The 72089-nt window shown below is 34.0% G+C and overlaps 2 protein-coding genes across 5 annotated transcripts; one reads left to right on the top strand and one right to left on the bottom strand.

Moving 5' to 3' along the window:
* Positions 1 to 28421: 28421 nt before the first annotated feature.
* Positions 28422 to 31945, bottom strand: LOC139898948 (uncharacterized). 4 transcript variants are annotated; one of them, XM_071881752.1, is made up of 5 exons: positions 31863 to 31945; positions 31400 to 31612; positions 30404 to 30489; positions 29549 to 30302; positions 28422 to 29144 (listed from the first exon to the last, which is right to left on the bottom strand). In XM_071881752.1, the coding sequence occupies exons 2-5, from the start codon at positions 31563 to 31565 to the stop codon at positions 28552 to 28554; spliced, it is 1599 nt and encodes a 532-aa protein (XP_071737853.1). In that variant the 5' UTR covers positions 31566 to 31612; positions 31863 to 31945; the 3' UTR covers positions 28422 to 28551. The 4 variants fall into 4 exon arrangements, with proteins under 4 accessions (XP_071737853.1, XP_071737855.1, XP_071737854.1 ...); XM_071881754.1 differs by having other exon boundaries at positions 31400 to 31592; positions 31863 to 31928; XM_071881753.1 differs by lacking the exon at positions 31863 to 31945 and adding an exon at positions 31688 to 31728.
* A 2872-nt stretch (positions 31946 to 34817) lies between these two features.
* Positions 34818 to 35369, top strand: LOC139902289 (uncharacterized). The gene has a single exon (XM_071884928.1). The coding sequence runs from the start codon at positions 34818 to 34820 to the stop codon at positions 35367 to 35369; it is 552 nt and encodes a 183-aa protein (XP_071741029.1).
* The last annotated feature ends 36720 nt before the right edge of the window (positions 35370 to 72089 follow it).

Genomic DNA, 72089 nt, shown 5'->3' on the forward strand with positions numbered 1-72089 from the left:
ATAGGTTGATACACTCGGTTCATAAGATCCATGAATACCGCCGGTGCATTCGTAAGACCAAAAGGCATAACTACAAACTCAAAATGCCCATAACGCGTTCGAAAGGCCGTTTTCACAATATCTTCCTCACGGACCCGCATTTGGTGATAGCCGGACCGTAAGTCGATTTTAGAAAAGTAAGTCGCGCCTTGGAGTTGATCAAAAATATCGTCAATCCGAGGCAATGGATAACGATTCTTGATTATCACCTTGTTCAACTCACGATAATCAATGCACAACCGCATACTACCATCCTTCTTCTTCACGAATAAAATAGGAGCACCCCATGGGGAAGCACTCGGTCCAATAAAACCCTTTTCGAGCAATTCTTGGGTTTGATTTAACAACTCTTGCATTTCCGTTGGTGCTAAATGATAAGGAGTTTTAGCAATGGGAGTAGCCCCCGGAACCAACTCAATGCGAAATTCAACTTGTCTTTCCACCGGAACACCCGGCAATTCATCCGAAAAAGCGTCTTCAAATTCAATAACCACCGGAATTTCACGAATGGATGGTGGCTCTTCGCGAGTATCAACTACATGAGCAAGGAAAGTCATGCCACCACTAACAAGAAAATGACGTGCCCGTGCATAAGTGCATAATGGCACAAGTCTTCTCCGTCTCTCGCCATGAATAATTAACTCTCCCCTACTTGGGGTTTTCACACGAATAGATTTTTCATGGCATGTAATATCGGCTCTATAACAATCGAGCCAATCCATACCAACGACAATATCAAATTCACCCAAGGTCATCGGGATAAGATCAATTTTAAACGTTTCGGAACCAAACACAATATCACAATCATTACACACATCAACCCCTAGCACCGTCTTACCATCCGCTATTTCGACTTCTACCGGATGACTTAACTTAGCTAGCGATTTATCAAGCTTAGACACAAAACTTGGAGAAACAAACGATAAATTAGCACCGCTATCAAATAGGATCATTTTCGGATTAGAGTTAACCATGAAAGTACCTGAGACAACTTCGTTTGATTGCTTGGCCTCATCATGGATCATTAAGTAATTTCCTCCACGAGCCGTACCCGCCGCCTTCTCTAACTTCTTAACATGATCATCCCACAACTCGGGACACTCCGGCCTTCGGTGCCTTTCTTTACCACAATTATAACAAGTGAGTTTGGTTGTAGTAGATGGTTTGGTACAATCACGGGCCATATGCCCCCTTCGTCTACAATTGTGACAAGAATAAGGAAAAGCTCCGGAAGCCCGTTTCTTCACACTACCAACACTATCGGTTGCACCTTTACTCTTCTTGTTCGAATGAATAGTAGCTTCGAACTTCCTTTTGCCAAAAGTGAAGCCACTCTTTCTCAAAGCGAGCGACTCAAAACCTTGGGCCATATCAAACAACTCATCAAAGCTTTTCACCACGTTTACACTAATCTTATCTTGATAGTTGTTGTTCAAGATTCGATAGAAGTCTTCCTTTAACATTTTATTATTCTCGACATAATTCGAGCAAAATTGGGTCTTTGACAAGAAAACGTATTTGAGAATGTTCAAATCCATTGACCCTTGCCTCAAGGCACGCAACTCGTCCTTAAGTCTAGTAAGATCGACCGAAGTTCGGTACTCATTGAAAAACTCTGCCTTGAACTCATCCCAAGTGAAATCCATGCATTGTTCTTCACCATAAAGTTGGATTTTCGCGTCCCACCACAACTTGGCATCACCCCGTAACATGCTACAACCATACCTTGTCTTCTTTTCTAGAGGGCATTCACAAGTTCTAAAAGCCCCCTTCATATCGGAGATCTAACGATTGCTTTTTAGCGGATCCCTTTAGCCATCAAAAGTGGGAGGTTGAGAATCCTTGAAATTCTTATAAAAGAAGTCCCGCCTTCCCACATTGTCTTCTTGTAGAACTAGCTTAACTTGTTCCTTAACCATGTTAACTACTTGCTCATTAATTGAATCTAGAAACATCTTCTTGACATCTTCGAGAAACTCCGCTTTTGGCGTTTAAAAATGGCCTCAACCTTGGCTGTGAACTCGGCATCCTCACTCATACCTCCGTCATGGTTTTCGGGTCCGTTTCTCGTCTTCATACTATAAAACGTAAATAGATTAAACAATGAAACGAGAGGACAAGACACAAATATATATATATATATATATATATATATATATATATATATATATATATATATATATATATATATATATATATATATATATATATACACCTCACCACCCCATCTTGCTCAACAATCGCCGTACATCGCTTGTTTGACACGATTTGAACCCGTAACAATGGTAGCTAATCATTGTTACGCGAGCACGTCACATTAACTTGCTAGTACAACGTCTATCTCGCTTGATGATTGCAACACAACACAAAACAATTAGTGCATAGTTAGGTCACCTAAACCTAGGCACTAACAAATTTCCGGTCCGACCCTTCTCCTACAAGTCCCGCATAAAGCGCATACACAATACAAGTCTAAGTCTAGGCACCTATCTCAAGTCGTCTAAATCCCTTAGACCATGCTCTGATATCACTTGTAATAACCCAACCCAATATCCAACCGAATACGCGAATCATTTTTTTTATATCAGCACAGGTGCGCGGCGCGCACGAGCCTCATCAGCTTCTGTCCGGTTTTGTCAAATTTCAATTAAAGATCTCCCACTTCCCGACATATTTAGAAGAAACACTTTTCACAACATGTTATAATAGTTAAAACTTACACGATTCAATAATAAAATAAGTTTTACGAAAACGGGCCCACATATGCCGTAATACGAGTTTCGTACAAAATATGAGTTTCGACCACACTAGTTTATATTCCAAACGACACTATGAGTATGGTGTTTGGGGGTTAAACTACCCAAATCTCGGTCAAACTCCAAAAGCTATATGCCAAAAGCGTCCCCTATCAAAACAAAGCGGGATCACTAATCCGAACAAACGCCCTTACCCTTGTCCACGCCAGAGCCTATAAAAAGGTAAACAACGAGAGGATAAGCTAAAGCTTAGTGAATGCAATAATTATACATATACATCTATAACCTACTTACTTGCAATCACTTACATAATACCGCATACAAGCTAGCAAATCGACAACTATGCAAACATTATGCATAAACCAATATCCGCAATTCATAATAAGCTAGCGACACCAAAAGCATATAGTTCACAATTATATATGCTAACACAAAATTCACACAACCATGGTTAACCAATCGTACGAGGGAACGGTACTCGCTAGAGACCATAGGAGTTCATAACATCCATTAGTGTACATACGACGGGTAATCACTAATCCCTCAGGTGATGTCTTGAACACCGCGACAATTTCACCCCCATAACAATGTGGTGTCTTGAACACCGCGACAATTCCACATGTCAATCAAACCAATGAGTGGTGTCTTGAACACAGCGACAATTCCACTCCCATGACAATGTGTTGTCTTAAACACCGCGACTATTCCACATGTCAATCAACTCAATGAGTGGTGTCATGAACACCGCGACAATTCCACTCGTTACATAGAATGTGGTGTCTTGAACACCGCGATAATTCCACATTCCACGCTACACAAATAAATACATTATATACGTACACGCATAATTATTCCACTCACCTTAATAATTCGATGACGGTTCTATGCTTCTGCGAGCTTCAAGGCAAAGTACCTAATACAATAAGTACTCGATCAACACACAAAATAGTTGGACTAAATGCCAACAACTTACTCATGTGCATTTAATGACTTAAATGCATTAAATGCCCCATTTTCACCAAAACCGTCCATTTAAGGTCAAGACCATCACATATCACTAAAAGCTGGTGACTAAGGTCCAACAACACTAACTAATACATAATTAGGGTATTTCATACCCATCTTTCCCAACTAGGTCAATTATTACCCATTTAACCATTTTAAAGTCACATACCCATTTCGGGTCATCCACTAACCCCATTAACACCCATTTGCTTAATAACTAGGTGTGCTAGTAATCAACTAACCAATTATGACTCATAAGTCCATTTAACATTTCCAAAACCCTAGGTTAGTCATCCTTGGGTCCTCATGACCCGATCTTACCCAAGAACACCCAAAATCACCAAATATGGGTTTTATGTTCATCACTAACCCAAACCCTAACCCTTAAACAATTTAAAATAAGGAAATCAAAGTTAGAACTTACCACCACAATCACAACGTAGCTAGTGATTAGATGAACAACTTTAACACACGCGATTTGGCCCGAAATCAACTTCTTCCTCCTTGATTTTAGCTTTCTCTCTCTCTCAAAAGGGGTTTCTCTCTCTAAACTTGAAGTAGAAAGATGAAGGTGGTTGAAAGTGGAGTTATGACACTCCATCCACTGATCTTGTGGCCCTTAACTCGGCCCTAAGTGAATTTACCAAAAAGCCCTTCCAAAATATCAATTAAAAGAAACAGAATTCGGCTACAGTAGCAGTGCGCCACGCGCACCCTTAAATGTACGCTGAGCGTACCCTGGTCTGGACAAGCTCTGACCTCTGTTTAATTGCACAATATTTCCCGAACTTCAAGTACCCTATTTACACTACTGTACAATAATTATTCGGGTCTTACATCCAGAGTATCTCGTCATGATTATATACTATCTCAAATTCTAGATCTTATTCATCCACTCGTTCGAACCAACAATCACCTCGGTGTAATAGAAGAAGTCAACGAGCTTCGCGCTCGGGTAGTGACTTTGGAGGATATGGTGCGAAGATTACAAGCACCATCAGCAACACCAGTACCACCAGCAACATCCACATCCCACACCTCAACATCACAATCTGCACCTTGAGCATCAACGTCATACGCACCGTAGATACCAAGGAGTACCAACAACAATAACCGATGAAGTATTGATTCATAACTTCATTGGAGAAACATTCTGTGGCAATGAAGTAATCTCTAAAGTCTTAGAGATTATCTATTCTATCCTTAACCATAAATCAGATGAGTAGAAACCCTGACCGGAATAGTGCGTGATTTACAACCGACACATGTTACACAGGCATTAACAGCAGTTGATGTACGTAGAGGTGTGTACGAAATAGATTATATTTTACTATGAAATACGGCGAAATATGATACAAGTTTTATTTATTTATATAGATGGATATACCTAAACCTTGCTACAACACTTATAGGCAGTGTACCTAATCGTAGAGTAGTGTAGTTTTTAGTAAGTCCGGTTCGTTCTACAGGGAGCTAGCTGAGTTTAACGCTATATTTTTAACAACTATATTTATATAAAATATATATAATTATATATAGTAATATTATTATAAAAGGGGGTTTTTTACCGTTTAATGACCGGTTTGTCGATTTTAAATAAAGCGTAAAGATAAATGACGATAATATAAATGACAGAATTTAAATTGCAGTAAAGTAAATTGCAGTAATTAAAATGACAGTAAATAAAGGTACGATAAAATATGAAATAAAATTATTATGCTTATTTAAACTTCCGTAGTCATGATGTTTGACGTTTTGATTAATTGTTACCCGGGTTAATTGTCCTTTGTCCTGGTTTATTTGATACCTATTTGGTTTTTGTCCATAATAGTCCATCGGTCATAATTATAAAATGCTCGTCAAATTAACCTTATTTCCGAAGTCAAATATTCTAACTAATTAGGGATTCGAACTGTAACAAGGTTTTAATACTTTGTTTAATAATTACACCAGGTTATCGACTGCGTGTAATCCAAGGTTTTAATACTTTGTTAACAATTACACCAATTATCCTTGTATGTAATCCACCCCTGTTTTAATGAGATATAAATATTAATTTACCCACTTGATCAGAATGAATAATCAATTACCCAACCTGAATAATTAATTAAATGATCGTAAAAGATGTCGTATAAACGTCACTAAATAAAACATACATAATCATTTTAATAATTATTAGATTAACTAATTTGAAGATAGGTTCGACAGATTCTAATGAGTTATCATTCGATTAGACAATACCCCCTATCTATTAATAGTCAATAGTCCAATGTCCACAAGTGTCGGTCTTTTGTCCAAACCTTAATTATGGTACGAAATCTAATAACCCCATCTTAATATTTTAATCCAACATCACGATTACTTCGGCTCAAATAAGCATAATAATAACTTAGTTACGAGACATTAATTTAAAAAAGAAGAACATAGCTTACAGTGGTGATTAATTGCTTAGCGTTACCCGGACAGAGTTCCGACTTTAAAACTCGTAAAACATTTCTTACAATAACCCAACTAAACAATAATTTATTATTAATCTTAAATTAAAATTAAAATTATAATATAAATATATTACATAGAGAAGAGAGATTGATTTTTGTGTACCTAACTCGTCCGAAAAACTGACTTTTTATAGAATGTGGCCTGCTACAGTAACTCATGCGGTCGCAAGAGATTTTAGTGCAAATCTCATGCACTCGCATGGGCTCATGCACTCGCATGAGTTTTATGCCTATTTCCCATGCGATCGCATGGCCGTCAGATCCAGCTCACATATTTTTTGTTTGCTAGTTTGTCGATGTTATTTAATATAATATATAATATATAAATAATTTATATAATTATTTAAATATTATATTATATTCTTGTGCATAGTTGACTTGTAGTTTTAGCTCAGTTGCGTCGCGCGTTGATAGTTGGCTCAGGTCCCGGTTCCGGTTTTTCGAACGTCCTTTCGTATAATTTAATATCTTGTACTTTGCGTTTTGCGACTCGTACTCTTGTAATTTTGAGACGTTTCTCATCAATAAATTGAACCACTTGAATTATATCTTGTACATTTGAGCTTTGGTCATTTGCTTCTTCAAATCGTCGTTTTCTTCTTTTGTCTTCGCACTTATTTATTTAAACGAATATTACATAAAAATAGAACAATTGCAACTAAAAGCTTTACATATTGGAAGGATATTGATACTAATAATATGTTCTTTTTTAGCATTATCAGCAGTACCGCCGGCATCACCAACAGTATCACCGGAACCCGCAACGCCTGCAACACCACAAATTCCGTAAAACTCTATAACCACCTCAGATATTGACACCACCATCACCAACGGATATATTGTATCAACGAGTTATGAAGTATTAATTCATTCCCACTGAAGGATTTATATGTATATCTTATATATATAAATTTTGAAACCATAATAAATCTTTCCGTATTAAGCTATTACGTGTGAATCTTAACTACTCGGTTAATTCATATTACTAATATGCTATGATGTACATCCTTCGTCAACAACTTAACCATCGTTAATTACAATCTCTGTTTCAATTCAATGAATTCCATTTCATAATAAATCAAGTATATTATTCAAATATATGTTTGATTTTACACTTTCATCATCGATGTACTCGAAACTTTTCAGACAACATCATTCGTACCTTGCGAAGTTCACAAGAATTCCACGAACTCTAACACCATTCACCGAAGAATTATCAATAAAAATGAATAATGAAGTATTGATTTATGATTTCATTTATGTTGAAGAAATAATCCGCGAAGATTACGTAATTTCTAAAGTTCTAGAGATTATTCATTTCTAGTTCCAGCCGAAAATCAAATGAGTTTAATATTAACTCATTAAATCCGTATTACATCCGAAGAAAATATACATATATTTTCATAAAGACTGTGATAAAAATTCTTTTGTACAAAATATTACTAGTGAAATTTTTTTTTACGGGTAGGTAATATTCGATAAAGAATTTAAAGTTCACAATTAATATATTATATTCTTCGATTCCGATTCAGCAAATCATCAACTCTACTCACTACTTTCACAATAATATACATTCTTTCATAGAAATCAAAATAACCATTCTCATTCAAATTCGATTGGATATTCTGATTTTGACAAATCAAAATCCAAGTCAAGATTTAACAGAAGATATCACTCTTAGATTTCTACATCCTTCAAAGCTATACTTTGACTTCAAAACTGTGATAGAACATCACTTCTATTCATAAAACCCGGAAAAATATTGGTATCATTAAAAATTCCAGAACATCACATGTATATTGACAATTACAATCTGCGTTCAAACCCTTCATGATTCTTGAAAACACCTCAACTAAGGAACAATCGAGAGGATGAACCAATCACACGATATATACGAAGAATATATGCACCAGGAGGACACTTGGAACCGAAGTAAAAGTTTAACACATATCTGCGTCAGATCCTTTGGCATTTATTGCCAAAAAAAAATAATTTTACAATCCCTTTTCAAAGTATCAAATTCTGTCACAGCTCCAGCAAGTCAACTTCGACTTTTCAGTCAAAATAGTCTTATTATAACTTCGATATATACGTTGCCCTTTCGCCATCGTTACCGAGGAACCTTTTACATTCCACCATATTAACAATAAACATATGAACAACTTCGTTACCCTTTAACTTAAGCCTCTCAGAAAAAAATCACTATACTTATTCATTGAGACCCTATCATGTACTCATCTGCATCTTGTAATGGTAGTTTTCATATCAAAAAGCTTGAATCATTATTCTCGAATTTCGCAGCAATTCTACGCCAACAGTTATATATATACATATAACGTCTATCTCCTAGACTTATATACTTCGAATGTGAAGTTTCTGAAAAACACCCTAAACTGCGAACTAGTTCTTCGAATTTTAGGAAAAATACTGAAGAAGCAGCAAAAACTGTAAACGATCTTAACAGTCAAAAGTTTGATAATAAAGAATAGTGTGTTGGCAAAGGTCAGAAAAAGAGAAGGTTTGGTACTGGAAAACGGATTGAGCAAACTATGAAGGAGGCTGTGGACAAATCACAAAGACTAAACCTGCCTTCAAAGAATCCAAATGATTCAGTATTTGCTGAAGTCATTAACGAATACCTTGCTCTAGACTCTAAACCCTTGCGGACAATATTCTTCATCATCCTCTGATCTTAGATATTCTAAGATATTATTAAATCTTTCATTATAAATATCTTCGATATTTCTGAAGACATATTCATAATTACTCTCATCTGAGATTATTTATCTCTTCGTACTATCAGTATTATATCATAAAGGAAACTGTTTTAGTTTCTAAGTTCTGAGAAATTCGAATTTAAAATAGGAATGTTTTGAAGTAATGTTGAGAACTGAAGCATGAGTTAGTATAATATAATGACACTTGATCAATGTAATTATATTACAGTAAGTCATGCTGAGTTTCTAATGGAACGTGATAAAGGTTCACAGATCATACCCTCATCATCAACCATGTTACATGACTCTTTCATTCTATTTAACCTCTAAACTATCAAGAAAATATTTTTCTTGATGATTAAGTCTTTTTCGGATATTCTGATAATTTGAAAAATCAAATCGTGCTATTACCTTTCCTTTCTACTTTATATATTATGATCATTCGAAACTCCATACCTACGAATTCTGGACCATTACTTGCGAAAAGAAAATAAAAGCAAGAAGCTCCGAAATAGAAAGGGGATATAAATCGCAGCAAACGAAAAAGATCATTAACCGTGGATGTCAATAATTATGGAAAGGCAAATACAAGGAAGGATTATGAAAATCACCACCCCAAGAGTGAAATAGAAGTAAACAGATTCCTCCGGAGGGAGTTGGAAAAGAAGGATAATTGTTGCGACAGTTAGGAACATATCAAGGATCAGAACTGGATCAAGCATATTGACAAATGTTATAAAAGTATGAATTGGGAAAGAAGTATAGAAGGTGGAAGTGAGGAAACAAGGAAATAAAGAGGGTGGATTTATAGTAAAATAGCAGACAGAGCAATCGAGACAGATCATCGCATTTAACCAAAGAGGATACTAATTTCCTTAATTATCAAAGAACCAAATCTTATGACGAAGATTTCCTCTAAATTCCTTAAAATCCGAAAATCAACCATGACTATGTCACTAGTTAAAACGAATCTACATTTGTTCATTTCATTTTTTTGTGATAGCTTCACTTATACTCTTCGTGTAATCAAATTGTTTTATCTATATTACTCAATGATGATAAAACTCTATTTATCAACTCATATTCATCATGAAAACATTGTTATGGTTAGCCATGACGACCTCGATCAAATTTCGGGACAAATTTTCTTTAACGGATAGGTATTGTGACGACCCGGAAATTTCCGACCAAATTTAAACTTAATCTTTATATTATTCCGACACGATAAGCAAAGTTTGTTAAATTGAATCTCAAAAATTTTAAACTATGTTCATGCATTCATTTAACCTCGACCAAATTCCAATGATTCACAAACTGTTATATAAATGGATGTGATTATATATGTATATATATATATATATATATATATATGTATATATTATAACTTGAGAATGTTAACAAAGTATTAAATGTATAATACTTCACATGAACATATTGTTGGAATTTAACAAGTTCATATATCTTAAAACCTTTTAAGAATCATTATAAACGGAAGCGTGTAATTATCAATTTTAACTTGTTAATCTTTAAACTATTTAAAGCCAAATCCCATCAAGGATCAAGTTGTGAAAATATATGCTTACAATTAACAAGAAAAGAAGTGATTCAATACCTCCTCAAAACCAAGTTTGAGGGCTATTTTGAAGGCCTTAGATGATGATGAAGATGATAGAACAATACACCAAACCACCCTTGAGTTGGTTAAACCTTTATCACCTTGAAACCTAGCTTGAAACCCACTTTTCTGCCCTTGAGAAAACCGAACAGCAGCAGCAGTATTTGAGCTGAAATGTGTGATGAAAATGATGATTTAAAAGCTTCTAACTTGAAGCCTCAAGTGTAGTATACCCCAAGCTTTGATCACCAACACACCCTTTGTATTTAGTTAGGATTTAGAACACTTGAATGTGATCAAATAGCAAGCAAAGGAACCTCCTTTTTCTCCAAAACAGTTCGGCAAAAAGGGGGCTGCAGAACCAGAATTTTGAAGTCACTTTTATGTGTGTTATCCTCTCACTCTTGAGTCAAGGCCTTGGTTAATACATGAGCATGCACCTTGGCACTTGTGTGTTATTAAAAGTAAACATAAACAAGGCATGCTTGTGTGTCTTGGAGTCACAAATTCTGCACTATATATATTATATAACAATGTATTTATACATATATATAAACTAGATATATATATATATATATATATATAAAACATGTATATATTTTTATGTTACTTTTATATTTTATAAACCCTTTTATAAAATATAACACAATATAATCATTTAAACTTATAAACAATTATATATAAATTATCCAAATAATTTATCTCAAGTGATAACATTTTGAAAAACTGATTTTTCTAAAATCCAAGTGTCACGTATTTATTTAATGATCCATTCATTAAGATTAAATACGATTAAGGTGTCGGCAAGCTTGTTATTGGGTATGACCCGACTTGGATCATAACATATTAGCCACATTAATTCAATATGTCTCTTGGGCATACGAAAAACCTTCAATCTCCCACTTGCACGAGAAACATATGAATTAATGTAAGTGATGGATACCACCTAACGACCGTCCATCACCCCCAATATGTTATGACTTTGTGCCATTCAATAACATCATCCCTTTCGAGTTCCCATCTCGAATATGAATAGGTAAATCTTTCATAGTATCCTTTCGTCCTAGATGTCATGTTAAATCCAAGAGACACAGAGTGATCACTCTCTTATAGATTTAACTTTATCAGGCCTTAAACATCTGACTCTCAACGAATAAGAGGGACAAATTCCATCTTGACTACATATGTCCTAAATACATACCATGCATTATACCTGAGCTCTTCCTTATGAACTACCATATTTCAGAATAGCGAAGGAAAGAATCAAGGCACAATACCTGGTAAATATCCGAACCCAATACGTATCTCAGGTCAGAGGATACAATGATATTCGCCTTTACTCAAGATTACATGTGATCAACCACAAAGGCTCCATTTAGTAAATCTTGAGAGCGGGTCTTCCAATATTTGTATCCAACAAATATCTATGAACCTTGGTTGCAACCTTGCCCCACATTCATCCCGTGAATGTATACCAATCCAAGTTCATAATAGTCTAAACCTCACATTTGCTCCCACAAATGTGATCGACTACGGAATTTAGAATAATTACTTATTCATGGATAAAATATGCAAAATAGGAACATAACTCAAAATAAATTAATACCATAATTATATTAATGAGTTTGAACAATTTCGTTCCGTTACAATACTTAAAATAGATCATGACCAATCACTAGAATATCGAAGCCCTAATGCACAAACATGTCCTGCATGTTTTGATCCATGTAAGAGCTTCGTGAGAGGATCCGCCATATTAAGATCTGTGTGAACTTTGCGAATACATATCTTTCCCTTTTCAACTTCATCCCTTATGTAGTTGAATCTCCGCTCAATGTGACGGGTCTTTTGATGAGCACGAGGTTCCTTGATTTGAGCAATCGCACCCTCGTTGTCACAAAAGATCTCAAGAGGGTCCTGAATGGAAGGGACTACTCCTAAGTCTTCGATGAATTTCTTCATCCATGCAGCTTCCTGAGCTGCCAATGATGCGGCGATGTACTCCGACTCTGTAGTGGATAGAGCAACAACATCCTGTTTTGAACTCTTCCAAGAGACCGCACCTCCATTTAATGTGAAGACATAGCCGGATTGTGATCGAGAATCATCTCGATCAGTTTGGAAGCTCGCATCCACGTAACCTTTTACAGCGAGTTCCTCCTCACCAGACCTATATATCAGAAACATATCCTTGGTCCTCCTAAGGTATTTCAATATACTTTTGACAGCAATCCAATGACTATTTCCTGGATTATTCTGGTATCTACTTGTCAGGCTAAGAGCGCATGACACATCCGGTCTAGTGCATATCATTGCATACATGATAGACCCAATGGCAGACGCATATGGGATTTTCTTCATCCTCTCCTGTTCATCTTTCGTGGTGGGGCACTGAGATGAACTAAGGAGCGTTCCTCTTTGAATAGGTACCAAACCTTTCTTAGAGTTCTCCATCTTAAACCTTTTCAAGATTTTTTCAATGTATGCACTTTGATTCAAACCTATCAGTTTCTTGGATCTATTCCTGTAGATTCCAATCCCCTAAACGTATTGTGCTTCTCCAAGATCCTTAATGGAGAAACATTCACTTAGCCAAGTTTTAACTCCTTGCATTGCCGGAATATCATCTCCAAATAACAATATATCATCCACATATAGTACAAGGAACATGATAGTGCTCCCACTAGCTTTCTTGTATACACAAGCTTCATCACCATTTTTAATGAAGCCAAACTTCTTGGCCTCCTCATTAAAACGATGATTCCACATTCTAGATGCTTGTTTCAATCCGTAGATTGACTTCTTTAACTTGCATACCTTTTTAGGACATTTCGGATCAACAAAACCTTCAGGCTGAACCATATAGACATCTTCCTCAAGATGTCCATTTAGGAAGGCGGTCTTGACATCCATTTGCCATATTTCATAATCATAATGAGCAGCAATGGCAAGTAATATCCTAATAGACTTTAGCATTGCCACAGGCGAAAAAGTTTCATCATAGTCAACCCCTTGAGTTTGAGTGAAACCTTTTGCTACAAGTCTAGCTTTATATGTATCCAAGTTCCCATGTATGTCGGTTTTCATTTTGAAAAGCCATTTACAATCAACTAGCCTCGAGCCAGCAGGTTGTGCAACAAGTTCCCAAACTTGGTTGTCATACATGGATTGCATCTCAGCGTTCATGGCTTCCTGCCATTTATCTTTATCAGTCCTTGATAAAGCATCTTGGTAGTTTGTTGGTTCATCTAAATCAACCACATAGCAACCATCCATGAGAAACCCATATCTCTCAGGAGGATTACTAATCCTACCAGATCTGCGAACGTCTCGTGTATTTTGATCATCCATTTGATCATTCTCAACATTTTCATGTTGAGTGCTAGTGTCAACCAATTGTGTATCATCTACTTGATCTTGAACCTCTTCAAGATCTATCTTCCTTTCACTATTTCCTTCCATTAGGAACTTAGTTTCAAGGAATTCAGCCTTTCGAGCAACAAATACATTTTGCTCGGTTGGATCATAGAAATAGTATCCCATATCATCCTTGGGATATCCTATGAAGATACACTTTGTGGATCGAGCATTCAACTTATTAGGGACGTAACGCTTAGGATAAGCTTCACATCCCCAAACCTTTAAGTATGATAGAGATGGAGGTTTTCCAAACCACATCTCATGAGGTGTTCGTTCCACTTTCTTGGTTGGGGCCATATTTAAAATACGAGCCGCGGAGCATAGACAATAACCCCAGAATGATAGAGGTAACGAGCTTCTAGCCATCATAGATCGAACCATATCCATTAGGGTTCAGTTCCTCCTTTCGGACACACCATTAAGTTGTGGTGTCCCGGGTGGAGTAAGTTGCGAGATAATCCCACAACTTCTAAGATGATCTTGGAAAGCATCGCTTAGGTATTCACCTCCTCTATCGGTACGAAGTACCTTGATTGTCTTATTGAGTTGATTTTGTACTTCGCTTTGATATTCTTTGAATGCTTCAAAAGTTTCGTCCTTATGTCTTAACAAGTAGACATATCCAAAACGACTGAAGTCGTCAATGAAAGTAACGAAGTATCTTTCACCATTCCTAGCTATGGGCTTAAAGGGTCCACATACATCCGAATGTATTAATCCCAATAAGTCCTTAGCCCTTTCATAGGTCCCTTTGAAAGGTGCTTTAGTCATTTTGCCTTGTAAACAAGATTCACACACATCAAACGAGTCCATCTCTTTTGATTTCAAAAGTCCATTCATTTGAAGTGTACGCATTCGGTTCTTGTTTATGTGACCAAGACGACAACGCCATAAGTAGGAATCACTCAAATCCCTTTTGAGTTTCTTGGTGCTAGTATGGTATATTGAGCTACTAGATGATGTGTCATCATGAACCAATTCATAAATTCCATTTGAAGGCGAAGCCTTAAAATAGAATACATTATCTAAATAAACGTGGATATCATCATTAACAAAATTAAGATAAAAACCACATTGTTTTAAACGGGAAACTGAAATAATGTTTCGACATAAATCCGGTGCATACAAAACATTGTTCAAAATAAGTTCCAAACCACTTGGAAGCTTTAATACAAAGTCTCCTTGAGCCTTCACTTGCACTTTGGCTCCATTACCCATAAAGAGACTTGATGTTCCCGTTTGCTTGCTACTTCTTTTGAACCCCTGCAAAGAATTGCAAATGTGAGTTCCACATCCAGTGTCTAATACCCATGTATTAGAAGAAGTAATACTAAGCTCTATATATACCATATATATATTACCTGAGGTTTGCCCCGCATCCCTCTTTTCCTTCAACTCCTTAAGGTAGACCGGGCAGTTCCGTTTCCAGTGACCCATTTCACCGCAACCGAAGCACGGGTCTTCCTTGGGGTTTGCTTGTCCGGCAACCTTTTGCTTCTTGTTCTTGTTTTTGGTTGGGGTAACCATCCTCCCCTTTCCCTTGCCTTGATGGGCGGGTCCTTTCTTCTTAGCTGCCTTTGGCTTAGAGGTGTTATTACCTTTGGACCCACCATCATTGATCATTAGCACGGGTGAAGCCCTCTTACCCATGCTAGTTTCTGCCGTCCTAAGCATGCCATGAAGTTCGCCAATGGTCTTATCCATCCCATTCATATTGTAATTAATTACAAATTGGTCAAACCTTTTTGACAAGGAGTTTAGGATAAGATCCGTGGCTAGCTCATTAGATATGTTGAGATTAAGACGGTTTGCGCGATCAATGAGGCTTTTCATCTTAAGGACATAAGATGAAACGGATTGGGAGTCGTCCATACGACATGCATGAAGCGCTCGAACGGTCTCGAAGCGCTCGACACGTGCTTGTTGAAGGAACATCTCCTTCAATTGCGTGATCATGTCGTATGCAGTATGATACTCGAAATCCTTTTGGAGTTCGGGTATCATAGTCCCAAGCATTAGGCAAGCGACTTGCGCAATACTTATCCCAATAAGCCATGCCTTCCGTATCATCCTCGTCGGGTTGATCGGGAATGGGGTCTTCCAACACATATGCTTTATCCTCAAGTTTGAGGACAATCCTAAGATTGCGGAACCAATCCATAAAGTTCGTATGGTTGAGTTTGTCTTTCTCGAGGAGAGACCTTAACGATAGGTTGTTCAAGTTAATAGGTGCGTTTTGTATGTTGTTGTTATTGGCGGCCATCTACAAAATTTAACAAAGTTGTTTAAGTATCAATTTTAATTTAATAATCAATACCCTTTAAATCCAATTGATATTTATTAAATTTTAGAATCCAACGGTAAACCAAATTTCGGTTAGGTGACCTTTATCCCGTCATTTGGTTTAGCTAGGTAGTCATTATATGACAATTGCAATCCTTTTGCAACTTCTAAGTTATGGGATCATGCAATCCTTTTGCATGACATATTATCCCATCAACGCCTATTTGTTCATCATGCTTCGGTGACCCTAAGTTCATGATTTCCAAATCAAGTCGTCCTACTTGTGTAAACATGTAGGCTTAACATACAAGTGGTTAGGTGACCTTTATCCCACATGTATGCGAAGTGTACCTTATTCATATTAGTTCACTCATGACGGTTAGGTGACCTTTATCCCATCAAGAGATTCCTAATATGTCTAAGTGTTTCCACAAAGGATGGCGTTTAACTTGTTTACCTTGTTTTAGTTAAAGGGATTTTAAGTTTTCATTAATTCTAGTTTGAGAAAACTTTTATGCCATACACCAACATGCATTTAGTGTATGGTACTTATGAAAAACCAATTTCATATCCTGTAATTGAGCCAATTACTTAATATAAACCAATTTATATTTGTTATCCTTTTCTTGTTCTTAATAACCATTTATTAAGGTCTTTAGTTGCCTTTTCAATTTAACCATTTAAATTGCCATTTTGTATGTCGTTAATGCGTCTAATTTAACCAATTAAATTGTCGTTTTGTTTGTTGTTAACTTGTGTGATAAATTTGTTGCAATTAAACATACAATCCATAAACATACAAACAACCACACATGCAAAATAAGTATGTTCACAATCTAGCCATTTTGGTGGACATTTGTTTAGCCGAAAACAAATGTCACCGGGTTAAGGGGTAATAATACAAAGTAGGAGATTACAATCTCCCACTTAACCTTGCATCCATATGCTCCTTGTGTTCTTCAAGTCTTCATCATCTTGTATCTTCATTTTTACAAAATATGTATCCTAATACATTTTATCTAGAAAATGAAAATACAACCTAATCTATTTTACATACCAAGTATAAAATAAATTACATAGCCATATGAATGAATTATTACATGCCAAATGAATAATATTACAAGCCATATGAATGAATAATATTACAAACCATATGAATCATACAATTCATTCAAACATTCAACCAAACACAAGGTTAAGGCATAGATTGTGAACTTCAACATGCAACTAAGTATGACCAAATTAGAGAGTCCAAAACCCAATTTTGAAGCCCTCTTGAATTCGGCCATTTCCTAATACCCACCCAAACCCATTTGTTTTTGCAATATACATTCATGCATGTTAGTAGATTGCAAATATAGTGGGTTTTAAACAACAATTCGAAGCATATTTCAACAACTTCGGCTCTAGATACCATTGTTGGAATTTAACAAGTTCATATATCTTAAAACCTTTTAAGAATCATTATAAACGGAAGCGTGTAATTATCAATTTTAACTTGTTAATCTTTAAACTATTTAAAGCCAAATCCCATCAAGGATCAAGTTGTGAAAATATATGCTTACAATTAACAAGAAAAGAAGTGATTCAATACCTCCTCAAAACCAAGTTTGAGGGCTATTTTGAAGGCCTTAGATGATGATGAAGATGATATAACAATACACCAAACCACCCTTGAGTTGGTTAAACCTTTATCACCTTGAAACCTAGCTTGAAACCCACTTTTCTGCCCTTGAGAAAACCGAACAGCAGCAGCAGTATTTGAGCTGAAATGTGTGATGAAAATGATGATTTAAAAGCTTCTAACTTGAAGCCTCAAGTGTAGTATACCCCAAGCTTTGATCACCAACACACCCTTTGTATTTAGTTAGGATTTAGAACACTTGAATGTGATCAAATAGCAAGCAAAGGAACCTCCTTTTTCTCCAAAACAGTTCGGCAAAAAGGGGGCTGCAGAACCAGAATTTTGAAGTCACTTTTATGTGTGTTATCCTCTCACTCTTGAGTCAAGGCCTTGGTTAATACATGAGCATGCACCTTGGCACTTGTGTGTTATTAAAAGTAAACATAAACAAGGCATGCTTGTGTGTCTTGGAGTCACAAATTCTGCACTATATATATTATATAACAATGTATTTATACATATATATAAACTAGATATATATATATAAAACATGTATATATTTTTATGTTACTTTTATATTTTATAAACCCTTTTATAAAATATAACAAAATATAATCATTTAAACTTATAAACAATTATATATAAATTATCCAAATAATTTATCTCAAGTGATAACATTTTGAAAAACTGATTTTTCTAAAATCCAAGTGTCGCGTATTTATTTAATGATCCATTCATTAAGATTAAATACGATTAAGGTGTCGGCAAGCTTGTTATTGGGTATGACCCGACTTGGATCATAACATATTAGCCACATTAATTCAATATGTCTCTTGGGCATACGAAAAACCTTCACATATTTGGTTCAATATGTTTATCGATGGAATTAGAAGATAATATCAAATGATTGAAGTATCAGATACAGTGTGATATAATTACGGATCTCTGTAGTAAGGTCCACTATGATTTAAGAAATATGTTCTTTTTAACGGTATTCGGAATAAATGGTAAAGTGATTTACAAGTAAGAACAAAAGTGTCAAATAACTAGAATTAGACAAAAAGTTAGTGGAAGACTAAATTACATAATAATCAATTGATTTAGTTTCAAATGTACGAAGACGTTTTTCGATATAATAGAACTTGTTTATTTAAAATGTCTTTGATTAAATAACGTGAGTTGGAGTATTGATTGTTATATATATAGATAACTTGCAACGTGTATTTAAAATGTGTTTATGTATATGAGATATATTTGATTTCAAATTAGTTAAGTAAACGATAATAGCACTCGCTTAGTGATGCGATTGATATTTAGATATGTTAATTAGTACGTTTGAGAAATTAAAATAAATAATAGTACATAAATGAACCATATCTATTTAAGTTTTAAAATGAAAACGTTATATGATATAATATTTTCTATTACGTAAACGATCTAAATTATACTTTGAAATATAATTGTTTTTGAAAAACTAAATATTATATAAATATTTCAACTATATATAAGATTTTAAATGGATACAAAAACGTTTTGGATTTTAAATAATATTATCATGTTAATGAATAACGAAACGATGAATTAAAGAAGCAAATGACCACAACCCTCAAATATATAAGTTACATTTCTTATAATATGATTCATCGATGATTAAGTCTAATTTTTGATAAAGGTACACATCGCAAAACGTAAAATGCTAGTTTTCTAAGCGTACGAAACGACGTTCGAAAAACCGGAACTGAGACATAAGTCGGGCGACATCGTACGAGTCATTGAAACTAAATTTACAAGTCAACTATGCATGTAAATATAATATAATATATAATTAATTATATAAATTAAATATATTATATATATATATTATAAAACTGCGGCCGCCCACGAGTTAAACAAGTTTGAATGCTGGACAGCCTGGCCATGTGATCGCATGGCATTATGCCTGTCTACCCATGCGATCGTATGGGGTGAGAAATCAGGAAACATTATAAAAGCTCGATCGATCTGGTCACAAACGCACACACATATCTATCTCACTCTATATTATTATTATTTATATTATTATAATTATAATTATAATTATTATTAGTATTATTATAATTATTATTATTATTATTATTATTATTATTATTATTATTATTATTATTATTATTAGTATTAGGAGTATTATTATTATTATTTATGCATAAAATACTACGACGAGGTTCTGCTCGCGTATTTATGAAACGGGTTTTCAAATGGGTTAGAGCTAAGAAAATTATGGGTTATAGCTATGGAGGTTATGGGTATGGTTCGGGGGTTTTGCTCGTGTGTCAAATCTAGTGTTTATCATCTCCGCCGCGTCTACGTACCTTCCTGCAATATTGAATCTCAATATTGATACGTGAGCACTCATATCTTATCTTTTATATATTAATAGTGTATCCCTGACTAGTTCTCGAGTATATATGATCAAGCATGCTTGTATGTTTTATTTCATCGTTAAATAGTGTGTGATGAATCACGAATTTAATACATATATACTGATATAAGGTATATGATATGCATGTCGTTGGAAAGCTGTCGAAAAATTATTAACTTTTCATTTAGAAGTCGTGTGATTTCGATGAATGGATTTAAAGATATGGTCAACTGAATTATCGTTAACTCTAATATTATTATTATTATTATTATTATTATTATTATTATTATTATTATTATTATTATTATTATTATTATTATTATTATTATTACTATCGTTGTTATTATTATCGTCGTTATTATTATCTATAAATTATTATTATTATAATCATTATTGTTATTATCACTAAGATGATTATTATTATTATTATTATTATTATTATTATTATTATTATTATTATTATTATTATTATTATTATTATTATTATTATTATTATTATAATTATTAGTATTGATATTATTACTAAAATTATTGTTATTTTTAAAAAGTAACATTTTTATAAAAACTATCATTTTATTATTTTTATCATTATTATTACTATTAAAAATATCATTAATATTAAAAATTATCACTTTTATTAAAATTATCATTTCTAATAGAAATATCATTTTTATTATAAAATATTATCATTATTATCATATTAGGATTATTATTAAATTATCATTTTTGATAGAATTATTTTCTAAAATATTATTATTACTATTCTTATTATGATAATTATTATATGTAGTAAATATTATTATTAAGATAAATTATATTCTTTACTAATATTAAAGTATCGTTACTATCAATTATCATTTAAAAATTTATCATTTTTATTAAAACTATCATTCTATTAAAAATTATTATTATTATTATTAAGAATTATTGTTTTTATTAAGAATATAGTATTATTAATAGTATAGAATTTAAAACTAACGTTTTATTTAAAACTATCGTTATTATCAATTTTATTAGTATTATTAATATCATCATTATTACCCTTGTTATTTATATTAAACACTTTTAATAACATTATCTTTATTAATATTATCATTATTATTATTATAAAATAATACAACTTTTACTCATTATTATTATTATCAATATTATTTTATCAAATAATTACGTGATATAAAGATATTTTTACCACACGTAATATAATTACATTAATAATACTTACCACTATATATTTATGATTTTGAGTGAATTATATAAATTTTATTACTCGAGTTATATAAAAGTATATATTTAAAAAAAATTATTTATTAATATATGACTTGTATTATTTACTCTAATAAAATCTGATAAATATATTTAAATATATAAAATAACTATATTTAAGGTATATAATAAACATGTATAGATTTTGAAAGTCATTTTAGGTCAAACTGATTTTTGTTAACTTTTGCATATCGGTCTCGAGCATTAGGATTGTGATACACTACGACTTGACCTAAATTGTTAGACAGATATTGACCAACATATAAATATATATAATTAATATAGGTTCGTGAATCCGAGGCCAACCCTACACTTGTTCAATGACGACATATGTATTTTTACTACGAAATACGGTATTGTGAGTTTAATTTGCTCCCTTTTTAAATGCTTTTGCAATATATATTTTTGGGACTGAGAATACATGCGCTGCTTTTATAAATGTTTGACGAAATAGACATAAGTAATCGAAACTACATTATATGGTTGAATTATCAAAATTGAATATCGCCCCTTCAAGTCTGGTAACCTAAGAATTAGGGAAATGACCCCTAATTGACGCGAATCCTAAAGATAGATCTATGGGCCTAACAAACCCCATTCTGGAATTTGGAATGCTTTAGTACTTCGATTTAAAAAGGTGATTGCGATTGCCGTTATATAGCATACTTGCGAGTATGTGGGGGATATTCTAAATGCATCCTTGTTAGTTCGGTTACCAGGTGTTCAATCCATATGAATGATTTTTATACACTTGCGAGTGTAATGTTATTTACGAAAAATGAGAATCTTGTGGTCTATTAAAATTATAGAAATGATTGATTACGATAAACTAATGAACTCACCAACCATTTGGTTGACACTTTTAAGCATGTTTATTCTCAGGTAATAAAGAAATCTTCCGTTGTGCATTTGCTCATTTTAAAGATATTATTTGGAGTCATTCATGGCATATTTCAAAAGACGTTGCATTCAAGTTGTTGAGTTCAATAAAGATTATTATTAAGTAAATGACGGATTGGGTCATTTATAGTTTGGATATTATGAAATGGTATGCATGCTTGTCAACTTTCGATGTAATGAAAGTTTATCTTTTTAAAACGAATGCAATGTTTGTAAAATGTATCATATAGAGGTCAAATACCTCGCAATATAACCATATGTTATTGTATTCGTCCTTATGGATTAGGACGGGACGCTTCAAGTTTTAGTTAATGGCTCTCCGACTCGTGAATTTTCGATCAAAAGAGGGTTGAGACAGGGCGATCCTCTTAGTCCTTTCCTTTTCATTATAGTTATGGAAGGTTTACACCTTGCTTTTCAGCATGCTATGGAGACTAATTTTATTTGGGGTATTAAAGTCGGGAACGACAACATTTACTTATCTCATTTTTTATATGCAGATGACGTTATTATTTTTTTCGATTGGAGCATTCATGAGCTTAAACGTATCCTTATTCTGTTGGAGATTTTTTATTTAATTTCTGGACTAAGGATTAATGTCGCCAAATCTCATTTATTCGGAGTTGGTGTTGAACAATCTGAGATTGTTTCGTTTGCATTTATCACAGGTACACGAGTTGGAAGTTTATCTACCACTTATCTTTCCTTCCTATTAGCTCGAACATGAAGTTAGTTTCTAATTGGGATTCTTTAGTCGAAAAGTTTCGTTCTAAATTATCTTCGTGGAAATCAAGTTTAATTTCATCGGGAGGAAGACTTACGTTAGTTAAAGCTGTTATGGGTAGTCTCGATATTTATCTTATGTCGTTTTTCAAATGTCCCGAAATTGTTTTACAACGTCTTGAATCTATACGGGCTAGATTTTTTTGGGGTGGAAGTGATTCGGTTAAAAAATTGTTGTAGGTCAAGTGGGACAAAGTTTTAGCTCCATTTGATCGTGGCGGTCTTAATGTAGGGAGCCTTAAAGTGTTCAACTTGGCTTTATTATACAAGTAGAGATGGAGATATTTAGATAATTCGGATGATTTATGGGTTCGTATCATCAAATCGATTCATGGTGTTATATTTGAAAAGTATGCTATTTCCTCTTCAGGTGCGTGGCACTCAATTGTATCGTCGTGCTTGAAAACTGTTTCGAATAGCCTTCTTCCTATTAATATTTTTCGAATGTTGATTGGTAATGGTACGAAAATCAGATTCTGGTATGATCTGTGGTGTGGTAACTCCACACTTTCGTCTCGTTTTAATCATCTATTTCATCTAGATGTTAATAAAGACAACACGACCGTTGATAAATGGCGTGAGGGTATATGGCAGTTCCATTGGTTAAGGACGAATCTCAGGAGTAGAAATGATGAGTTCCTTAATACCCTTCGTGAGGAGATTGGATCTCTTAATCTGTCGGATCGTATGGACTCCTGGTTATGCTTTGTTTCTCATTCTAGTTCGTATACGTTTAAAGACGCAAGAGACCATATGGATCGAGTGTTATTACCATCATCAGATGTGGTGACTATTTGGTCAAATTTGTTCCTCGCAAAGTTAACATTTTCATTTGGCGTTTAAGGCTCATTTCTTTTCCTGTTCTTTGGAACTTATCCGCGAAATGTATTGATATAAACTATGTTAGTTTCTCGATTTGTAATAATGGTGTCGAATCCAAAGAACACCTATTTTTTAGATGCGAGTTGGCTTTGGATTTTTGGCATAAGGTTCGAGTTTTGGTCGATTGTGATCTTCCTATTTTCTCGTCAAGGGATTCTTTCATGGCTTGGGTTGAAGGCATTCGATTACAAGCTTCGTCCAAGAATCGGATTGTTGCGGTTGTGGTTACCCTCCTTTGGACTATTTGGCATTTTAGAAACAGAGTATGTGATGGCCCCGTCAATACACTTAACGGCTCCGTCACTTGGTCCCACAGCTTGATCGAACTTTAAATGAATTTAATAAACAACATTGCATTCTTTTATTCAAAAAGTTTCCCAAAAAGGAAATTTACCAAAATATGTAGTTTAAACAAACACAACATATTAAATATCCAAAGTTGACACAAAACATAGCCAACCAAATACCCGCAAGTTTAAATATCCAAAAAGAGAATGCAAGTTTAATGTTTCATAAATTGTTTAACAAAATCTGCCCAAATGCATGCAGACACTTCTAACACAGCGGAAGCACCAAACAAATCAAGTACCTATGAAAACATGCGAGTAAACTGTCAACCAAAATGTTGAGTGAATTATAAGTTTAAATAAACGAATAAACTTTAGACCACAAGATTTAAAATGTTAGAAAACATAATACATTATTCCATTATCTATGAGCCACCTGGTAACCACTTAACCATTTACTTACCCTTGCCAAACACAATATATATACACTGAACAGGTGTATCTTCAAATAAATATGAAGTACTAATACATTTTGATTATAAATTGCTAGCGCGACTAGCTCGAAATGGGGCTGTCAAGCCCGATAGATCTATCCATAGGATTCGCGTTCACCAGTAGAAACCAGTGATTACAGTTACCAGACTAGGAAATATTTTCGTTCAACTCATAATGAATAATTTAAATTTAATTGCCACTTGTGTGTAAACGTAAAGCAAAAATACATGTAATCACATCCCAAAAATACTTTAAAATAGTATGAAAAACGAGACTATAACTCACCTTAAAGCAAATGAAGTAACCACACAAAAAGCGAACAGCAAACGAAGTAAAGTGATCAAGAATGATCACAACGCCGACATATAAATAAAGCAGGTCGATATAAACAACTAACTTAGGTCAAGTCTTAGTATGATAGCTATAGTACTTGTTGCAAGTAAACATAGAACAACACTCAACATGCTTCGGTTTGATCAGAACAGCGTAAGGACACGTACTTTCTATTTTTAGAAAGTTTCTATTTTTAGCAGGTTTCCATTTTTGGAAAGTTTCTATTTTTGGAAAGATTCCATATTTAGAAAGTTGCTATTTTGGAAAGTTTATAACTTAGGAAAGTTTCCTTAATTAGAAAGTCAACAAAAGTCAACTGGAAGTCAAAGTCAACCGAAAGTCAACTCAAAAGTCAACCTTGGTCAAACATAGTCAACATTGAATTTTAAAGTATAAATTATATTAATAATATAAGTTATAATGTTATTTAAAGTTATATATGTATAATTATGTCATATCATAAGTTTAATTAAATTAAATGAATTATTAAAGTTAACATAAGTTTAAATGATATAATATAACATAAGTATTTAATTAAATAATTAAATATTAGTCATAATATAAGTATTATTAATTAATAATAAATTTTAATCATATCATAAGTATTATTAATTAATAATAAATTATTAATCATATCATAAGTTTCTAATTATAATTATTAAATCATAAGTATTTAATAATTAAATTATAATTAAGTAATAACTAAGCTTTATAATAATTAAATAATTAATTAATCTTTATTATAAGTCTTAATATAATAATCTCATAACATAAGTTTAATACTTATCATAAGTATTTTTTTATTAATAATAAAAGTATTATTAATCATAAGTTTAATAAAAGTTTCATTAATCAAAATGTAATTAATAAATGATATAATAAATATATATCATAAGTCTTAAATTAGAATAATTATTTTTTATATCATAAGTAATTTATTATAATGAAAATCATTATTTATATCATAAGTCTTATTTCATAATCATAAGTTTTAATTAAAAGTTCATCGGGTCATAACTTGAGCCCCGGGTATCGGTTTTCGGCGAGTCTTATATATATCTTCGCTTAACCAAACCACCCGACACACTAGTGTACTCAAGAACACCCCAAGAATAGCCACCAAGTCGTGACCAACAGTCACCATTCAACTTGAAGCTTTAATCCGTTCAAAAACATGTTTTAGTCATAACGGGTGATCTGTGGCTCGGATTTCGATGACCCGAACATGAATGTTCATCCAATCATCAATCTTAACACACTAGTACACCCTAGAGACTCCAAAAATGATCACAAAGTCGGACCAAACCTGAACACATTCGTTTTTATAATTTGATTTCATGAAAACACCATTTTAATCATAACTTAAGCTCCGGGAATCGAAATAACATGAATCCGGAGTCTAAAATCAATGTCTTGATGAGAGGAACACATCTAGACACTTTAATTTAACAAATACATTAGTTTAGTTCCCTGAAATGGTCGAATACGCTGCTGTCCAAAATCAATCAAACCGAAAACATGCTATAACAAGTATTTCTATGCATACAATCAACAATTCATCAACATACAAGTACTATACAATCATAATAACATATAAAAACAGAAAAATTAAAGAAAAATCAAAAAATTAGGGTTAGGGTTTATACCCTAATCAAGAATCAAAGAGTATGAATGCGTAGAGATCGTTGTGTAGAATCCGAATATGTGAAAAGCCCTTTGATCCAAGCTATAATTGATGATGAAATGATGATGATTATGGTGGTGTTCGGCGACGGCTACAAAAGAGGGAGAGGGAGAGATGAGAGAAAAATAATAAGGCTAGGTTTTGTGATAAAATGTAAAATGAAAAGTGAAATCTCAAAAATGAAAACAAGGAGGCTATACCCCCTCCCCTTGGATTAATTAGGCCTATGGTGGGGTATGGGGGTGGGCCCTATGGCCCAATCTTGGATAATACTATGTAAATGCTAGTGGACCGAACACCCGATCGAAACCCGAAACGCGAAAACGCTACTACGCGATTGATAATTCGGAGAGATAACAAATACGCGACGAATAAAATATATAAACATTATATATAATCATATGACATCAAAATACCATATTTAAAATAATTTGGATTTAAAAATCCCAAAAACTTGACAGTTGGTTTGAAAACCGAAAAGATTCGCCGGATAGAAATCCACGATTCGTATAAACGTACAATTTAAAATATGAATACAAATATTCACATAACACATAATAATTAATATATTATTACTAAAATAATAATGTAGGTCATAGAAATGACGTGGCACGAATAACAATTAACGGACGTTAAATAATAAACGGTAAAAGATAACGGAAAAAGTAGGGTCGTGACAGAGTAGTTTTTAATGATTCATTTTGTAGTAAATCTAGTCTGTTTGATGTTATTAGAACTTTTTCTTTTCGTTGGATTAAAAATAGAGGCCATTTAGTTTCCAATTGAAACTTATGACTATCTATACCGTTGTAATTTCTCTTAGCGCCTCGCTAGGAAACGTTTGATTTATATATATTATTCTTTGGCCGTTAAAAAAAAATGACACACTTCCACAGGGCCTCTCAAATTCATTTGCAAACCCCGTATCCACCCACCACTGAATGTCATGTGTCTTTTGGCTAAAAAAACACTATAGTTTTTTGGGCCAATTAATCATCTGATCTTAGTCCGATATTATAATTTTTTGGGCCAATTATTCATCGGTTTTTATTAGATTGTATTGCTAACATATGCTCATCGGTTCAAGTTATAATGTTAAGGCGAGTTTAGTAATAAGTCCGTGAGTTCACGGGACACCACTAGTTCAAAATTTTTTAATTGAAAATACATTTTAAATTGTATCGGACACCACTAAATTTAATTGCAAGACCTCGTATATTTTACAGATTTATAGATTTTTTCTTTAAATTATATAGCACACCACGAAATTTAACTACTCGAACTTCTAATATTTTTCGAATTTGTAGCTTTTTTTTTATTTTTTTTATTTTTATAAACTACTACTAAGATAGTATTCAGATAGAAATTTTTATTAAGTACTCTATTGAATTATAATTTTGAAATCGTGACTTGATACATATCAAGTTTATGAACACTGATAAAGAAACATCAGTCACTTATTATACATCTCAAAAACGTATTTACAAATATATTAAAAAACTAAATTTAACAAGCTTCTAATTCTAAGTTCTAACTCCCATCAAATTTTCAAAATAAGAACAAATCAAATCAAATCAAATCAGATAACATTTCTTCTAAAATTTCTTCAAAGATCAAATCTTCTAATTCTAGTCCAACACATTCTGAGTCCAACTGCAAATTCATCCAACCATCATCATTTTTCATATCTCTCGACACAATATCGTCTAAGGAATCGTTCGAATCAGGCTTCAAGTTGACCATTCGACTAACACGCTTCCAAACTTCATCTACGACATGGGGTCCACTAGGTGGACGACGAACGTGACAGAAAGATGACAATGCCTTTGGGTAATACGATAATGATCGTTCGTACATACCAAACAAAACATCATCAACCAAATCAAAGATCAGTAAACGGTGAGATAATTCATTTATCTCCTCTGCAAAACGTTCTGGATCATGAAAATATTGAGACTCTATTTCTTGAAATACAAAAGGGTCTAATGGTTGGTTAGATGTATGCCATGTTTGTTCAAAACCATTTTTTATGAAACCCGAATGCTCTAAAATCTGCTTCACGTAAGTGAAATCATCATCTTCTTGGTAGCGTCTCATTGATGACTTTAAGTGTATCTTATCGTCGAATGTCTTGGTTTCGTTCTCATTATTTTCTTGAAAATCTGCAAATCATTAAGAAGTTAACACGAATCCGCCTATAAGCAATATGGGCGGTCACATATTAAATCAAGTAGAAACAAGTAATTTTTTGCGCTTGTGCCCAGGTGAGGTTCTGATGGCTTGTACACCACCAAAATTATTCATTCCCCCTAAACATGCATTATAATGTTGTACTATACAATCATGTAAAGCAGTTTTGGTGGTGTATGGATAACTTTTGTTTGTGTACGAATCACTGCCCGAAAATTATAGACACTGTGAAAGTTTTAACATGTTCAACCGATTCCTGTTAAGCTAAAACTTTTATTTGACCCGTTTGACAAGTACGATTGACATAGATTCTTATATAGAAAAAAGCTACCCAAATTGCCACCTATAATAAACAGAAGCATATATATTAAATTACCTTCTGAGAATTGAACTTTTTCATGATGATTGTCTTCCTCGATTGTTAGCGCGTTTGTATCTTCATGTTTCTCGATCACTTCATTTAATGAGTCAACATCTTGTGTAGAATTCAACTCTTTGTATTTATCTGAACTTAAAGCTAACGAAGCTACATTTCTTTCATTATCACTTATACGAAAAGAGAAACTCGTGTTTATTAACTTCAAGCTTTTTGAAGGCCGTAGAATGGTCTCTTTATCGACACCAAAATCAAACGATTGTGAGTATCGATTTGCAGATTCATTCATAGAAGATATTCTTCGTAACCGCATATATCCACTTTCTTTAGTATCTAGTCTCTTTTCGGATTTTGATTTTGTAAAGAACTCGTTAACTTTATCCTCAAGCTTCATAGGAATCAAGTTTCGACCTCCCGACTTATACGCAGTAGGAAAAGAACCTGATTTTGTCAATATTGGAGACTGATCTTGTAACATATTTGAAAATAGCTTTTTGTCAACTTCAAACATGTCTAAAATATCGCGAGATTCGGTGGTTTCAGGGGTATTTGTGACATTTTCAGTAAAGAAAATGATTGGATCAACCCATTCATTGGTTTCCAAATGATGAATTGAGTAAGTCCTCTGCAACTTTGGACCCGGTACAAAATTTGGATCTTGTTGTTTATCGTTTTCGTCAGAAACTAAAGCTTTTATACGAGCTTTAAGCGACTTTTTTTGGTTGGAGCTAGTTTTTTTATTACTCTGATCCACCTGATAAATATCATCAGTTAATAATGGTCATTTTGTTTCTGTTAAAACAATAAACAATCAATTTGGAAAAATTAAATTTTGGTTAATGTTTAAGAGCTTACCAAAATATGACTTGTTTTGGCATCTAAAAGCTGTAAAACTTCAAAAGGATCTTGATCATCTGATATCCTTTTGTACCTTCCTTTACCTGAAAAAAAAAAAAAAAAAAAAAAAAAAACAAAAAATTTGAAGTTGTGTTATGCTGTTAAATCTGAGTGGAAATGTTTTAGGTGATATGATAAAATTTGATTAGAAATTGAGTGAAAAATATAAATTAATAACATATATACATGTGTTAAATTTTGATTGGTTAAAAAAACTAACGCCCTCAATTTCTCCTGAAATTCTGACCAACTCCTACGAGGCTTGAAAATCAAAGCCTCATAAGAGGCGTTTTCTATCGTCAAAAAATCCACATAAGAGGCGAATTTTAATACAATGCTTAGTAAGACATAAGGCATGGTCTAATAATAAAACAATCTACAAACATTGAAGCAGCAACAACAACAGAACAATACCACATGAGTGGTGTATGAGGGAGGTGAGATGTAGACAATCCTTCCCCTATCAGAGAATAAAAACAAGTAATTTCTCCACCCAGAGTGAAAACAATCTCAAAAGTAGAGAAAATCATCCATCTCTCTATTTGACGGATAAGAAATTGCTTCCGAATGGAAGCATTTCATACCATATGAGTCCACTCCTTTCTCTCACCATCCGCCATAAGCAGTTTTGGATTCAAAAATCTTAGGGCAAAATAAAATAATCTAAAATTTTAGGCTTTTGGTCGGAGGCAAAATAAACTAATCCAGAATCTTATGCTTAAAATTTGTTGGTCCAGTGGGGGCACCTGCAAATCTAGTTCCGTCCCTGGCCACACGGGTTGTGAACTCAGCTCGGTGAAGCTATGGCGAGCCCGTGCCTTTGGTACCATGGCTATGGTTAGCCATGGAGAGAGCCCATAAGTAGTACTCTTAAAAACTAGTGATACTATAAGGTTGTGACTATATTGAACTAAACATCATGTTGAGCTACCATAAAATTCACAGTTTGCTTACGTTTCGCGTGTTTAACGAGACCTTCATTCTTTCTGTGTGGAAGTATCTTCTTGACATTAGAGTGCCATAATTGATTATCAAAAGCATGAAATATTCCAGACATGCATCCAATATGAGATTTATGATCAAACTGTTCTTCATCATCAACCCAAAACACTTTCGCCATTAAAACGTATTCCGTTATCAAACTCGACTGCAAATTATCCTTCAAAACTAAAACCTCATGAATCAAATAAAAGAAAGTAGAAAATCTTGAAATTAGTCTTGCAAGATAAAATAATTAACTACCTCAAACAGTTGTGTTTTGTGACAAAAACAAGAATGATGAAACAAAGATATTTGATAAAAGCAATTTAAAAGAAAAAATGAGAACTGTTGGGTTATGAGAAAGGTATTTATTCAAAGACTTACTGCCCAACAAATGATTAAATTATATAATCCCCAAAGTTAAACAATAACTAACCTTGTTATAGGATGGTCCTGCATAGGTAATCTTTAAATTTAATTTTTAATTATTAATATAATGTATTAAGTAGAAAGATATTGGTAAACAGAATTAAGATAGATAGAGTTGATATATATATGCGTTTACTATGTCAAAATGGGTTAGCCGCCAAAAGAGGTTTACCCGTCAACTACTTTCCCCAACGCCCACGCCACCTTGATAGTATTAGTACCCGGAATATTGAATTGACCATATAATCACACAACAAAAACCTTGTCAAAGCTTTTGCTTTTACGTCCCACAATTTTTTTTTATTTAATATTAATATAATAATATGATATAGAGTAAATTATATAGATGGTCTATGTATTTTACATCAAATTATACCAGTACTTCTTATCTCTTAATACGGAGTAAAAGTTATATACATCATCCTCGAATTATAAAGAAAATGCAATCCCTGCTCTTTTAACATCAGTTAAAATATCCGTTAAAACTAACAATTTGCATTACATATCTTATCCTTTCTTTCTCTAATAAAATACAAGCTTCAATTCATTACTACATTACTACATATTCAACACACGCAAATCTAAATATTTATATCATAATTTTACTTGAAGAAATAAAACAATAACGAAAAAAAAAAAGATTTATTTTATTAATCGATATATCAATAATTCAATCAATCACACAAAAAAACGTATGAGGAAGCGACACATGATGGTGAAGGACGGATCGAATAGAAACTGAAACGGTTACTGATGCTCGGATTTAAGCCATCAAAGTGAACCTTTCGATTCGATACTCAAATCAACAACACGCCACTTATTCTCACGCCCTCATCTTGAACTTTTTAATTGTATCATTGCTTTGTTTTTCATGGGGAACCAATAATAATACCTGGCAATTGAGACTCAAACACTCAAATTCGGGTCAAATGGGTCAAGTTTTCAGGTCAATTGGGTCTTGAGAAAAATTAGGCCTAACAACATAAATCAAAACTTAAAAAAAGATTCAAATGTGTTTCGCTCCAACCTATTGAGTCCTATACAAAAAATGAAAAAACGGGTCTAATGAGTATCAATACTCAAAGATCAATAAACTGAAATATGTCAAATGAGTTTTGTGAATGAGTCAAATGGGTCGAGCATAAAAAGTTGCATCCGTTAAAAATTTATAAAAGCATTCATGGTTATATTATCTATTATGTATATTTGTATATATAATAGATAATAATACCTAAAATCATGTAATAAATGTAAAAAAGCTATGTAACCCATTTGACCCAATTGACCTGTGACCCGTTTTGACCTGTTACCCAAACCAACCCAACCTGAACCATTTTGACCCGTTTAAAAAATTGACTCGTTTGACCTATGACCCATTTCAACCCAAAATCATTTTGACCTGTTACCCAAACCGACCCAACCTGACCCGTTTGACAGGCTCAGAAACCATAAACCTTGAATCTGAGCATCGTCGGTACCGCCATTTCAATTTCTATTCGATCTGTAGTTAACCACCATGTGTCGCTTCCTCATGCGTTTTGTTGTGATCGATGATAATGATAATGATGATGATAATGATGATGATGATGATGATGATGATGATGATGATAATGATAATGATAATGATAATGATAATGATAATGATAATGATAATGATAATGATAATGATAATAATAATAATAATAATAATAATAATAATAATAATAATAATAATAATAATAATAATAATAATAATAATAATAATAATAATAAATATTTTTTTGTTATTTGTTTTATTTCTTAAAACGATGATATAAATCTTTAGATTTGCGTGTGTTTGATATGGTAGTTGTTAAATTTATACAAGCTTATTTTTAAATTCTTGTTGTTCTTTTCTTATTCTTTGGATTCTAGATAATGCAGGTTAAAAGGTTAACTGAAAAGGATCTGCATTACAAGCTTTTACATAGTCAAGGGGCTTTTCCTGTACAAAAGAAAGTTGTAGCAGCTAAGTGGGCTTGATAAGCAGATTGGGCTAGATGATTGCTTTGGGCTCAAGTCTTTTTTGCTGTTTATATACGATCTGTTCAAGAGAGGGAGAGAACAACACACATACATATTCTAATCATCTTGTTGGCTGTCGATTACTCTTAATCAGAAACCCTAATTTTAATTTTGTTCAGTTTTCTATTCATCTTAATATACAATCACTCTCTGTGATTGTAGTTTCTGTAATTTTGTGTGTTTTGTGAGTTGAATCAGATCGATACTGATTCTTCATATTGATGTAATCGACTTTGGTGTTATGAATATTGGTTGAGATCGTGTTTGTATTCATAGATCTGTTTAATTTTACATGGTATCAGAGCGAAGGATTGCTTGATTCGTGTTTGTTTTGCTTCGATTTGTTCATCTTTCCTGTTGAACAAAGTTTCTGGAAGGTTTTTTGGTGATTTGTTCTCTCTCTTCTTCTTATTGGGTTCGATTTCAAATCTGTGGCTTCGGTTATTGTGTTTGTTCGTGATCTATTAAAGAAACCCTAATTTTCTCAATTAGGGTTAGGGTTTTAAAGTCTTTCGATGTTTATCTTCTTGTCTCTTCTACCGTGGTTATCTACAAAGAGGAGTCTCGAATTTATTCGTGTTTTTTATACCCATTATTGACTGAATCACCGTGCCCAACTCTTGATCTGAGTTCATAGAAACTCATGAATACCTGATCAAGCACGGTTTAAGATTCTTGACCTTTATTATTGTTGTGTGTTTTTACTAATTCTGCAGACTACTTGGTTAGTAACCAATTTTTTGCTGGATTATTGTAAGTTGTTTCTTTCCTTTACAGGTGTCCGGCCAGCGATTGATGCTGTGAATGTGTTTTGTGTGATTTTCTAATTCTGTGTTCTTATTGGTGTTTATTTGTTTAGTTGCTTAATCTTGTTTTTGGTGTTTAATTCTATTTGTTTTCTGTTCAATTCTCTGTTAAGATGGCTGATGGTGCTATTACTATGATTAATAAACTTGATTTTGGGGACCCATTGTATTTACACGCAAGTGATACAACTACTGGAACACCTTTTATGTCTATAAAACTTAAAGGTACTGAAAATTATAATATTTGGAGCAGGTCTATGTTATTGGCTTTGGGTACTAAAAATAAACTTGGTTTTATTAATGGATCTTTACAAAGACATGCAACAGATGTTACTCTTCAAAATCAATGGGATAGGTGTAACAATGTTGTACTTTCATGGATACTTGGGTCAATATCTGATGAACTTTATTCTGGTCAAATTTTTTCTACTAATGCTACTCATGTTTGGAATGAGCTTAAGGAGACTTATGATAAGATAGATGGTTCTGTCATTTACAATCTGCATCATAAGATGAATTCTATTAAACAAAATGATAGTAGTTTGTCTGATTATTATCATAATTTGAATAGTTTGTGGAAACAATATGATTGCATGATTGCTGGTCCTGCTTGTACTTGTGGTGTTTCTTGTACTCGTCCTGCTGGTGTGTTTGCTAAAGAATAAAGTAAAGTTCAAAAGGTAATGCAATTCTTAATGGGTTTAAATGATTGTTATGTTTCTGTTAGAAGTAATATTTTGTTAAGAGACCCCTTACCTGATGTGAAAAGTGCTTATGCTATCTTGTCTAGGGAAGAATCACATAGAAATGTTAATTCCAAAGAAAATGTGGTCAATAAAACTCAAACATCTGCTTTTATTGCTCAAACTTTTAATAAAGATGTTAATTCCAACAATAATAATAACTCTAGATTTAACAATAGTAGAGGACCTAATCAGAACTTAAAATGTAAAAAATGCAATAAATTAGGTCATACTATTGATAGATGCTTTGAGATTATAGGATATCCACCTGGGTTTAAGAAAAATTTTAATAACAACAATAATTACAAACCAAATCAGGGGTATCAAAACAATTTTAAAAATATTTCTAATAACAGTACTGCTTCTAAAGAAGCTAGTATTAGTTCTTGTAAAGACCCGTCCTAATCCATAAGAACGAATACAATAACATATGATTACATCGCGAGGTACTTGACCTCTATATGAAACATTTTACAAACATTGCATTCGTTTTTAAAAGACAAACTTTCATTTCATCGAAAGTTGACAGGCATGCATACCATTTCATAATATATCTAAACTATAAATGACTTGATAATAATCTTGATGAACTCGACGACTCGAATGCAACGTCTTTTGAAATACGTCATGAATGACTCCAAATAATGTCTCTAAAATGAGCAAATGCACAGCGAAAGATTTCTTTCGTACCTGAGAATAAACATGCTTTCAAGTGTCAACCAAAAGGTTGGTGAGTTCATTAGTTTAACATAAATAATCATTTCCATCATTTTAATAGACCACAAGAATTTCATTTCCAGTTCTCATAAATATACGTCCCATGCATAGAGACAAAAATCATTCATATGGTGAACACCTGGTAACCGACATTAACAAGATGCATATAAGAATATCCCATATCATTCCGGGAAATCCTTCGGACATGATAAAAACAACATCGAAGTACTAAAGCATCTGATACTTTGGATGGGGTTCATTAGGCCCAATAGATCTATCTTTAGGATTCGCATCAATTAGTAGATCGGTTTACTAATTCTTAGGTTACCAAGCAAAAGGGGCATATTCGGCTTCGATCATTCAACCATAAAATGTAGTTTCGATTACTTGTGTCTATTTCGTAAAACATTTATAAAAATTACGCATGTATTCTCAGCCCAAAAATATATAAGGGTAAAAAGGCAAATAAAACTCACCATACTGTATTTTGTAGTAAAAATACATATGACGACATTTAACAATGCAGGGTTGGTGTGACGATCGCTCCAAATCCATATGGACAATACGTCATTCATCGATTTCATTGCGAGGTATTTGACCTCTATATGATACGTTTTGTAAACATTGCATTCTTTTGAAAAGGCACACCATAAATGAATATTTAAATCAAAGGTTTTCGACATCTGATGATTTCTACATATAGACAATCATCGTAATATAATAGTTTACAATGATACTTTCGTTGACAATGCAGTCAAAATAAGATACATGGTGATGATTTGGTGAATGCAACGTTTCCTTGAAAAGTATTTCATGTAAGACTCCATGCACATAGCTTGTCTAACATATAAGCAAACAACGGAAGACTTCTAGGAATCCTGAGAATAAACATGCTAACTGTAGTGACCCAAACTTTTCCATGTTTATATATATTAATTGAGATTGATATTTACATGATTAAATGTTTCCAACATGTTAAGCAATCAAACTTGTTAAGACTTGATTAATTGAAATATGTTTCATATAGACAATTGACCACCCAAGTTGACCGGCGATTCACGAACGTTAAAACTTGTAAAAACGACATGACGATATATATATGGATATACATATGGTTAACATGAGATTATGATAAGTAAGTATCTCTATAAGTATATTAACAATGAGTTATATACATATAAACAAGACTACTAACTTAAGGATTTCGAAACGAGACATATATGTAACGATTATCGTTGTAACGACATTTAAATGTATATATATCATATTAAGATATATTAATATATCATAATATCATGATAATATAATAATTTAACATCTCATTAGATATAATAAACAATGGGTTAACAACATTAATTAAGATCGTTAACTTAAAGGTTTCAAAACAACACTTACATGTAACGACTAACGATGACTTAACGACTCAGTTAAAATGTATATACATGTAGTGTATTTAGATGTATTAAAATACTTTTGGAAGACTTCAAGACATATATCAAAACACTCATACTTAACGAAAATGGTTACAGTTACTTTCCCATTCTTTTCTTTCATCAAGAATTCTAGTCGTATTCTTACCCGTATTATACACAGCTTCAAAACGTACTTACTATGGGTATATACCAATAGGAACTAGCATGGGATTCCACTATTGATTATGTCATGTATGACTAATCAATTTTAACTTCTACCATGAGCTAGTCAACTAACTAGAACTCCTTTTAACCCCACTCACCACTCACCAATTACCACTCATCATTCACTCCATTTCACTTCCAATTCTCTTTCTAATTCTCTCTCAACACACACACATTATTATGAATGTATTTTTCCAGTAGTTAATCATCATCTTCATCAAAAATCACTTCAAGAATCAAGCTATAATCATCATAGGAAGAACACTTCAAGAACTCTTCAAAAATCCCTTCAAGTTTACTAATTTACTTCCAAGCTTTCTAATCCATTCCAAGTAATCATCTAAGATCAAGAAACCTTTGTTATATACAGTAGGTTATCTTTCTTATTCAAGGTAATATTCATATTCAAACTTTGATTCAATTTCTATAACTATAAACTATCTTAATTCGAGTAAAAATCTTACTTGAACTTGTTTTTGTGTCATGATCCTACTTCAAGAACTTTCAAGCCATCCAAGATCCTTTGAAGCTAGATCATTTCTTGTCACTTCCAGTAGGTTTACCTACTAAACTTGAGGTAGTAATGATGTTCATAACATCATTCGATTCATATATATAAAACTATCTTATTCGAAGGTTTAAACTCGTAATCACTAGAACATAGTTTAGTTAATTCTAAACTTGTTCGCAAACAAAAGTTAATCCTTATAACTTGACTTTTAAAATTAACTAAACACATGTTCTATATCTATATGATATGCTAACTTAATGATTTAAAACCTAGAAACACGAAAAACACCGTAAAACCGGATTTACGCCGTCGTAGTAACACCGCGGGCTGTTTTGGGTTAGTTAATTAAAAACTATGATAAACTTTGATTTAAAAGTTGTTATTCTGAGAAAATGATTTTTATTATGAACATGAAACTATATCCAAAAATTATGGTTAAACTCAAAGTGGAAGTATGTTTTCTAAAATGGTCATCTAGACGTCGTTCTTTCGACTGAAATGACTACCTTTACAAAAATGACTTGTAACTTATTTTTCCGACTATAAACCTATACTTTTTCTGTTTAGATTCATAAAATAGAGTTCAATATGAAACCATAGCAATTTGATTCACTCAAAACGGATTTAAAATAAAGAACTTATGGGTAAAACAAGATTGGATAATTTTTCTCATTTTAGCTACGTGAAAATTGGTAACAAATCTATTCCAACCATAACTTAATCAACTTGTATTGTATATTATGTAATCTTGAGATACCATAGACACGTATACAATGTTTCAACCTATCATGTCGACACATCTATATATATTTCGGAACAACCATAGACACTCTATATGTGAATGTTGGAGTTAGCTATACAGGGTTGAGGTTGATTCCAAAATATATATAGTTTGAGTTGTGATCAATACTGAGATACATATATACTGGGTCATGGATTGATTCAAGATAATATTTATCGATTTATTTCTGTACATCTAACTGTGGACAACTAGTTGTAGGTTACTAACGAGGACAGCTGACTTAATAAACTTAAAACATCAAAATATATTAAAAGTGTTGTAAATATATTTTGAACATACTTTAATATACATGTATATATTGTTATAGGTTCGTGAATCAACAGTGGCCAAGTCTTACTTCTCGATGAAGTAAAAATCTGTGAAAGTGAGTTATAGTCCCACTTTTAAAATCTAATATTTTTGGGATGAGAATACATGCAGGTTTTATAAATGATTTACAAAATAGACACAAGTATGTGAAACTACATTCTATGGTTGAATTATCGAAATCGAATATGCCCCTTTTTATTAAGTCTGGTAATCTAAGAATTAGGGAACAGACACCCTAATTGACGCGAATCCTAAAGATAGATCTATTGGGCCTAACAAACCCCATCCAAAGTATCGGATGCTTTAGTACTTCGAAATTTATATCATATCCGAAGGGTGTCCCGGAATGATGGGGATATTCTTATATATGCATCTTGTTAATGTCGGTTACCAGGTGTTCACCATATGAATGATTTTTATCTCTATGTATGGGATGTATATTGAAATATGAAATCTTGTGGTCTATTGTTACAATTTGATATATATAGGTTAAACCTATAACTCACCAACATTTTTGTTGACGTTTAAAGCATGTTTATTCTCAGGTGAATACTAAGAGCTTCCGCTGTTGTATACTAAAATAAGGACAAGATTTGGAGTCCATGTTTGTATGATACTGTGTAAAAACTGCATTTAAGAAACTGATTTCGATGTAACATATTTGTATTGTAAACCATTATGTAATGGTCGTGTGTAAACAGGATATTTTAGATTATCATTATTTGATAATCTACGTAAAGGTTTTTAAACCTTTATTTATGAAATAAAGGTTATGGTTTGTTTTAAAAATGAATGCAGTCTTTGAAAAACATCTCATATAGAGGTCAAAACCTCGCAACGAAATCAATTAATATGGAACGTTTTTAATCAATAAGAACGGGACATTTCAGTTGGTATCAGAGCGTTGGTCTTAGAGAACCAGAATTTTGCATTAGTGTGTCTTATCGAGTTTGTTAGGATGCATTAGTGAGTCTGGACTTCGACCGTGTTTACTTGAAAAATGATTGCTTAACAAATTTTGTTGGAAACTATATATTTTTAACATGTGAATATTATGTGATATATTAATCTCTTAACGCGTTTGATATTATTTGATAGATGTCTACCTCTAGAACAAGTCCCATTGACTCACCAAATAATAATGAAGAGTCAAATGTAAATTGGAATGATTCGTGGACTGATTCACAAGTTCCCGAAGAGGAACCGGAAGAAGAGTCAGAACCAGAAGAAGAATCGAAACCGGAAGAAGAATCGGAACCGGATGAAGAAATAGTACCGGTGGGGGAAATAATAAAACGGTTGAGTAAAAGAAAATCCTCAACCAACCGACCAAGGTTAATTATGGTCAATGGTGTTTCCGCTAAGGAAGCAAAATATTGGGAGGATTACCAATTCTCCGATGAATCGGATTCTGACGAGAATTCCGATGATGTTATAGAAATTACCCCAACTGAATTTAAAAAGGCAAAAGAAAATAATAAGGGAAAGGGCATAAAAATAGAGAAATCTAATTCCAACCCCGATGAACTTTATATGTATCGTCAACCCCCGAAGTCCTTAAGTTGTAACAATGACCCGGGAACCTCTAAACCACCAGGTTTTTCTAAACCAATGTGGAAAACGACGGCTCGTATTAGGGGAACATCATATATCCCTAGAAACTTGGCAAAACGAACCAAAACCGAAGAAGAAGAAACAAGCAAGTCGGAATAAGATAGTTGTATTCGTGTGGTGTAATATATGTAATATAGTGTGCTTATGCTTTATGATATATGTAAAAATTGCTTGTATTAATAAGTATTTTTTTTTTAATGAATCTAACTCTTGTCTATTTTATAGTATAAAAACACAAAATGGATAGACAACCCAATATTTTAAGAGACCTACCCGGAGACATGATTGATGAAATCTTGTCTAGAGTCGGTCAGAATTCTTCGGCACAACTATTTAAGGCGAGATCAGTTTGTAAGACATTCGAAGAACGTTCCAAGAATGCCTTGGTTTATAAAAGGCCTTCGTTCGAAAGATGGGGGATATCACATTGGGAAATCCATAAGTTACGATGTGTTTACTTTGACGCATATATTGCGGGGAACCCAAATGCTATTTTACGCAATGGGTTGAGAAATTATTTTGACTCAATATATCCGAATATTGGACTTCGTGATTTAGAAAAAGCGGCTAACATGCAACATAAAGAAGCATGTTATGCTTACGGATTAGTAATGTTCGCTTCTCACCAAAGTGAGAACAAGAACATCGGCCTACAACTATTAAACAAAACATTCCCACAAGTGACGGAGTCGGTAATTGGGGTAAGCAATGAGGTTTTTAGATTGTTACGGGACTGTTGGACATTACGTAACCCTCATCCCTTTGACGACGTTACAACACGCTGTCTTATCAACAGCCATAACGGTTATGTTCCACAAGACCAAGGATGGGAAGTAGTCCTAGTAAAACCAGAATGCATGACTTGTTTCTGGACGTATGAATTACGTGTCTTTATTGCCTTTGCTGAACGACTTGTGTACTAGCTAGAATTATCTTCACAACTATCTTGTATCAAAGTTATTGTGTGCTATATTTCATGCTTTATGTAAAATAAGCGGTATTGTAAGTTTGTAAAATATTGTATAAAAGTTTGAACGCGAAATATTATTATAATCAGTTTTTCATATAGAATTGTAGTAGTTGAATTGTATATTAGCTACTAAGTATGAACTTAACGGGTAGGTACTACCCGAATTTAAACTTATAAAACGCTAATATGAAGAAAAAGCTTTTATAAATGAGTTCATATTATGCTACGAAATACTATTAACTACTCTTAATATTCTGTATGATTAACTTGTTCCATTTGACTATTTTGAAGGAAATGCCACCGACTACTCGACACACCGTGAATATGAATGAAGAGGAATTCCGTACTTTTCTAGCTTCAAACATAGCCGCAGTACAGGCTGCGCTACATACCAACAATGACCTTGGATCTAGCAGTACAGGAAATCGTGTAGGATGCACCTACAAAGAATTCACTGCCTGCAAACCTTTGGAATTTGATGGAACCGAAGGACCGATCAGATTGAAACGGTGGGCCGAGAAGGTCGAATCGGTGTTTGCCATAAGTAATTGTACTGAAGAGGACAAAGTAAAGTACGCTACGCATACCTTCACAGGTTCTGCGTTAACATGGTGGAATACCTATCTAGAGCAAGTGGGACAAGACGATGCGTACGCACTACCGTGGTCAGCATTCAAGCACTTGATGAACGAGAAGTACCATCCCAGAACCGAGATCAATAAGCTCAAGACAGAACTTAGAGGGTTACGAACCCAAGGATTTGATATTACCACGTACGAAAGACGATTCACAGAATTATGCCTATTGTGTCCGGGAGCATTCGAAGATGAGGAAGAGAAGATCGACGCGTTTGTGAAAGGATTACCGAAAAGAATCCAAGAAGATATAAGTTCACACGAGCCCGCCTCCATACAACAGGCATGTAGAATGGCTCACAAACTAGTGAACCAGATTGAAGAAAGAATTAAAGAACGGACTGCTGAAGAGGCCAATGTGAAGCAAGTCAAAAGAAAGTGGGAGGAAAACGGTGATAAGAATCACCAATACAACAACAACAGCAATACAACAATAATCGCAACAATTATCCCAACAATCGCAACATCAATCGCAACTACAACAAACGGCCCAACAACAACAACAACAACAACAACAACAACAACAGCAACTACAACAATCATCCCAACAACAATAATAACCGCAACAACAACAACAATCAGAAGCAGCTATGCCAAAGGTGTAAAAAGTATCACTCGGGGTTCTGCACCAAATTTTGCAACAAGTGTAAAAGAAATGGTCATAGCGCGGCGAAGTGTGAGGTCTACGGACAAGGGGTTAATAGAACGAAAGGAACAAATGGTGTCGGAACGAGTAATGGCGGAGCAAGTAGTGTCGGAGCAAGTTATGCCAATGTAGTTTGTTATAAATGTGGAAAACCGGGCCACATTATTAGAAATTGCCCGAACCAGGAGAACACGAATGGACAAGGCCGCGGAAGAGTTTTCAATATTAATGCGGCAGAGGCACAAGAAGACCCGGAGCTTGTTACAGGTACGTTTCTTATTGACAATAAATCTGCTTACGTTTTATTTGATTCGGGTGCGGATAGAAGCTATATGAGTAGAGATTTTTGTGCTAAATTAAGTTGTCCATTGACGCCGTTGGATAGTAAATTTTTACTCGAATTAGCAAATGGTAAATTAATTTCAGCAGATAATATATGTCGGAATCGAGAAATTAAACTGGTTAGCGAAACATTTAAGATTGATTTGATACCAGTAGAGTTAGGGAGTTTTGATGTGATAATCGGTATGGACTGGTTGAAAGAAGTGAAAGCAGAGATCGTTTGTTACAAAAATGCAATTCGCATTATACGAGAAAAAGGAAAACCCTTAATGGTGTACGGAGAAAAGGGCAAAACGAAGCTACATCTTATTAGTAATTTGAAGGCACAAAAACTAATAAGAAAAGGTTGCTATGCTGTTCTAGCACACGTCGAGAAAGTACAAACTGAAGAAAAGAGCATCAATGATGTTCCCATTGCAAAAGAATTTCCCGATGTATTTCCGAAAGAATTACCGGGATTACCCCCACATCGATCCGTTGAATTTCAAATAGATCTTGTACCAGGAGCTGCACCAATAGCTCGTGCTCCTTACAGACTCGCACCCAGCGAGATGAAAGAACTACAAAGCCAATTACAAGAACTTTTAGAGCGTGGTTTCATTCGACCAAGCACATCACCGTGGGGAGCTCCTGTTTTGTTTGTCAAGAAGAAAGATGGTACATTCAGGTTGTGTGTCGACTACCGAGAGTTGAACAAACTTACCATCAAGAACCGCTACCCACTACCGAGAATCGACGACTTATTTGATCAACTACAAGGCTCGTCTGTTTATTCAAAGATTGACTTACGTTCCGGGTATCATCAAATGCGGGTGAAAGAAGATGATATTCCAAAGACTGCTTTCAGAACACGTTACGGTCATTACGAGTTTATGGTCATGCCATTTGGTTTAACTAATGCACCAGCTATGTTCATGGACCTTATGAACCGAGTGTGTGGACCATACCTTGACAAGTTTGTCATTGTTTTCATTGATGACATACTTATTTACTCAAAGAATGACCAAGAACACGGTGAACATTTGAGAAAGGTGTTAGAAGTATTGAGGAAGGAAGAATTGTACGCTAAGTTTTCAAAGTGTGCATTTTGGTTGGAAGAAGTTCAATTCCTCGGTCACATAGTGAACAAAGAAGGTATTAAGGTGGATCCGGCAAAGATAGAAACTGTTGAAAAGTGGGAAACCCCGAAAACTCCGAAACACATACGCCAGTTTTTAGGACTAGCTGGTTACTACAGAAGGTTCATCCAAGACTTTTCCAGAATAGCAAAACCCTTGACTGCATTAACACATAAAGGGAAGAAATTTGAATGGAATGATGAACAAGAGAAAGCGTTTCAGTTATTGAAGAAAAAGCTAACTACGGCACCTATATTGTCATTGCCTGAAGGGAATGATGATTTTGTGACTTATTGTGACGCATCAAAGCAAGGTCTCGGTTGTGTATTAATGCAACGAACGAAGGTGATTGCTTATGCATCTAGACAATTGAAGATTCACGAACAAAATTATACGACGCATGATTTGGAATTAGGCGCGGTTGTTTTTGCATTAAAGACTTGGAGGCACTACTTATATGGGGTCAAAAGTATTATATATACCGACCACAAAAGTCTTCAACACATATTTAATCAGAAACAACTGAATATGAGGCAGCGTAGGTGGATTGAATTGTTGAATGATTACAACTTTGAGATTCGTTACCACCCGGGAAAGGCAAATGTGGTAGCCGATGCCTTGAGCAGGAAGGACAGAGAACCCATTCGAGTAAAATCTATGAATATAATGATTCATAATAACCTTACTACTCAAATAAAGGAGGCGCAACAAGGAGTTTTAAAAGAGGGAAATTTAAAGGATGAAATACCCAAGGGATCGGAGAAGCATCTTAATATTCAGGAAGACGGAACCCGGTATAGGGCTGAAAGGATTTGGGTACCAAAATTTGGAGATATGAGAGAAATGGTACTTAGAGAAGCTCATAAAACCAGATACTCAATACATCCTGGAACGGGGAAGATATACAAGGATCTCAAGAAACATTTTTGGTGGCCGGGTATGAAAGCCGATGTTGCTAAATATGTAGGAGAATGTTTGACGTGTTCTAAGGTCAAAGCTGAGCATCAGAAACCATCAGGTCTACTTCAACAACCCGAAATCCCGGAATGGAAATGGGAAAACATTACCATGGATTTCATCACTAAATTGCCAAGGACTGCAAGTGGTTTTGATACTATTTGGGTAATAGTTGATCGTCTCACTAAATCAGCACACTTCCTGCCAATAAGAGAAGATGACAAGATGTAGAAGTTAGCACGACTGTATTTGAAGGAAGTCGTCTCCAGACATGGAATACCAATCTCTATTATCTCTGATAGGGATGGTAGATTTATTTCAAGATTCTGGCAGACATTACAGCAAGCATTAGGAACTTGTCTAGACATGAGTACTGCCTATCATCCACAAACTGATGGGCAGAGCGAAAGGACGATACAAACGCTTGAAGACATGCTACGAGCATGTGTTATTGATTTCGGAAACAGTTGGGATCGACATCTACCGTTAGCAGAATTTTCCTACAACAACAGCTACCATTCAAGCATTGAGATGGCGCCGTTTGAAGCACTTTATGGTTGAAAGTGCAGGTCTCCGATTTGTTGGAGTGAAGTGGGGGATAGAAAAATTACGGGTCCGGAGATTATACAAGAAACTACCGAGAAGATCATCCAAATTCAACAACGGTTGAAAACCGCCCAAAGTCGACAAAAGAGCTACGCTGACATTAAAAGAAAAGATATAGAATTTGAAATTGGAGAGATGGTCATGCTTAAAGTTGCACCTTGGAAAGGCGTTGTTCGATTTGGTAAACGAGGGAAATTAAATCCAAGGTATATTGGACCATTCAAGATTATTGATCGTGTCGGACCAGTAACTTACCGACTTGAGTTACCTCAACAACTCGCGGCTGTACATAACACTTTCCACGTCTCGAATTTGAAGAAATGTTTTACTAAAGAAGATCTCACTATTCCGTTAGATGAAATCCAAATCAACGAAAAACTTCAATTCATCGAAGAACCCGTCGAAATAATGGATCGTGAGGTTAAAAGACTTAAGCAAAACAAGATACCAATTGTTAAGGTTCGATGGAATGCTCGTAGAGGACCCGAGTTCACCTGGGAGAGTGAAGATCAGATGAAGAAGAAATACCCGCATCTATTTCCAGAAGATTCGTCAACACCTTCAACAGCTTAAAATTTCGGGACGAAATTTATTTAACGGGTAGGTACTGTAGTGACCTGAACTTTTCCATGTTTATATATATTAATTGAGATTGATATTTACATGATTAAATGTTTCCAACATGTTAAGCAATCAAACTTGTTAAGACTTGATTAATTGAAATATGTTTCATATAGACAATTGACCACCCAAGTTGACCGGCGATTCACGAACGTTAAAACTTGTAAAAACGACATGACGATATATATATATGGATATACATATGGTTAACATGAGATTATGATAAGTAAGTATCTCCATAAGTATATTAACAATGAGTTATATACATATAAACAAGACTACTAACTTAAGGATTTCGAAACGAGACATATATGTAACGATTATCGTTGTAACGACATTTAAATGTATATATCATATTAAGATATATTAATATATCATAATATCATGATAATATAATAATTTAACATCTAATTAGATATAATAAACAATGGGTTAACAACATTAATTAAGATCGTTAACTTAAAGGTTTCAAAACAACACTTACATGTAACGACTAACGATGACTTAACGACTCAGTTAAAATGTATATACATGTAGTGTATTTAGATGTATTAAAATACTTTTGGAAGAATTCAAGACATATATCAAAACACTCATACTTAACGAAAATGGTTACAGTTACTTTCCCATTCTTTTCTTTCATCAAGAATTCTAGTCGTATTCTTACCCGTATTATACACAGCTTCAAAATGTACTTACTATGGGTATATACCAATAGGAACTAGCATGGGATTCCACTCTTGATTATGTCATGTATGACTAATCAATTTTAACTTCTACCATGAGCTAGTCAACTAACTAGAACTCCTTTTAACCCCACTCACCAATTACCACTCATCATTCACTCCATTTCACTTCCAATTCTCTTTCTAATTCTCTCTCAACACACATACATTATTATGAACGTATTTTTCCAGTAGTTAATCATCATATTCATCAAAAATCACTTCAAGAATCAAGCTATAATCATCATAGGAAGAACACTTCAAGAACACTTCAAAAATCCCTTCAAGTTTACTAATTTACTTCCAAGCTTTCTAATCCATTCCAAGTAATCATCTAAGATCAAGAAACCTTTGTTATATACAGTAGGTTATCTTTCTTATTCAAGGTAATATTCATATTCAAACTTTGATTCAATTTCTATAACTATAAACTATCTTAATTCGAGTAAAAATCTTACTTGAACTTGTTTTTGTGTCATGATCCTACTTCAAGAACTTTCAAGCCATCCAAGATCCTTTGAAGATAGATCATTTCTTGTCACTTCCAGTAGGTTTACCTACTAAACTTGAGGTAGTAATGATGTTCATAACATCATTCGATTCATATATATAAAACTATCTTATTCGAAGGTTTAAACTCGTAATCACTAGAACATAGTTTAGTTAATTCTAAACTTGTTCGCAAACAAAAGTTAATCCTTATAACTTGACTTTTAAAATTAACTAAACACATGTTCTATATCTATATGATATGCTAACTTAATGATTTAAAACCTGGAAACACGAAAAACACCGTAAAACCGGATTTACGCCGTCGTAGTAACACCGCGGGCTGTTTTGGGTTAGTTAATTAAAAACTATGATAAACTTTGATTTAAAAGTTGTTATTCTGAGAAAATTATTTTTATTATGAACATGAAACTATATCCAAAAATTATGATTAAACTCAAAGTGGAAGTATGTTTTCTAAAATGGTCATCTAGACGTCGTTCTTTCGACTGAAATGACTACCTTTACAAAAATGACTTGTAACTTATTTTTCCGACTATAAACCTATACTTTTTCTGTTTATATTTACAAAATAGAGTTCAATATGAAACCATAGCAATTTGATTCACTCAAAACGGATTTAAAATGAAGAACTTATGGGTAAAACAAGATTGGATAATATTTCTCATTTTAGCTACGTGAAAATTGGTAACAAATCTATTCCAACCATAACTTAATCAACTTGTATTGTATATTATGTAATCTTGAGATACCATAGACACGTATACAATGTTTCAACCTATCATGTCGACACATCTATATATATTTCGGAACAACCATAGACACTCTATATGTGAATGTTGGAGTTAGCTATACAGGGTTGAGGTTGATTCCAAAATATATATAGTTTGAGTTGTGATCAATACTGAGATACGTATACACTGGGTCGTTGATTGATTCAAGATAATATTTATCGATTTATTTCTGTACATCTAACTGTGGACAACTAGTTGTAGGTTACTAACGAGGACAGCTGACTTAATAAACTTAAAACATCAAAATATATTAAAAGTGTTGTAAATATATTTTGAACATACTTTAATATTGTAACACCCGAATATTTTATACGCGAGAAATGGATATATACATATATATATATGTATATACATGGACATGGAGATATCAAAGTGTGTATAGATATACCTATATGGTTCGGGTTACGTATGTACACATGTGTGTATAGTTAGAACGAGAGTACGCAGAGTACGTGGCATGGATGTATATGCATTTGTGTATATATAGGGTGATGGATACACATGCATGCAAGGGTTGTTGGTTTAGGTCCACTTTGGGGTTTCCTAGAAGGGTTTACTTACGTTAACAAGTCGGGATTGGAGCGTACGAGTGGATTTATGAGACAAGGGTTTGTTTAGATGAAAATGGGGCAAGTCGTGTGAAATGTCGCGCCGCGATAGGAAGGGTCGCGCCGCAGAGATGCAAGTGAAAAACGGGACAGAAGGAAGGTGTTTCGAGGTACCAGCTGCCGTTGTTTGTCGCGCCGCGGAGGGGCAGGTCGCGCCGCGGCCTGTCTGTATTCAGACTCGAATTTCAGCTCCAAGTGGGGCACGTTCAGGGGTAAATCCGTCATTTCGCACATGGATCAGATTGTGGGATTAAATCCCAGCCACTTATCACTTCTATTTCATTTTCTTTTCACTTTTCCTTCCATTTATCCTCTCAAACATAAAACCCTCAAAGATTAAAGTGGAGATTTGGAGTTCAAGACTTGTGATTCGATCTTTGGCGTAGTTAGAAAGTGTGTTCTCCTCGTTCTTAGCTACACGGTGATACTAGTGGTAAGCTCTAACTCCGAAACTCGTTTTTGTGTTCATCATTCAATTTTAGGGCTTTTGATTGTATGATTCTTAGAGGAAACCCATTTAATTGTTAATTGGAGATTAACACCAATACTCGGGTTTATTGTGATTATTGGCGGGTTTTGGGTTTGGTGTGCAAGTTGAGTTTGAAAGACTTGTTAAATGGTGATTAATCACTAGTGTTAGTGATTATTGAGGTTTTGGTGATAACTAGGGTTCTTGAAGGTTGACTAATTTTGACTAGGGCCAAAATTAGGGTTGGTGGTGATTTTGACCCGATTGTTGATTTATTAAGGTTTATAAACTTAAAATGGATTAAGTTGAAGTATTAAACCGAGTTAAATGTGTTTTGGTGTCAAGACTTGTAAACGGTGAGATTTTGACTTAATGGGTCAAAATTAGGGTTTTGGTGTCAAAATGGGTGAGACATGTGTTTAACACTTGTGTTTGGGTTTACTTGGCATATTAGGACCATTTTCACCCGTGTTAGTAATTATTGGTTAGTTTGGGCGCGGTTTGTACTTGGAATTACATTTGGGTCGAATTTGCACTAAGTGTCAAATTGGGTTGGTTTGTAAATCCAATCTAAGTGTGTTGTTGAATTTGTGATAATGGAATAGGTACTTTCCATTGACGTGTTGCGGATTACTTGGAAGCTTTTCTCAAGACTTCAAGGTGAGTGTTAATATCCTATGTGCATATGTATGTGCAGGATGGGTGCGGGTCGGGTGAAGTGATTCTCGGCTATAGAGCTCACTTCACATATAGGTGGATTTCATGGACTTTTGTATTGTTCCAATCGGCACGGTTGTGCGTTTTGATTGACCACCTTTTGACGAGGTGCACACTTGGTGTGTACGTTATCACATGGGCGTGTGATGTGGATTATATAACCCCAATGGCGAAGGGTTAACATTGTGAGTGGAATAATTATGCGTGTGCGTATATAACGTATTTGTTTGTGTGTACGAATGTGGAATTTTCGCGGTGTTTAAGACACCACATTCAAAGTAGCGAGTAGTATTGTCGCGGTGTATAAGACACTACTCATTGTTGGATCGACGAGTAGTATTGTCGCGGTGTATAAGACACTACTCATTGTTGGATCGACGAGTAGTATTGTCGCGGTGTATAAGACACTACTCATTGTATAATTGACGTGTGGTATTGTCGCGGTGTTTAAGACACCACATCGTCATGGGAGTGGAAATGTCGCGGTGTTCAAGACGCCACTCATTGTTTTTGATTGATGTGTGGATTCGTCGCGGTGTTTAAGATGCCACATTGTCATGAGGGTGAGTTAGTCGCGGTGTTCAAGACATCACCCGGGGGATTAGTGATTACGCGGTGTGTAAGTAACACTAGTGGATGTTATGAACTCCAACGAACTTTCAAGTACCGTTCCCTTGTATGCTTGGTCGACCATGGTTATTGTGTTGTAAGCGTAAGCAATTATGTTAATCGTTATATATAAATTGTATCCGTATGATGTTGTATTGTCGTGATGTAGCTAACCCCCAGGGTGTAGCTTATTGGCATTGTTCACATCGTTGTTGGTGAACTTATACTTTGTTGATGTATCTTCAGCTCATTGCTTAGTGATCTTACGGTATGCTTAGACTAGCTTGCCTTTATGTTTGGATGCTCCGGTATGCGGTATTTGCTATTTTGTGGCGTGTCCATTTTATGCATATATATGTATGTAGTATATTCTCACTCACTAAGCGTTAGCTTACCCTCTCGTTGTTGATATTTTTATAGGTTCGCATGCTTGGCGGCTCGGGTAAGCTTGGGAATTAGAGATCTCGGCTAGGTTGCTTTAGAAGATCTTGCTTTTGGACTCGATTAGGATTTGGGTAGCGTAGTCCCAAATCACCATGCTCGGTTTTGTGAAAACATAACTAGTCGGGTCATAATGATTATAACCGGTTTACGATTTAATTAATGAACCATTGTATTAAGGAGTTTAAATCATTAATGTATGTTTTAAGTTCGATGAACTTACTTTGATAACAAATACGTTTTGGAATATGTGTAACGGGACCTAAAGTATTATTTAACGCGTATTAAAAGGAAAAATTTTTATGGGCCGGTTTTAATACGGGTTGGGTTGTTTCAAATATACATGTATATATTGTTATAGGTTCGTGAATCAACAGTGGCCAAGTCTTACTTCTCGACGAAGTAAAAATCTGTGAAAGTGAGTTATAGTCCCACTTTTAAAATCTAATATTTTTGGGATGAGAATACATGCAGGTTTTATAAATGATTTACAAAATAGACACAAGTACGTGAAACTACATTCTATGGTTGAATTATCGAAATCGAATATGCCCCTTTTTATTAATTCTGGTAATCTAAGAATTAGGGAACAGACACCCTAATTGACGCGAATCCTAAAGATAGATCTATTGGGCCTAACAAACCCCATCCAAAGTATCGGATGCTTTAGTACTTCGAAATTTATATCATATCCGAAGGGTGTCCCGGAATGATGGGGATATTCTTATATATGCATCTTGTTAATGTCGGTTACCAGGTGTTCACCATATGAATGATTTTTATCTCTATGTATGGGATCTATATTGAAATATGAAATCTTGTGGTCTATTGTTACAATTTGATATATATAGGTTAAACCTATAACTCACCAACATTTTTGTCGACGTTTAAAGCATGTTTATTCTCAGGTGAATACTAAGAGCTTCCGCTATTGCATACTAAAATAAGGACAAGATTTGGAGTCCATGTTTGTATGATACTGTGTAAAAACTGCATTCAAGAAACTGATTTCGATGTAACATATTTGTATTGTAAACCATTATGTAATGGTCGTGTGTAAACAGGATATTTTAGATTATCATTATTTGATAATCTACGTAAAGCTTTTTAAACCTTTATTTATGAAATAAAGGTTATGGTTTGTTTTAAAAATGAATACAGTCTTTGAAAAACGTCTCATATAGAGGTCAAAACCTCGCAACGAAATCAATTAATATGGAACGTTTTTAATCAATAAGAACGGGACATTTCAGTTGGTATCAGAGCGTTGGTCTTAGAGAACCAGAATTTTGCATTAGTGTGTCTTATCGAGTTTGTTAGGATGCATTAGTGAGTCTAGACTTCGACCGTGTTTACTTGAAAAATGATTGCTTAACAATTTTTGTTAGAAACTATATATTTTTAACATGTGAATATTATGTGATATATTAATCTCTTAACGCGTTTGATATTATGTGATAGATGTCTACCTCTAGAACAAGTCCCATTGACTCACCTAATAATAATGAAGAGTCAAATGTAAATTGGAATGATTCGTGGACTGATTCACAAGTTCCCGAAGAGGAACCGGAAGAAGAGTCGGAACCAGAAGAAGAATCGGAACCGGAAGAAGAATCAGAACTGGATGAAGAAATAGAACCGGTGGGGGAAATAATAAAACGGTTGAGTAAAAGAAAATCCTCAACCAACCGACCAAGGTTAATTATGGTCAATGGTGTTTCCGCTAAGGAAGCAAAATATTGGGAGGATTACCAATTCTCCGATGAATCGGATTCTGACGAGAATTCCGATGATGTTATAGAAATTACCCCAACTGAATTTAAAAAGGCAAAAGAAAATAATAAGGGAAAGGGCATAAAAATAGAGAAATCTAATTCCAACCCCGATGAACTTTATATGTATCGTCAACCCCCGAAGTCCTTAAGTTGTAACAATGACCCGGGAACCTCTAAACCACCAGGTTTTTCTAAACCAATGTGGAAAACGACGGCTCGTATTAGGGGAACATCATATATCCCTAGAAACTTGGCAAAACGAACCAAAACCGAAGAAGAAGAAACAAGCGAGTCGGAATAAGATAGTTGTATTCGTGTGGTGTAATATATGTAATATAGTGTGCTTATGCTTTATGATATATGTAAAAATTGCTTGTATTAATAAGTATTTTTTTTTTATGAATCTAACTCTTGTCTATTTTACAGTATAAAAACACAAAATGGATAGACAACCCAATATTTTAAGAGACCTACCCGGAGACATGATTGATGAAATCTTGTCAAGAGTCGGTCAGAATTCTTCGGCACAACTATTTAAGGCGAGATCAGTTTGTAAGACATTCGAAGAACGTTCCAAGAATGCCTTGTTTTATAAAAGGCTTTCGTTCGAAAGATGGGGGATATCACATTGGGAAATCCATAAGTTACGATGTGTTTACTTTGACGCATATATTGCGGGGAACCCAAATGCTATTTTACGCAATGGGTTAAGAAATTATTTTGACTCAATATATCCGAATATTGGACTTCGTGATTTAGAAAAAGTGGCTAACATGCAACATAAAGAAGCATGTTATGCTTACGGATTAGTAATGTTCGCTTCTCACCAAAGTGAGAACAAGAACATCGGCCTACAACTATTAAACAAAACGTTCCCACAAGTGACGGAGTCGGTAATTGGGGTAAGAAATGAGGTTTTTAGATTGTTACGGGACTGTTGGACATTACGTAACCCTCGTCCCTTTGACGACGTTACAACACGCTGTCTTATCAACGGCCATAACGGTTATGTTCCACAAGACCAAGGATGGGAAGTAGTCCTAGTAAAACCAGAATGCATGACTTGTTTCTGGACGTATGAATTACGTGTCTTTATTGCCTTTGCTGAACGACTTATGTACTAGCTAGAATTATCTTCACAACTATCTTGTATCAAAGTTATCGTGTGCTATATTTCATGCTTTATGTAAAATAAGCGGTATTGTAAGTTTGTAAAATATTGTATAAAAGTTTGAACGCGAAATATTATTATAATCAGTTTTTCATATAGAATTGTAGTAGTTAAATTGTATATTAGCTACTAAGTATGAACTTAACGGGTAGGTACTACCCGAATTTAAACTTATAAAACGTTAATATGAAGAAAAAGCTTTTATAAATGAGTTCATATTATGCTACGAAATACTATTAACTACTCTTAATATTCTGTATGATTAACTTGTTCCATTTGACTATTTTGAAGGAAATGGCACCGACATTACCCATAATCTAGGTTTGATTCATAAATATACCCCCGAACATTACCCATAATCTCCTTCGCAATAACCCATAATATCCTTAGCTCTATCCCGCTTGAAAATCATTTTGAAAGTGACACGCTCATGACCTCGTCGTAGTATTTTATGTATAATACTAATTAATAATAATATTACTAATAATATTAAGATTAATAATAATATTAATCATAATAATAATAATAATAATAATAATAATAATAATAATAATAATAATAATAGTAATATAAATAATTAAATGTTTACGGAGTATATAAAAAAATGAGATCAAAGTGCAGAAATCGATCAATTTATAGATGTAATCTGGAATCCATTGTCATGCGATCGCATGAGTTTCATTTGATATGGCCATGCGATCGCATGGCCAGCTGTACCTGGTCACAAAGTTTTAACTTTTTGTTTGTCGACATAATTTAAGAATAATATATATAATATATATAATTTAAATTAATTAATTATATATTATATTTTATTCCCGTGCCTAGTGGACTTGTAACTTTTGCTCCGATAAGTCGTACGTCATCACTCGACTTATGTCTCGGTTCCGGTTTTTCGAATGTCCTTTCGTACGCTGAGAAAACTTGTACATTACATTTTGGGACACGTACCTTATTCAAAATATAGGCTTAAATTATCCCTAAATTATATCACTCTAAATATAACTTATACATTTGAGTGTTTTGGTCATTTACTTCTATAAATCATTGTCTCGATATTTGTTAAAATACATTTTAAAATAGTGTTTTAATGTAGCAATTCACTGTAGCAATTCACTGTAGCAAATACAATTTTTACTGTAGCAATTCACTGTAGCAAATAGTGACTTTCGAAAACATTGTAGCATTTTGGGTACTGTAGCAATTTGAAAATACTGTAGCAAATTAGTGTTTTACTGGTTCATCTTAAACGCTTTAGTTAACTTATCTAAATATCAATCGAATCAATAAATGAATGTTACTATCGCTTACTAAATAACTTGAAATTATATATATGTATATATCTTTTTAATATACATAAATAAGTTTTTAAATACACATTGGAAGTTATTTATAAATAAATTTTAATAATAAATATTTCAACTAATCATATATATTCAAATAGATATTTAAATCAATAAGTTTAATGTACGGTATCAAACAATTAATACGTTGTTACCTTTTCAAGTTATAGTATATATGTATCTATTTACATATAATTATTCGCGAATCGTCGAAAACAACCGAAGGGTATTTATATATATAAAAGTAGTTCAAAAATTTTGAGATTCAGTTTTACAGACTTTGCTTATCATGTCGGAAATGTTAATCATACAAAGATTAAGTTTAAATTTGGTCAGAAATTTCCGGGTCATCAGAGTACCTACCCGTTAAAGAAATTTCGTCCCGAAATTTGAGTGAGGTCGTCATGGCTAACAATAAAAATGTTTTAATGAAGAATATGAGTTGATAATAGAGTTTTATCTATGTTTGAATAATATGGATAAAATAATCCAATTACTCGAAGCGTATGAGAGAAGTTATCGTAATCAAGTGAAATGGAGAATAGAGATGCGTCTTATCTCTTGATGTAGTAACGATTGATTTACGGATTTTAAGGAATAGAAAATCTTCATAATTTAAATAAGATTTGATTCTTTGGAATTTAAGAAAATTAGGATTTCCTTTGATTAAATGCGTAATCTGCCTCGATTGCTATGTCTGATATTTTGCTATAAATTAACCTCTTCCATTTCATTTATTTTCACCACTCCTATAATCTTCTTTCTTATTTCATACTTACAAAAGATTTGCGAAAATGCTTCATCCAGTTCTGATTCTTGATATTTTCTTGACTATCATATCATTCATTATTCTTTTTCATCTGCCACCATAGGAGGTTATTTTCTTCTACAATTACCTTGGGGTTATATTGTTTTTCATTCTCCCGTGTCTTTATATTGCTATACGCATTGATATACACGGTTTGTAATTTCGGGGTTGTTTTCGGGCTTTATATTTTCCATTATATTTCGGAGCTTCATGCTTTCGTTTTCTCTTCCCGACTTTAAGTCAAGCGAATAATGGTCCAAAATTCGTAGGTATGGATTTTGAAATGAACATAATTAATGTTCTAAGAAAGAAAAGGTAATGGCACAATCTGACTTGTCAAATTACCAGAATATCTCGAAAAAGACCGAATCATCAAGAAAAATATTTTCTTGATATGTTTAGAGGTTAAATAGAATGAAAGAGTTATGTAACATGGTTCATGATGAGGGTATGATCTGTGAACCTTTATCACGTTCCATCAGAAACTCAGCATGACTTACTGTAATATAATCACGTTGATCAAGTGTCATTATATTATAATAACTCATGCTTCAATTCCCAACATTACTTCAAAACATTTATATTTTAAACTTGAAAGTTTCAGAATTTAGAAACTAAAATAGTTTCTGTTATGGTGTAACACAGATATCGTAAGGAGAAAATTGATTTCCGATAAGAATGATTATGGAATTATCTCCAGAAATATGGAGGATATTTATAATGAAAGATACGATGATATCTTAGAATTTCTAATATCAGAGGATGATGCCGAAAATCTGTCTGTGAAGGTTTAGAATAAGAAGTAAGGTTCTTACTAATGGTTTCAGCAGTCACTGAATCATTTGGATTCTTTGAAGGCAGGTTCAGTCTTTATGATTTATTCACAGCCTCTTTCATACTTTACTCAATCCGTTTTTCAGTTCCAAACCTTCTCTTTTTCTCAGCTTTACCACCATACTATTCTTTATTACCAAACTTTTGACTGTTAAGGTCATTTACAGTTTTTGCTGCTTCATCAACATTTTTCCAAAATTCGGAGAACTAGTTTCGTAGTTTGGGGTGTTTTTCAGAAACCTCACATTCGAAGTATGTAAGTCCAGGAGGTAGATGTTATATGAACACATATAACTGTTGGCGTAGACGTGCTGCAAGATTTCAAAATACTGCTTGCTAATTCCCGATAGTTGGTATAGCAATTGCCGTTACAAGATGTGGATGAGTACATGATATGGTGTCAATGAGTATAAGGATTTTTCGGAAGGTCAAAGATCAATGAAGTTGTTGGTAAATTTACTGCTAATGTGGTGGAACATGAAAGATTCCCCGATAACAAAAACGTATATGCCAAAGTTACAAGTCTGAAAGGTCGTCGTTGACTGGTTGAACGGTTGATAATACTGGATACTTTGAAAAGAAATTACAAGGTTATTTTCAGTAATAAAAATGCTAAAGGATCTTTCACATTTTTGAAGTCAAAGTATAGCTTTGAAAGATGTAGAGATCTAAGAATGATGTCACCCGTTAAATCTTGACTTGGATTCTGATCCGTCAATATCAGAATATGTAATTGAATTTGTATGGAAACGATTGTATATCGCTGTGAGCATAGTTAATAATTTTTGAATCAAAGTTGAAGAATGTACAGTATAACATATTAATTGTGAACTTATATATTTCCCGGAAATTACCTACCCGTTAAAGATTTCACAGGTAATATTTTGTACAAAAGATTTTTTATTACCGTCTTTATGAAAATATATGTATGTATATTTTCTTCAAATGTAATACAGATTTGATGAGTTAATATCATATTAAGCTCATTTGATTTTTGACTCGAATTATAAATAAATAATCTCTAAAACATTAAAGATTTAATAATCTTTACGGAGTATTTAGTGTACTCAGTTTTATTGATATTTTCTCAGTGAATCATGTTGGTGCTCATGGAACTCTTGCTAACTTCGCAAGGTACGAATGATGTTTTCTAGAAAGTTTCGAATACATCGAAGAAAATATGGTAGCAGTTTACATGGGGTTTGTAGCAGCAATTCGTATTAGATAGTAGGAATAAGGAGATGGTAGTGAGGCTTTGGTAACCGACAGTTTGAAAGGAAATAGAAAAATAAGAAGCTGCTGATGGGGGTTGTGTGATAGTGGTGGTAGTGTGGTCTAGTTTATATATTTATATAAGTAAACTTGTATGTATATGTATATAGATAGATAGAAATATATAGTAGATAGATAGAATGAATCGAAGTGAGTTTCGATTGAAAAGAAAAACAGAAAAAAAGAAAGTGATTCAAGTGATGGGTTCAGGTGGTCTTCGTGAGTTTACAACTAAACAGGAGACAGGAGAAAACAAGAGGTGGTGATGGTTTTGTGAGGGTTAAAATAGAAAAAGAAGCTGTAGCATTAATATGCAGTAACAGACTGACGAAGTTGATGTTTGGTTTTAGTTGCAGATGATTAAATGGGTGATATTTGTGTTAAACCGAATAGTAGTAGCTTGAATATTATCAAGTACTTAATCGTGTGAAGATTATGGTGTTCTTGATGAGGGAGGGTGTCGACCAGGTTTAATAGAAACATTGATCGGTTAATGATTTATTTGGTTTGGTGATTGAACAATAACAAGGTAGTGTTGGTTTATTGGTTTCACTTGTCTCATGGGTGAGGTTAAAAGTAAAAGAAAAGAAGCAAGTTTGTAATGTGCTCTTGGTTAAACAATTAGAAGTAGGAGTGGTGATGGTGGAAGTGGTGGTTGCCGGGATGATCATGGTTGAGGGATCAAGTTGTGGCAGTGAAGGTGTTGTGTGGTGATTGTATGAAAATATATCTCATTATATGTATATGTAAATTTACATAGAGTTAGATAGGTTGAAGAAAAACAAAGAAACAGTAATAATCAATCAACTAATCCATTAAACACAGTAATCAATTCATAATTCTAACATTCGCGGATATCTATAGCTATCACTAATAATGTAGAGACAAAGCAATCAGTGAATCTAATTTTAATATTAAGCAGCCAGAGATTTTGAAGAAATTAGTTATGGAGAGAAAATTTGGTTGTTGATATGAGTACGTACCCATGTATTCGAATAATTTTTGCTTTAGTGAGTGGGGTGGTGAAACTTATTATTATTATTATTATTTTTTATAAGTTTGGTGAATCATCATGATATATAAATATTGTTTATTTACAAGTTGAGTTTGTGTAAAACAAAGAAGTCAGTTATCAATTATGGATCAATAATTGAAACGTAATTTATGGAATTGATTTACTCACAAGTATAGTGTTATTTGACCTTATTCATATTTTCAACATTAAGTTTTATCTATTAGCTAGTGATGTGTTGTGATTGACAAAAACAAACAGAGATAGATATATACATTATTTTATTTGCATAATTAATTAAATCATATAATATTTTAAGTTAATATATACATCTATCTACATATATATGTATCTATTTACAAATTGTGGTTCGTGAATCATCGTAAATAGTCGAAGGGTAATTGCATATATGAAAACAGTTCAAAATTTTTGAGACTCAACCTAACAGACCTTGCTTAACGTGTCGGAAACATATAAAGATTAAGTTTAAATTTGGTCGAAAATTTCCGTGTCGTCACAGTTCTCCTTCTCTGTCTTTTTCAAATGAACAGATGATGAAGCTTCTCAGTCTTATGAATGATTCACCTGATACTGTTAATACTCAGTCTAATATGGCAGGTACTTTTTTCAATTGTAGTGTGAAATTTAATTTAAACTTTAACAAATTCTTTAGTGCTTCCAATCTTGTGTCAAAACATGTTTTCAAAGGATGGGTAATTGATTCAGGTGCAAATCTGTAACACCCCAATTTAATTAAGGTATTATTTTATATAATTTTATTATTATGTACATGAAAGTTATGATTTAATAAAAATAATAAAAATAATTGGTTAATAGTTAATGTTTGTTAGTTAAGTTGGAAGGGACTAGAGATGAAAAGTTAGAATTAAGGACCTTCCTCATTATAGTTTTGGTGGGGAGGGTAGAAAGTGCAATTTGAGCAAAGTTGATTTAATAAAAGAAACAAAATGCAGAATTTTATTTAGTTGCAAATAAAAATACAGTGAATTAGTGTGTGTTTGTGTGTGTGTCGATACAAGCAAGAAGAAGAAGGAAGATTCATCAATTGTAAGGATTTTGTTCATGCAATTGAAAAATTGGGTAATCTAGTGTGCTCTAATCATCCTAGCAAGATTTAAATCTTCAATTTCTTCTCCTTTGTGCACAATTAGGGTTCTTGAACCATTAGAAACAAGGTATGAACTTCTATGTCTAAGTATCACTAATATTGGGTGTTTGTGATGAATTTCTAGCTTAAAGATTGTTGTTTGTTGAAAATGTGCACACTTGAATGATTTAAAACGAATTTGTTAGTGATTTTGGAAGTAAATTCTTGTATGAACTTGCATTTGGAGTCTATGGCATAAATATAGTGAATTTGGTGATGTTCTAGCTTAGAATCAAGTCATGCACACTAGGTGTTTGATGAAATGCCTCAATGAAATGTTTTTGTGATTTAGTTAAGAATTTCAAAGAAGAAAGTTTATATGTGAATCGTTGTTGTTATTGTAAGTAATGGAATTCGGATAATTGATGATTTAGGGTTGCTAGTAATAGAAATGGGTTTATACACATTTGATGATTAATGGAATATTTGAAAGAATTGCATGTTATGATTGTAAGAGATGAACTAGAGAATTGTGTGATTAAGGAAATGATGTTGGCATGATAATGTGGTTATATTGGAAAAAGTGAGATTAAAATGCTATGTATGTAAGTGTCTATGTGTATATTGGAGTAAATAGGGGGTTAAGTCAATGTGTAAGTATATAAATGTGTTGAAAGTTTGTGAAAGTTGTAATTTTGTTGAGTTATGATATTGATGAGATTAGCTCATGTATAGGTGCTAATCAAAGCAAGGTAGTTTCAAGCGACCAAGGAACTTCATCAAATCAAGGTGAGTTTATAGGGGGTAAAATGGGCGGGTCAAGAGTGGCTTAGTGTTCTCGGATTGCATCCGTGCAAGAGAGCAACGACTAAGTGCACTAGTTGAATAGCTTAGATAGAATTATTAGGTTCATCTAATAATTGTATCTATGGTTGATGTTAAGCTTAGGCAAGATTATTAAAGTTGCTTAGTAATCTTGTCCATGGTATGGTTTAGCTTAGACACTTTGGGTGTCTATGTGCATATGTATGATTGCAATGTAATTAAGGTAGCTTAGACATATGTATATGTCTATGGTTGTGTTAGCTTAGACATAATTACTAAGATTTGGCCTTAGTAAGTTATGTCTATGGTAAGTAAGAGTCGGATCCGAAAGTAAGTAGGCATCCGTTTGGTTGAAGGACAAGTAATGTGATGATTATGCCCAATGTATTATGCTATATTATTCGCCTATAACTCACTAAGTGTAAAAGCTTACCCCCGTGTTGTTTTATGTCTTTAGGAACGAAAGGTCATCGAGAAGGTAAAGTACCCATTTGAGGGTATCGGAGCATTGGCATTAGAGTAAGTGGTAATGTAAGTCTCTATTTTAAATCAAGCTCTTTTGGTACTGCTTATCAACGCCAAGTCTTTTGTATTTGATATTTGTGTTGTCGTTAAGCTTTGGGACCAAATGATGAATTTCAAATGTGTAAACACGTTTTTGTGATTTAAAAGATCTTCGTAATGTTTAACGATGTAAGAAACTAATTTAACAAAGTTTGGTTATGTATTATGTTGTTATAATGGGTTTTGAGTTGATGAATTGTTGGAAATATGGTTTTGTTAATAAGTTGCAGGAAAATCTCAGCTCCCGTGTAATGTCGCGCCGCGAAAACTTGTGTCGCGCCGCGGCATTGGTCATGTTTTGGTAACAGAAAGGCTGTTAAAAGGTGTCAGAAAATCCTTTATATGTCGCGCCGCGACAAAGGAAGCCGCGCCGCGGCAAATAACTTGGCCTGGTCAGTCACTTAAATAAAAAAAAAATTTCTATCATTTCTAGGCGTTAAAAGTTGGTATCAGAGCTGTGGTTTAAGGGACTTGGATAACCCACGATAGGGATTATCTAGGCTTAAACCATTGTTGTTAAAGGATAAGCGGTATAGGACTTGCATGAATGTTAAGGTCGAATGATTGTGCCATGCTCCATAGGATAGAGTCGTTGACGAAACTTGTAGTGTAATGAGTTTAATACTGGTTGATTTAAGTAAGGAGTTTAATACTCATTAGCCATGGGTCATAATGGATTAAATGCGTAATAAGATGGTGTAATGATAACAGGCCATTGTCATTACTTCATTTTAGTACGCATGAACGTCTACTATGGTCATGGTGAATTGAGTTGGGAATTCTTTCGGTTTGCTTGGTTATGATAAATAATGATACATGTATTTAAACTAATGAGTTGAATGTAATGTTTCAGAATGGCTATTGTGTCCCCGAATAGAGGTAATGATGAGGACGATGAGTACGTCTACACCCCATCAATGGAGTCTATTGAAGGCTCACAAAATGAATCCGATGAGGTTACTATGCCAAATGATATATCAGGACAAATAGGACAAGCTTTGATACGATACACCCCAACCCTCTTAGAGAAGATAAAGACGTTGATAAATTACCAATTGGATGAAAAGTTAAAGACTCTCATGACCAATAATCCTACCTTAAGAGGAGAAGGGGGGAGTGGGGTGAGACAGGAAGAAGTAGAAGCCCCAAGAAGAAAAGATGATCGTTTTGAGTATAAGAATTTTGCTAATTGTCATCCACCGGAGTTTCATGGTAAGGTTGACCCAATTGTTAGTCAAAGGTGGATTGATGAGATTGAGGAAACTTTTATGTTGTGTGAATGCCCCGATCATTTAAAAGTAATTTACGCGGCTCATCAAATGAAGGGAAGTGGTTATGAATGGTGGAATTTCATAGTTAAGTCACATGGGCGAGATGTGGCAACAAGTTTTTCGTGGGAAAAGTTTCGTGAAATGTTTATGACTCAATTTGCTCCACCCGCCGAAGTTAGTAGGTTGAAATCCGAATTTATGAATATCGAACATGGAGGTAAATCGGTGACCGAGTTTAATGCCGAGTTTAATGATAAGTCCCGGTTTTGCCCGGACTTTGTGTCAAGTCCTAAGTTGATGATGGATCACTATCACGATAAGTTAAACCCCGAAATAAGTGAGTTTATCGATAAGAGCACGTATAAGACCTTAGCCAAAATGATTAATAGGGCTCTTGTGAGGGAACATGAACTTAGGAAGAAAGCCGCATTTAAGCGAAAGTTAGATCAAGATTCAAAGTCAACGCAAAGTATGAGCCCGAAGAAGGGCAAGTTTAATTCCGAATCTCCTCACAAGTCAAAAGGGGGTTTCATGTCGGGAAAGAGTGGTGGTAAAGAAGTGAAGTCATGTAATAGATGTGGTAAGAATCATGCGGGTGAGTGTAAAGCGGGTACTACCGATTGTTATTCATGTGGGAAGCCGGGTCATAGAGCCGCCGAGTGTCCTAAGAAAGGAAAACAATGTTACTACTGTTTTGAAAAGGTCATTTTCAAGCTGAGTGTCCGGAGTATAAGAAAGATTTGGCAAGTGGTAGTGTTAAGAAAGAGGTTAAAATGGAACCAAAGACTAGTGATAGCCGACCAAGAGCCCGAACTCATCAGATTACCGCACTTGAAGCGAAGGAGTCCCAAAATGTGGTGTCAGGTACCTTTATTGTAAATTCTTTACCTGCGCATGTTTTGTTTGATTCCGGTGCCACGCGGTCGTTTGTTTCTTATTCTTTTTGTAAACATTTTAACATGACTCCAAGTATGTTAGAGCATCCTTTAGAGGTTGAGATAGCGAATAATAAAACCGTTATGGTGTATAGTATCATTAAAGGATGTGAAATTATTTTGGATGATGAAAAGTTTGTCATAGATTTGATACCCATGCATATGGGAGAATTTCAAGTAATTGTGGAAATGGATTGGTTAGATGACAATGAAGGGATAATTTTGAGTCGTAAGAAAATTGTGTTAATTCAATCACCAAGTGGGAAAGTAATATGGATTTATGGGGAACGGGCTAGGCGTGCTATTCCTATATGCACGTATGCTAGGGCTAAAAGATTTTTGTCTCATGGGTGTTGTGCGTTCTTGGCACATGTGGTTGATAATTCGAAGAAGGTCGTCAAAATAAGTGATGTACCGATAGTTAATGAGTTTCCGGATGTATTTCCGAATGAGTTACCCGGTGTACCTCCCGAACGAGAGGTAGAGTTTAGAATAGATTTGATTCCCGGAGCCACGCCAATTACCAAAGCTCCTTATCGATTAGCCCCGTCGAAAATGAGAGAAATGATGACTCAACTACAAGATTTGATAGATAAGGGTTTTATACATCCTAGTAGCTCACCTTGGGGAGCTCCAGTTTTGTTTGTGAAAAAGAAGGATGGGATAATGAGAATGTGTATAGATTATCGTGAATTGAATAAGGTCACTATTAAAAATAAGTATCCATTGCAGAGGATAGATGATTTGTTTGATCAATTACAAGGTGCATGTTTCTTTTCGAAAATAGATCTAAGGTCGGGTTATCATCAATTAAAGGTGAGGGAAGAAGATATACCTAAAACGGCTTTTCGTACGGGGTATGGTCATTATGAATTCGTGGTTATGCCTTTTGGGTTGACTAACGCTCCGGCCGCGTTTATGGATTTGATGAATAGGGTTTGTCGGCCGATGCTCGATAGGTTTGTGATTGTATTTATTGATGATATTTTGGTGTATTCTAAATGGGAAGAGGAGCATGCGGTGCACTTACAACAAGTACTAGAGGCTTTAAGAAGATAAAGGTTATTTGCTAAGTTCTCTAAATGCGAGTTTTGGCTTCGTGAAGTCCAATTTTTGGGACATGTCATTAATAAGAAGGGTATTTGTGTTAATCCAGTAAAGATTGAGGCGATAATGACATGGGAACCACCTACGAACCCCACCGAAGTTAGGAGTTTTCTAGGCTTAGTGGGGTATTATCGACGGTTTATACAAGATTTTTCTAGAATAGCCACCGCACTCACAAAGTTGACTCGTAAAAGTGTGCCATGGAGATGGGAAGAAAAACAAGAACAAGCGTTTCAACTCCTTAAGGAGAAACTTGTTCAAGCTCCTATACTAGTTTTACTGGAAGGGAATGAGAATATGACGGTTTATTGCGATGCTTCTAAGAAAGGTTTAGGGTGTGTGTTTATGCAAAATGGAAAAGTCATAGCTTTTGCTTCCCGACAATTGAAGGAACATGAAAAGCGTTATCCCACCCATGATTTAGAATTAACAGCCGTGGTTTTTGCTTTGAAAATTTGGCGTCATTATCTTTATGGTGTTAAGTTCTCTATTTATATCGATCATAAGAACTTGAAGTATTTATTTGATCAAAGAGATTTAAATGATAGGCAAAGGAGAGGGCTCGACTTGGTGAAAGATTATGATTGTGAAATTTTGTATCACCCCGGGAAGGCTAATGTGGTGGCGGATGCTCTTAGTAGGAAGTCGAGTCACCAACCGATTAAGATAACAAGTTTGGCTATGGTAATATCACCTCAAATATTTGATAGTATCCGAGTAGCATAGGGTGAAGCTTTATTCCCCAAAAATGTGAGAAAAGAAAGGATCAAGGGGCAAGTTGATGATTTTGTGGTAGATTCTCGTGGTTTGAGGCTTAGATATGGAAGAATTTGGGTACCTTTACAAAGTGATGTTAGGAGTGAGCTCCTTGACTTAGCTCACAAATCTAAGTATTCGATTCACCCCGGTGCTACGAAAATGTATAGAGATCTAAGGAAAGACTATTGGTGGCCGGGAATGAAGAGGGATATAGTTAAGTATGTGCATAAATGTCTTACTTGTCTTCAAGTGAAGGTCGATCATCAAATGCCTTACGGTAATTTGCAACCATTAGAAGTACCAGTTTGGAAATGGGAACACATTACAATGGATTTAGTGACTAAGTTGCCTAAGACCCCTCGACAACACGACGCAATTTGGGTTATTGTTGATAGACTAACTAAGAGCGCGTTATTTTTGGCAATAAGAGAAGCTTCATCGTCGGAAGCAATGTCTAATTTGTATATGAAAGAGGTTGTTGCAAGACATGGAGTACCGGTCTCCATTGTTTCGGACCGTGACACTCGATTTACCTCGCGTTATTGGATAAAGTTTCAAGAAGAGATGGGCACTAAGTTGCATGTGAGTACCGCGTTTCACCCACAGACGGATGGTCAAAGTGAGCGAACTATACAAACTCTTGAGGATATGTTAAGGGCGTGCGTCATTGATTTTGGTGGTAGTTGGGATACTCACTTACCTTTAGTTGAATTTTCGTATAATAATAGTTATCATTCTACAATCGGAATGGCGCCTTATGAGATGTTGTATGGAAGGAGGTGTAGAACTCCAATATGTTGGGGTGAAGTGGGTCAAAGGGAATTAGGAAGCACGGAAGTTGTACAACAAACCACCGAAATGATAGATCAAATTCGTGAAAGAATGAAAGCGGCACAAGATCGACAAAAGTCTTATGTGGATAAAAGAAGGAAACCGATAGAATTTCAAGTGGGCGATAAAGTAATGCTTAAAGTTTCCCCGTGGAAGGGTATCATTCGTTTTAGAAAAAGGGGAAAATTAGGTCTAAGATTTGTGGGACCATTTGAGATAGTTGCAAAAGTCGGAAAGGTAGCCTATCGTTTGGCCTTGCCCGATGAATTGAGTAATATTCACGACACGTTTCATGTGTCACAATTAAGAAAGTGTTTGGCGGATGAATCAACTTATGTTCCATTGGATGAGATTGAGGTTGATGATAAGTTAAGATATGCGGAAAAGCCAATAAAGATTTTGGATCAAAAGGTTAAGCAATTGAGGAATAAGTCGGTTTTATTATTGAAAGTGTTATGGCAATTTAGAAAGGGTTCCGAATGTACATGGGAACCGGAAGAATGGCTTATAAAGTATTATCCATCGTTGCATCAAGAATGGTCCGCGGGGACGCGAACAATCCAAGAGGGGGAGAGTTGTAACACCCCTATTTAATTAAGGTATTATTTTATATAATTTTATTATTATGTACATGAAAGTTATGATTTAATATAAATAATAAAAATAAATGGTTAATAGTTAATGTTTGTTAGTTAAGTTGGAAGGGACTAGAGATGAAAAGTTAGAATTAAGGACCTTCCTCATTATAGTTTTGGTGGGGAGGGTAGAAAGTGCAATTTGAGCAAAGTTGATTTAATAAAAGAAACAAAATGCAGAATTTTATTTAGTTGCAAGTAAAAATACAGTGAATTAGTGTGTGTTTGTGTGTGTGTGTCGATACAAGCAAGAAGAAGGAGGAGGATTCATCAATTGTAAGGATTTTGTTCATGCAATTGAAAAATTGGGTAGTCTAGTGTGCTCTAATCATCCTAGCAAGATTTAAATCTTCAATTTCTTCTCCTTTGTGCACAATTAGGGTTCTTGAACCATTAGAAACAAGGTATGAACTTCTATGTCTAAGTATCACTAATATTGGGTGTTTGTGATGAATTTCTAGCTGTTGAAAATGTGCACACTTGAATGATTTAAAACGAATTTGTTAGTGATTTTGGAAGTAAATTCATGTATGAACTTGCATTTGGAGTCTATGGCATAAATATAGTGAATTTGGTGATGTTCTAGCTTAGAATCAAGTCATGCACACTAGGTGTTTGATGAAATGCCTCAATGAAATGTTTTTGTGATTTAGTTAAGAATTTCAAAGAAGAAAGTTTATATGTGAATCGTTGTTGTTATTGTAAGTAATGGAATTCGGATAATTGATGATTTAGGGTTGCTAGTAGTAGAAATGGGTTTATACACATTTGATGATTAATGGAATATTTGAAAGAATTGCATGTTATGATTGTAAGAGATGAACTAGAGAATTGTGTGATTAAGGAAATGATGTTGGCATGATAATGTGGTTATATTGGAAAAGGTGAGATTAAAATGCTATGTATGTAAGTGTCTATGTGTATATTGGAGTAAATAGGGGGTTAAGTCAATGTGTAAGTATATAAATGTGTTGAAAGTTTGTGAAAGTTGTAATTTTGTTGAGTTATGATATTGATGAGATTAGCTCATGTATAGGTTCTAATCAAAGCAAGGAAGTTTCAAGCGACCAAGGAACTTCATCAAATCAAGGTGAGTTTATAGGGGGTAAAATGGGCGGGTCAAGAGTGGCTTAGTGTTCTCGGATTGCATCCGTGCAAGAGAGCAACGACTAAGTGCACTAGTTGAATAGCTTAGATAGAATTATTAGGTTCATCTAATAATTGTATCTATGGTTGATGTTAAGCTTAGGCAAGATTATTAAAGTTGCTTAGTAATCTTGTCCATGGTATGGTTTAGCTTAGACACTTTGGGTGTCTATGTGCATATGTATGATTGCAATGTAATTAAGGTAGCTTAGACATATGTATATGTCTATGGTTGTGTTAGCTTAGACATAATTACTAAGATTTGGCCTTAGTAAGTTATGTCTATGGTAAGTAAGAGTCGGATCCGAAAGTAAGTAGGCATCCGTTTGGTTGAAGGACAAGTAATGTGATGATTATGCCCAATGTATTATACTATATTATTCGCCTATAACTCACTAAGTGTAAAAGCTTACCCCCGTGTTGTTTTATGTCTTTAGGAACGAAAGGTCATCGAGAAGGTAAAGAACCCATTTGAGGGTAGCGGAGCATTGGCATTAGAGTAAGTGGTAATGCAAGTCTCTATTTTAAATCAAGCTCTTTTGGTACCGCTTATCAACGCCAAGTCTTTTGTATTTGATATTTGTGTTGTCGTTAAGCTTTGGGACTAAATGATGAATTTCAAATGTGTAAACACATTTTTGTGATTTAAAAGATCTTCGTAATGTTTAACGATGTAAGAAACTGATTTAACAAAGTTTGGTTATGTATTATGTTGTTATAATGGGTTTTGAGTTGATGAATTGTTGGAAATATGGTTTTGTTAATAAGTTGCAGGAAAATCTCAGCTCCCGTGTAATGTCGCGCCGCGACAACTTGTGTCGCGCCGCGGCATTGGTCATGTTTTGGTAACAGAAAGGCTGTTAAAAGGTGTCAGAAAATCCTTTATATGTCGCGCCGCGACAAAGGAAGCCGCGCCGCGGCAAATAACTTGGCCTGGGCAGTCACTTAAATAAAAAAAAAATCTATCATTTCTAGGCGTTAAAAAATCAACACATGACTTTTTCTGAAAAAGGTTTGTTTAACTTAGTAAATATTTCTGATCTCAAATTAACTGTTGGTCATCTAAATGGAACTCAAACTTTAATCAAAAGTATTGGAAATCTGAAAATTAATAATAATTTAACATTGTTTGATGTTCTTGTTGTGCCTAAATATTGTGTCAGTCTTATGTCTGTTTTTAAATTGTCTAAAGATAATAAAGTTAGTATCAGATTTGATGATAAAAAATGCTATATTCAGGATTTGATGGACTCGAAAATAAAAGAGATTGGTAGACAAGATGGTGGATTATATTTGTTTGATAGTTCTGATGGTTCTTCTTTTACTGCTAATAATTGTGTGAGTAATTATCATGCTTCTTGTAAACTTTGGCATGCTAGACTTGGTCATCCTTCTGACCAAGTTCTTAATGTTCTTAAAACTAAACTCTCTTTAAAAGGTGATTTAAATACTGAATCTTGTGAAATTTGCCATAAGGCTAAACAAACTAGGTCACCTTTTCCTCTAAGTGAACAAAAAACTACAAGTCTTGGTGAATTAATTCATCTTGATTTGTGGGGTCCTTTTAAAATTCAGAGTAAAGAAGGTTTTAAATATTTTTTTAACCATTGTTGATGATTACTCTAGGGCTGTTTGGATCTATATGCTTAAAAGTAAAGAAGATGTTTTTGATAATGTGTTTAGTTTTGCTCAACTGCTTGAAAATCAATTTACTAAAAGGATTAAAATCATTAGATCTGATAATGGAACTGAATTTCTTAACAATAAAATGGCTGATTTTTTAAGAACTAAAGGCATTGTTCATCAAACCACTTGTGCTTACACACCTCAACAAAATGGGGTTGTTGAAAGGAAACATAGGCACTTGCTAAATGTAGCAAGAGCCTTAATGTTTCAGGGGGGATTACCTTTAAAAATGTGGTCTGAATGTGTTCTAACAGCTTGTTATTTGATTAATAGGACTCCTACTGCTGTGCTGAATGAAAAATCTCCTTATAAAATTATTTTCAAAACTGAACCTAACCTCTCATATATTAAGTGCTTTGGTTGCTTGTGTTTTTCAACTGTTTTAAATCCTTCTGATAAATTTAGTAGCAGGTCTATCAAATGTATTTTGATTGGTTTTTCTAGTGTCAAAATATGTTATAAACTTTATAATTTGGATGATAAAAGTGTTTTTTTCTCTAGAGATGTAAAATTTTATGAAACAGTTTTTCCTTTAAGAATGAAACCTGTTGATGAAAATCAAAATGATAATGATTTGAATAAAATGAATTTCTTTGATCAAATGTTTTTAAGCACCAATGACACTTCAAGTCCCTATGATGAAGAGAGGTCTAATAGTGATGGTGATGGCAGTAGTGATCATAATCATGATCCTACAGCAACTCATGTTGATGGTAGTAGTGATGATGCAAATGAGCATAATCCTACTGCAACTCATGAAAGTGAACAAAATTCTCATTCTGAGGGCAATTCTTTAAACATACAAAATCCAAGTTCATTTGAAAATTTAAGGAGATCTACCAGAAGCACTGTTTTTCCTAAAAAGTTTGATGATTTTATTGTTGATGATAAAGTTAAGTATAGTATAAACAGAGTTGTGAATTATTCTAATTTGAATTCTGACAATTTGTGCTTTATTTTTAATCTGAACAAAAGTTATGAACCTAAAAGTTATGAACAAGCTGTTAAAGATCCAAATTGGATTGAAGCTATGAATACTGAAATTGAAGCTCTTAATAGAAATAACACTTGGATTATTACTGATCTTTCACCCAATAGAACTCCTGTTGGTTGTAAGTGGATTTATAGAATCAAGTATAAATCTAGTGGTGAAATTGAAAGATATAATGCTAGGCTTGTTGCTAAAGGTTATAGTCAAAAGG

The sequence above is a fragment of the Rutidosis leptorrhynchoides genome, chromosome 3 (genome assembly GCF_046630445.1).
Source record: "Rutidosis leptorrhynchoides isolate AG116_Rl617_1_P2 chromosome 3, CSIRO_AGI_Rlap_v1, whole genome shotgun sequence".
Taxonomy (NCBI): Eukaryota; Viridiplantae; Streptophyta; class Magnoliopsida; order Asterales; family Asteraceae; genus Rutidosis; species Rutidosis leptorrhynchoides.

What these genes read in the sequence shown, in the direction of transcription:
- LOC139898948 (XM_071881752.1), bottom strand. Translation starts at nt 31,565, where the DNA reads ATGGCGAAAGTGTTTTGGGTTGATGATGAAGAACAGTTTGATCATAAA. An exon ending in TCTCGTTAAACACGCGAAAC is followed by an intron (nt 30,490 to 31,399) that starts GTAAGCAAACTG and finishes TTTTTTTTTCAG; the next exon opens with GTAAAGGAAGGTACAAAAGG. An exon ending in CCAAAACAAGTCATATTTTG is followed by an intron (nt 30,303 to 30,403) that starts GTAAGCTCTTAA and finishes GATATTTATCAG; the next exon opens with GTGGATCAGAGTAATAAAAA.
- LOC139902289 (XM_071884928.1), top strand. Translation starts at nt 34,818, where the DNA reads ATGGCTGATGGTGCTATTACTATGATTAATAAACTTGATTTTGGGGAC.